This window comes from Pelodiscus sinensis, chromosome 2, assembly GCF_052426305.1.
Source record: "Pelodiscus sinensis isolate ZL-2025 chromosome 2, ASM5242630v1, whole genome shotgun sequence".
NCBI classification, from domain to species: domain Eukaryota; kingdom Metazoa; phylum Chordata; order Testudines; family Trionychidae; genus Pelodiscus; species Pelodiscus sinensis.
The window spans coordinates 263,499,162-263,565,193 of record NC_143053.1 but is presented as its reverse complement, the minus strand read 5'-3'; the positions used below and the strand labels follow the sequence as shown (position 1 = coordinate 263,565,193).

At 65.8% G+C, this 66,032-nt stretch overlaps 5 protein-coding genes across 22 annotated transcripts in view; 2 read left to right on the top strand and 3 right to left on the bottom strand.

The window, feature by feature from the left end:
- Positions 1 to 1,769, bottom strand: part of LOC142823889 (uncharacterized) — a 12,952-nt gene extending 11,183 nt beyond the window's left edge. For 2 of the 4 annotated variants that reach the window (XR_012898957.2, XM_075915619.2), the window contains exon 1: positions 1,591 to 1,769. The gene's annotated coding sequence lies outside the window, so the exon portion shown is untranslated. Of the gene's footprint in view, positions 1 to 1,545 lie in introns of all 4 variants that reach the window. The other 2 variants (XM_075915621.2, XM_075915620.2) reach the window with 2 other exon arrangements.
- An 8,851-nt stretch (positions 1,770 to 10,620) lies between these two features.
- Positions 10,621 to 19,285, top strand: LOC112546587 (retinoic acid receptor responder protein 2-like). Of its 4 annotated transcripts, none has more exons than XM_089775971.1 (5): positions 10,621 to 10,833; positions 16,426 to 16,530; positions 16,954 to 17,058; positions 17,592 to 17,706; positions 19,142 to 19,285. In XM_089775971.1, exons 1-4 carry the CDS (start codon positions 10,669 to 10,671, stop codon positions 17,700 to 17,702), a joined length of 486 nt encoding a protein of 161 aa, XP_089632097.1. In that variant the 5' UTR covers positions 10,621 to 10,668; the 3' UTR covers positions 17,703 to 17,706; positions 19,142 to 19,285. The 4 variants fall into 4 exon arrangements, with proteins under 4 accessions (XP_089632097.1, XP_089632098.1, XP_089632096.1 ...); XM_089775972.1 differs by having other exon boundaries at positions 19,138 to 19,285; XM_089775970.1 differs by having other exon boundaries at positions 17,592 to 17,727.
- Positions 19,286 to 28,729: 9,444 nt separating this feature from the next.
- On the top strand, positions 28,730 to 37,602 carry LOC142823894 (retinoic acid receptor responder protein 2-like). 3 transcript variants are annotated; one of them, XM_089775968.1, is made up of 5 exons: positions 28,730 to 28,947; positions 35,541 to 35,645; positions 36,072 to 36,176; positions 36,682 to 36,829; positions 37,460 to 37,602. In XM_089775968.1, exons 1-4 carry the CDS (start codon positions 28,783 to 28,785, stop codon positions 36,802 to 36,804), a joined length of 498 nt encoding a protein of 165 aa, XP_089632094.1. In that variant the 5' UTR covers positions 28,730 to 28,782; the 3' UTR covers positions 36,805 to 36,829; positions 37,460 to 37,602. The 3 variants fall into 3 exon arrangements, with proteins under 3 accessions (XP_089632094.1, XP_089632093.1, XP_089632092.1); XM_089775967.1 differs by having other exon boundaries at positions 36,682 to 36,830; positions 37,451 to 37,602; XM_089775966.1 differs by having other exon boundaries at positions 28,732 to 28,947; positions 37,454 to 37,602.
- Positions 37,603 to 38,020: 418 nt separating this feature from the next.
- Positions 38,021 to 49,058, bottom strand: LRRC61 (leucine rich repeat containing 61). Of its 6 annotated transcripts, none has more exons than XM_075915616.2 (3): positions 48,919 to 49,022; positions 47,071 to 47,156; positions 38,021 to 39,502 (listed from the first exon to the last, which is right to left on the bottom strand). In XM_075915616.2, the coding sequence occupies exon 3, from the start codon at positions 39,430 to 39,432 to the stop codon at positions 38,653 to 38,655; it is 780 nt and encodes a 259-aa protein (XP_075771731.2). In that variant the 5' UTR covers positions 39,433 to 39,502; positions 47,071 to 47,156; positions 48,919 to 49,022; the 3' UTR covers positions 38,021 to 38,652. The 6 variants fall into 6 exon arrangements, with proteins under 6 accessions (XP_075771731.2, XP_089632076.1, XP_075771730.2 ...); XM_089775950.1 differs by lacking the exon at positions 48,919 to 49,022 and adding an exon at positions 48,110 to 48,199; XM_075915615.2 differs by lacking the exons at positions 47,071 to 47,156; positions 48,919 to 49,022 and adding an exon at positions 40,676 to 43,600.
- A 4,829-nt stretch (positions 49,059 to 53,887) lies between these two features.
- On the bottom strand, positions 53,888 to 62,397 carry ZNF467 (zinc finger protein 467). 5 transcript variants are annotated; one of them, XM_075915629.2, is made up of 5 exons: positions 62,152 to 62,305; positions 60,690 to 60,802; positions 58,942 to 59,055; positions 58,597 to 58,707; positions 53,888 to 56,319 (listed from the first exon to the last, which is right to left on the bottom strand). In XM_075915629.2, the coding sequence occupies exons 2-5, from the start codon at positions 60,721 to 60,723 to the stop codon at positions 54,773 to 54,775; spliced, it is 1,806 nt and encodes a 601-aa protein (XP_075771744.2). In that variant the 5' UTR covers positions 60,724 to 60,802; positions 62,152 to 62,305; the 3' UTR covers positions 53,888 to 54,772. The 5 variants fall into 5 exon arrangements, with proteins under 5 accessions (XP_075771744.2, XP_075771740.2, XP_075771739.2 ...); XM_075915625.2 differs by lacking the exon at positions 62,152 to 62,305 and adding an exon at positions 61,467 to 61,810; XM_075915624.2 differs by lacking the exon at positions 62,152 to 62,305 and adding an exon at positions 61,299 to 61,448.
- Positions 62,398 to 66,032: the final 3,635 nt, after the last annotated feature.

The following is a 66,032-nucleotide window of genomic DNA, read 5'->3' as shown; positions in this document are numbered from 1 at the left end:
TTCCCCTAAGACAGTGGTTTTCAATAATGGAGATGGATACCGTCACCGGGTGCGGGGGAGTCACTGGCCCTGCACTCCCCCATCCGCAGCCAGACGTGACTCTCAGCGGCAAGTAGAACAGAGGGACACAGTGTAGCACAGACTTGTGACAGGACCCAGGAGCAGTCAGTACAATCCACCTTGGGGCTAAAAGAGCACCAGGGCTCTGAGCCCCTGCCCGGCCCCCCAGGCCAGCTACAGGTGCCACAGGACTCCTCGCCGCTTTTGCAGATTCAGACTCACTAGGCTACCCCTCTGAAGGCTGAAAACTCAACTCACACCCGCAGCAACTGGCCCCAGCCTGGAGGCAGCTCCACCCCTCCTTTGTCCCGCTTCCGGGCAGTGTCACCTGACTGAATTCTCCACCTAGCTCAGGTGACAGGAGGCCTGGGCCACTCCCTAGGTGTCTCTCTCAGCAGTTCTCCCCCAGAGATCCCATCCCTCACTGGGCACTGCGCGCGCGCACACACACACACACACACACACACACACACACACACACAGTCACTACAGAGCAGCACAGGGCAGTAGAATCGCATGCAACACAACACAGCAACAAGAGCGAATACAGTCCTCCCTACGGCATGCAGAGAAGTTCCAGGGCAGTAACTCAACTCATCTAGCGATCTGCCTAGTTTTACAACAGGTCATATTCAAAGTCAGCAGCAACCACACTCCCTAGGACTTACTTATACTGTTCTATACACGACACACGGGGATGCAAGGGAAAGATTTATTCCCATCAACGTATTTCATAATTCTATTGTAAAAACGAGAAATTCGGCAACGTTTCAGTAAGTGCATGTTCTGAATTTCTGAATGTTTGGGACTGAGTTTGCACATGAGGAGTTTTGAAGTGAGGTGAAACTTGGAGCACACAGGACAGACAAACCCCGAGGGAAACTGCAGCCCGGAAGGGTTGAGAACCTCCTACACCGGCCACGCTTCTCTAGAAAGTCACCCATAACCCCCCATTCCAGTCCCCATTGCACCTGGCGGCAACCCGTGTAAGGGCTCTGCCGGCGCCGCTAACGCACGCCACGGCGCAGCCACAGGGAGAAAAACAGCTTCAACCGGACGCTCCCGACAACCACCCCAGCCACCCCTCCCCCTCCCGCTCCCACCCCAGCCACCCCTCCCCAGCCCCCCCTCCCCCTCCCACCCCCACCCCAGCCACCCCTCCCCAGCCACCCTTCCCCCTCCCGCCCCCACCCCAGCCACCCCTCCCCCTCCCGCTCCCACCCCAGCCACCCCTCCCCAGCCCCCCCTCCCCTCCCACCCCCACCCCAGCCACCCCTCCCCAGCCACCCCTCCCCCTCCCCTCCCACCCCAGCCACCCCTCCCCAGCCCCCTCCCACCCCAGCCACCCCTCCCCAGCCCCCCAGCCACCCCTCCCCCTCCCGCCCCCAGCCACCCCTCCCCAGCCGCCCCCAGCCACCCCCTCCCCCTCCCGCCCCCACCCCCGCCCCCCCACGCTCCCTCTCCCTCTCCCACTCCCACTCCCACCTCTTCACCACCCCAACTGAGCACGTGACCGCCAGTCCTCCTTACGTCACAGCAGCAGCGCTTACGTCACGTGGTGACTCCACGCTGTGGCGGGGTCACGTCATCGCGCATTGCTATGGCAACACCGCCGGGCTCCCGCGGTACGCGCCGCGCCCGCACCCCCGCGGCGCCTGCCTGCCTCGCGGGATGACGTCCGTCAGAACGCGGTGACGACACCACGGGCACGCGCAGACGCGCTCGGCTCCCCCCGCCACCTTCTGTCCCCAAGATCTCGCGAGAAAGACAGTCCCGGAAGGGCCGCACTCTCGCGACAACGGGGAAAAAAAAAATCTCACGCGACGCGCGGGCTGATGGGAGTTGTAGTCCCGGGAGGGGCGGACGCCATTTTCTGCGGGGCAAAGGAGTCTTCGCAGGACAGACCAGAGCGCCGCTCCCGGAACCATAGAGACTAGAGAGACGTGCCAGAGAGCCCGTCCATGGGCCATAGAGACTAGAGAGACGTGCCAGAGAGCCCGTCCATGGGCCATAGAGACTAGAGAGACGTGCCAGAGAGCCCGTCCATGGGCCATAGAGACTAGAGAGACGTGCCAGAGAGCCCGTCCATGGGCCATAGAGACTAGAGAGACGGGCCAGAGAGCCCGTCCATGGGCCATAGAGACTAGAGAGACGTGCCAGAGAGCCCGTCCATGGACCATAGAGACTAGAGAGACGGGCCAGAGAGCCCGTCCATGGGCCATAGAGACTAGAGAGACGTGCCAGAGAGCCCGTCCATGGGCCATAGAGACTAGAGAGACGTGCCAGAGAGCCCGTCCATGGGCCATAGAGACTAGAGAGACGTGCCAGAGAGCCCGTCCATGGGCCATAGAGACTAGAGAGACGTGCCAGAGAGCCCGTCCATGGGCCATAGAGACTAGAGAGACGTGCCAGAGAGCCCGTCCATGGGCCATAGAGACTAGAGAGACGTGCCAGAGAGCCCGTCCATGGGCCATAGAGACTAGAGAGACGGGCCAGAGAGCCCGTCCATGGGCCATAGAGACTAGAGAGACGGGCCAGAGAGCCCGTCCATGGGCCATAGAGACTAGAGAGACGGGCCAGAGAGCCCGTCCATGGGCCATAGAGACTAGAGAGACGGGCCAGAGAGCCCGTCCATGGGCCATAGAGACCAGAGAGACGTGCCAGAGAGCCCGTCCATGGGCCATAGAGACCAGAGAGACGTGCCAGAGAGCCCGTCCATGGGCCATAGAGACCAGAGAGACGTACCAGAGAGCCCGTCCATGGGCCATAGAGACCAGAGAGACGTGCCAGAGAGCCCGTCCATGGACCATAGAGACCAGAGAGACGTGCCAGAGAGCCCGTCCATGGGCCATAGAGACCAGAGAGACGTACCAGAGAGCCCGTCCATGGGCCATAGAGACCAGAGAGACGTGCCAGAGAGCCCGTCCATGGGCCATAGAGACTAGAGAGACGTGCCAGAGAGCCCGTCCATGGACCATAGAGACCAGAGAGACGTGCCAGAGAGCCCGTCCATGGGCCATAGAGACTAGAGAGACGTGCCAGAGAGCCCGTCCATGGACCATAGAGACTAGAGAGACGGGCCAGAGAGCCCGTCCATGGGCCATAGAGACTAGAGAGACGTGCCAGAGAGCCCGTCCATGGGCCATAGAGACTAGAGAGACGGGCCAGAGAGCCCGTCCATGGGCCATAGAGACTAGAGAGACGTGCCAGAGAGCCCGTCCATGGGCCATAGAGACTAGAGAGACGGGCCAGAGAGCCCGTCCATGGGCCATAGAGACCAGAGAGACGGGCCAGAGAGCCCGTCCATGGGCCATAGAGACCAGAGAGACGGGCCAGAGAGCCCGTCCATGGGCCATAGAGACTAGAGAGACGGGCCAGAGAGCCCGTCCATGGGCCATAGAGACTAGAGAGACGGGCCAGAGAGCCCGTCCATGGGCCATAGAGACTAGAGAGACGTGCCAGAGAGCCCGTCCATGGGCCATAGAGACTAGAGAGACGTGCCAGAGAGCCCGTCCATGGGCCATAGAGACTAGAGAGACGTGCCAGAGAGCCCGTCCATGGGCCATAGAGACTAGAGAGACGTGCCAGAGAGCCCGTCCATGGGCCATAGAGACCAGAGAGACGTACCAGAGAGCCCGTCCATGGGCCATAGAGACCAGAGAGACGGGCCAGAGAGCCCGTCCATGGGCCATAGAGACCAGAGAGACGGGCCAGAGAGCCCGTCCATGGGCCATAGAGACTAGAGAGACGGGCCAGAGAGCCCGTCCATGGGCCATAGAGACTAGAGAGACGGGCCAGAGAGCCCGTCCATGGGCCATAGAGACTAGAGAGACGTGCCAGAGAGCCCGTCCATGGGCCATAGAGACTAGAGAGACGTGCCAGAGAGCCCGTCCATGGGCCATAGAGACCAGAGAGACGTGCCAGAGAGCCCGTCCATGGGCCATAGAGACCAGAGAGACGTGCCAGAGAGCCCGTCCATGGGCCATAGAGACCAGAGAGACGTGCCAGAGAGCCCGTCCATGGGCCATAGAGACCAGAGAGACGTGCCAGAGAGCCCGTCCATGGGCCATAGAGACCAGAGAGACGTGCCAGAGAGCCCGTCCATGGGCCATAGAGACTAGAGAGACGTGCCAGAGAGCCCGTCCATGGGCCATAGAGACTAGAGAGACGTGCCAGGGAGCCCGTCCATGGGCCACAGAGACTAGAGAGACGTGCCAGAGAGCCCGTCCATGGGCCATAGAGACTAGAGAGACGTGCCAGAGAGCCCGTCCATGGGCCATAGAGACTAGAGAGACGTGCCAAAGAGCCTGTCCATGGGCCATAGAGACTAGAGAGACGTGCCAGAGAGCCCGTCCATGGGCCATAGAGACTAGAGAGACGGGCCAGAGAGCCCGTCCATGGACCATAGAGACTAGAGAGACGTGCCAGAGAGCCCGTCCATGGGCCATAGAGACCAGAGAGACGTGCCAGAGAGCCCGTCCATGGGCCATAGAGACCAGAGAGACGTGCCAGAGAGCCCGTCCATGGGCCATAGAGACCAGAGAGACGTGCCAGAGAGCCCGTCCATGGGCCATAGACACCAGAGAGACGTGCCAGAGAGCCCGTCCATGGGCCATAGACACCAGAGAGACGTGCCAGAGAGCCCGTCCATGGGCCATAGAGACCAGAGAGACGTGCCAGAGAGCCCGTCCATGGGCCATAGAGACCAGAGAGACGTGCCAGAGAGCCCGTCCATGGGCCATAGAGACCAGAGAGACGTGCCAGAGAGCCCGTCCATGGGCCATAGAGACCAGAGAGACGTGCCAGAGAGCCCGTCCATGGGCCATAGACACCAGAGAGACGTGCCAGAGAGCCCGTCCATGGACCATAGAGACTAGAGAGACGTACCAGAGAGCCCGTCCATGGGCCATAGAGACTAGAGAGACGTGCCAGAGAGCCCGTCCATGGGCCATAGAGACTAGAGAGACGTGCCAGAGAGCCCGTCCATGGACCATAGAGACTAGAGAGACGTGCCAGAGAGCCCGTCCATGGGCCATAGAGACCAGAGAGACGTACCAGAGAGCCCGTCCATGGGCCATAGAGACTAGAGAGACGTGCCAGAGAGCCCGTCCATGGACCATAGAGACTAGAGAGATGTGCCAGAGAGCCCGTCCATGGACCACGAGGCATAACGGGGCGGTCGACAAAAGGGTTTTCTGTCGACATGGGAATTTCTAGAGTTACCTGCTCTGCCTACAAACAGCTGATCGCCAGAGCGGGGCAGCCATTTAAATTTAAATGAAGCCACGATTATTTAAATCGCAGCTTCATTTCCCTCTGCTGATCTGTCTAATCTACATGCCTCCGTCGACGGAGGCATGTAGTTTAGACGTACCCACAGAGAGGCAAATAAGATGGATGTGAGTGGGGGAGGAGGTCTGTCTGGCTACACCTGTTTAACATCAGGATAGCCAGACGGGGTCAGACCAAAGGCCCATCCAGCCCACTGTCCTAACTGCCCACAGTGGCCAATGCCAGGTGCCCCAGAGAGAGTGAACACAACAGGGAACCATCCATTCTGTCACCCATTCCGAGCTTCCGACAAACAGAGGCTAGGGACACCCTCCCTGCCCTGCCTGACTAGTGGCCATTGATGGATCCAATCTCCATGAATTTATTGAACTCTCTTCTGAACCCTGTTGAAATCCTCTGGCAAGGAGTTCCACAGGTTGGACCGCTCTCTTATGCCGCGTGAAACATTTCTCTTGACTATGTCGGGTAAGCTAGTGTACATGGCTCTGTCAACAGGAGCAATTCAATAACTTTTCCTTATTCACTTTCTGCACTCCGTTCATGATTGTATAGCCCTCTATCCTGTCCCCCCTTTGCCTCCTCTTTGCCAAGCTGAGAAGTCCCATTCTCCTTAATCTCTCTTCATATGGGGCCCGTTCCAAACCCCTACTCATTTTGTGGCCCTTTTCTCAACCTTGTCCGATGCCAGTATCTCTTTTTTGAGATGAGCTGACCACATCTGTAGGCAGTATTCTAGATGTGGCTGTATCATGGCTTTAGAGAGAGGACATAAGGTATTTTCTGCCTTATTCTCTATCCCCTTTTTTAATGACTCCTAACAGTCTGTTTGCTTTTCTGACGGCTGCTGCGCACGGCGCGGATGTTTTCAGAGAACGCTCCACAGTGACTCCAAGATCTCTCTCTGGAGCGAGAATGCCCCATAACCCTGAGCCCCCCCCCCCCCAACGCCCGCCCACCCTCCTTCCCTGCACAGGACACCATAAGCCTTAAGGACGGCCCTAACTGGATCCTAGGGACAGATCAGCTTCCAACACGTTGCAGGTGGGGGCGAGTCACTTGCAGCCCTGTGATGGGGCTGAGCCTTGTGGCAGGGAGGAAACGGGGTCAGCAGTGGGGGGGGGAGCAGGCTCCTGTGGGGGGGTGGGTGCTGCGCAGAGGAGGGAGCTGGTGTCCATGGGCTCAGAGATAAGGCGCCCTGCTGCCGGCGTGATCAGCCTCTGCCGGGAACTGGATTGTTGGAATCATTCGGGGAAACGCTGAACTCGCAAACAAGCTCGACCTTCGGCCTTCCCACCCTGCTCCAGGAGGGCCACACGCTGGGTCATCGCCCACGGGCCTCCCAGATGGCGAGCGGCAGGAGCCCCACGTCTCTGCTGGCCTGGGGAAAACGCAGCTCTGCCCCTCGCTCGCTTCTCCCTGGACGGAACCGCTGCCGGGACCTGGAAACCCGGCCGGAAGGGAGAATCATAGAACCATAGAACTGGAAGAGACCTCAGAAGGTCATCAAGTCCAGCCCCCTGCTCTAGGCAGGACCAATCCCAACTAAATCAACCCGGCCAGGGCTTTGTCAAGCCAAGACTTAAACACCTCTAGGGATGGAGACTCCACTATTTCCCTAGGGAACCCATCCCAGTGCTTCACCACCCACCTAGGGAAATAGTTTTTCCTAATGTCCAACCTGGACCTCTCCCACCACAACTTGAGCCCATTGCTCCTTGTTCTGCATCTGTCACTACTGAGAACAGCCTCTCTCCATCCTCTTTGGAACCTCCCTTCAGGAAGCTGCAGGCTGCTCTCAAATCCCCCCTCACTCTTCTCTTCTGCAGACTAAACAGACCCAAGTCCCTCAGCCTCTCCTCATAGGTCATATGCTCCAGACCCCTAATCATTTTGGTTGCCTCCGCTGGACCCTCTCCAATGCGTCCACGTCCTTTTTGTAGTGGGGGGTCCAGAACTGGACACAATACTCCAGATGTGGCCTCACCAGAGCTGAATAAAGGGGAATAATGACATCTCTGGATCAGCTGTCAATGCTCCTCTTAATGCACCTAATATGCCATTAGCCTTCTTGGCTACAAGGGCGCCCTGCTGACTCATCTCCAGCTTCTCATCCACTGTAACCCCCAGGGCCTTTTCTGCAGAACTGCTGCTTAGTCAGTCGGTCCCCAGCCTGTACCAATGCTTGGGATTCTTCCATCCCAAGGGCAGGACTCTGCACTTGTCCTTGTTGAACCTCATCAGATTTCTTTTGGCCCAATCCTCCAATTTGTCTAAGTCACTCTGGACCCTTCCCTGCCCTCCAGCGTATCTACCTCTCCCCCCAGCTTAGTGTCATCTGCAAACTTATAGACTCATAGACTTTAAGGTCAGAAGGGACCATTATGATCATCTAGTCTGACCCCCTGCACAGTGCAGGCCACAGAATCCCACCCACCCCTCCTAGAATAACCCTCTCACCTAGATCTCAGATATTGAAGTCCTCAAATGATGGTTTAAAGACCCCAAGATGCAGAGAATCCTCCTGCAAGTGACCCGGGTCCCATGCTACAGAGGAAGGCGAAAAACCTCCAGGGCCTCTGCCAATCTACCCTGGAGGAAAATTCCTTCCCAACCTCAAATATGGCGATCAGCTAAACCCTGAGCATGTGGGCAAGACTCACCAGCCAGACACCCAGAAAGTTCTCTATAGTAACTCCTATCATCCCTCCATTGGCCTATTTACCACTGATAGTGAAAGGTCATGTTATCTCATCAAACCATCCCCTTCATAAACCCATCTTGCTTAATCTTGAAGCCAGCTAGGTCTTTTGCCCCCACTATTTCCCTTGGAAGGCCGTTCCAGAACTTCACTCCTCTAATGGTTAGAAACCTTCATCTAATTTCGAGTCTAAACTTCCTACTATCTAGCTTATATCCATTTGTTCTTGTGTCCACATTGGTATTAAGCTTAAATAATTCCTCTCCCTCCCTGGTATTTATCTCTCTCATATATTTAAAGAGAGCAATCATGTCCCCCCTCAGCCTTCTTTTGGTTAAGGTAAACAAGCCAAGCTCCTTGAGTCTCCTTTCATAAGACAGGTTTTCCATTCCTCGGATCATCCTAGTGGCCCTTTTTCATACCTGTTCCAGTTTGAATTCATCCTTCTTAAACATGGGAGACCAGAACTGCACACAGTATTCCAAATGGGGTCTCACCAATGCCTTGTATAATGGCACTAACACCTCCTTATCCCTACTGGAAATACCTCGCCTAATACATCCCAAGACCGTATTAGCCTTTTTCACGGCCATGTCACAATGGCGGCTCATAGTCATCCTGTGATCAACCAGGACTCCGAGGTCCTTCTCCTCCGTCACTTCCAACTGATGTGTCCCCAGCTTATAACTAAAATGCTTGTTATTAATCCCTAAATGCATAACCTTACACTTCTCACTATTACATTTCATCCTATTGCTATCACTCCAATTTACAAGATCATCCAGATCTTCCTGTATGATATCCCGATCCTTTTCTGAATTGGCAATAGCTCCCAACTTTGAGTCATCCGCAAACTTTATTAGCACACTCCCACTTTTGGTGCCGAGGCCAGTAATAAAAAGATTAAATAAGATTGGTCCCAAAATTGATCCCCGAGAGTGGTTAGGGTCCACTGGGGCTGAGCTGGGGGTGGAGCCCCAGAGCCAGGGATGGGCCCCGCGCGGATCCCCAGTGTGTGGGGGACACCCCGGTATCATCCCCGGAGATGGCCAGGCCTTTCCCGCGCTACTGGGCCCAGCTCCTCATGCCTCGGTGGCGGCAGCCTGCCAATCCCCGGGGCCAGGCCGTGCTGCTGTCCCGCCTTGGAGAGGGCGAGGGGGCTGCCTGGCTGGGCGCTCTGCCTCGTCCCCTTCTAGGCTCTCCTGGGCCAGGCCCGTCCTCCCTCCGGGGCTGGGGGGCTGCGTGGCCCAAGGGCCTGGCGGGTCCAGCACGAGGCAGAAGCTGCTCCTCTGCGGGCCCCTCTGCCTACGGGGGCATCCCAGACCCTGGCGGGTTGCAAGCACCCTGGGCACAGCCAGCCCCGGAAGGGAAGCAGGGTGGAGGGGGGAAGGAGTCAAGGGAAAGCTGGGGGGAGGCATCAAGGAGAAGTGGGGGGAGCATCATGGTGAATCTGGGGGAGGAAACGTCAAGGGGATGCTGGTGGGAGGCGCTAAGAGGAAGCTGGGGGGGAGGCACTAAGGGGATGCTGGGGGGAGGTGCTAAGGGGAAGCGGGGAGGGGAGGAGGCTCTAAAGAGAAGCCGGGGGGGGGGGCGGTGCCCAGGAACTACGCACTCACGCGCCAGGGACCTGAGCCGCAGCACCGAGGGGCCTTGCTCCGAGCGCCGCGGGCTGGCGGGTTTGGTGAGCAGCCGCAGGAAAGAGGTTCCGAGCCACCGGGAACTGGGCTTCCCCGACCCCTCGCCGGCCTCCCTCCTGCCCACCCCACGGCCGTGTGGGGCAGCGTTGTCTGCCCATCCCCCCAGCTCACAGCCAAGCAATGGCAGAGCCAGCTGGGGGGAGGGACCCCACAGAGGGGAAGGCAGAGAGCAGGGCAAGGAGCTAATGGGAGACTAAGATCAATGGGGGGGGGCAGCGGGCGGCCGAGGGGGTGGGTGGCCGAGGGAGCAGGTATTGAACTGCCGAGGGGGGGCAGCGGCTGGCTGGGGGGCAGGCGGCCGAGGGGGCGGGTAGTCAGGGGTCGGGTGACCGAGGGGGCGCATGGCTGAGAGGTCTGGCAGCTGAGGGGGTGGGTGGCCAAGGGAGCGGGTGGCTGAGGGGCGGGTATCCGTGGGGGCGGGTGGCTGAGGGGGCGGATAGTCAAGGGTCAGGTGGCAAAGAGGGCGGGCGGCCGAGGGGCGGGTAGCTGAGGGTGTGGGCGGCCAAGGGGGCGGATGGCCAAGGGGCGGGCGGCCAAGGGGGTGGGTATTGAACCACCGAGGGGGGGCGGTGGCTGGCTGGGGGGCATGCAGCTGAGGGGGTGGGTGGCCGAGGGGTGGGTGGCCGAAGGGGCGGGTAGTCAAGGGTCGAGTGGCCAAGAGTGCGGGTGACCGAGGGGCGGGTAGCTGAGGGGGATGGCAGCCAAGGGGGAGGATGGCGGAGGGGCGGGCGGCCGAGGGGGTGCGTGTTGGACAGCCAAGGAGGGGTGGCGGCTGGCCGAGGGGGGGGGATAGCCGAGGGGAGGGCGCCTGAGTGGGCGGGCAGGCGAGGGGGCGGGCGGCTGGCCGAGGGGGCGGATAGCCGAGGGGAGGGCGCCTGAGTGGGCAGGCGTGCGTCTCCTGGCTCCATTCGCGCCGCGCCGATGAAGGGGCTACTCGCGCTGTGCCTGGGCTGGCTGGCCCTGGCCGTGGCGAGCCGATCGCCGCGGCAGCAGAAGGCGGTGGAGGTGGCGCTGGAGGATTTCCACAGCCGGAGCCAGGTGCGATGGGTGTACAAGGAGCAGGCGGTGGAGGAGGTCACTGAGGAGGTGAGTGTGCGCGCAGTGCGGTGCTGTGCGCTCAGCCGCTGCTGGGGGGGAGCCCCTCTCCAGAGCTGGGGAGCAGGGCACGGCTCCCCTCCCGCCGGAGCCCAGGCCTGGCCCCGCAGGGCTGCTCCCAGAGGGCTGGCGCCAGCCCCGGGGCTCACCGTGAGGCCAGGGCGGCAGGGCTGGGGTGCGGGCGCTGGGCCAGCCCTGTCCGAGGCCAGCGGGCACTGACCTGCCGGGCCGAGCTACACATTAACTGCGCCCGCGCAGGGCCAGGCGCTCTGACACCAACCCCCCCGGATTTCTCCCGGCCCCTCGGCCTCCTTTCCCCGATGCGGCCCAAGCCACGGGCGCCACGTTGTCTGGGAGCTGGCGGCCGGCCGCAGAGCGGGCTGAGGTGCCGGGGGTCGCTGGCTTGCAGGGGGTGCCCCTGTGACGGACCATGCTGAGTCTGGCCACAGCTGAGGGCGTCCGCTGAGGGTGAATTGCTCAAATCCGGGGCTCCTTACAGCCCCCAGACTGGTGACCTCTCCAAACAGGCCACAAACCAGTCCCACAGAGCACTTCAGCTGCCTGCCTGAAGCCTCACGAGCAAAACCCCTCCGACACCCCAGCAATATCCGTGCCCCAGATTGCCCCAGGCCTCATACATAGATGGGGGGTCCTAGCACCCAATCCCACCTACCCCGAACAAGTTCTGTCCGGTTCCAAGAAACCAGCCACAGATCCCTGGTCAATTTACCCTCTGGACCTTACCCACAAATCACACTGGGCCAATCCTTTAGAATCTATATCTAAAGATTTATTATTACAAGAAAGAAAAGCGTGAGAGTAAGGTTATTAAAGTACAGTACGTTACATGCACCGAATCTCCCAGTCCTCGATGCAGGCTCTAGCAGAGATGTTGCAGCTGCTGGTTTAAAAGTCCTTGTTGCACATCCTAACATCAGGATGGGTTCACAGGTCTTCCGGGCTCTTCGATCCCTGCAGTGCTGCCTCTGGGATGAAGTGCTGAGCTGAGAACAAGATGGAGTCCACCACATGGCCTCTTTATCCCTCCTTCCTGGTCTTTTCTTGGCTGCAGCAGGTCACCTGGCCAGCGGCCTATCCCTGTGTTCCCTGCTGGCAGCTCTCAGGTGTCCGCCCTCATTCTTTAGGTGTGTCCTTGGCCCATCGAGTGCCATTGTCCCACAGGGCCTCACTGATTAGCATGTCCATAGGCCCGGCCCTGCCCAATGCTCAACCACATGCAGGGAATATTCAGTCTCCACACAGATTACAGATTCCTAACTCCACACACAGACATTCTACAATCACATGACCAGCGCACACAGGATCAGCAGACAGTGAGCTTCTATTCAACACCCCACATGGCCCCTTCTATACCATTTCTGGGGCCAGCACCCCCACCTATGGGTGCAGCAGTGATCTGGCTGCTTCCCTCAAATTCAGTAACATGACAGCCCCTTGTAGGAGAGTCACGGCTGGTGTGCCCTGTGGTTGGTCCCTTGCTGGTTGGTGGGCTTGGGCCGTGGTGACCCCCACTGGTTACTGTCTCTACCACGGCCCAGCAGAGTAGCTGACCAGTTACCCCCCCAGGGAGAGAAACAAAGGAAGGGGGATGCAGCCCCTGGCTGGGGAGCAGAGCTGGAAGAGAGTTGGTGAGTTTATGTCTGGGGAGCAGGGGAGAAGGAGCTAGGGAGGGGGCTGGGATTGTAGGGCCCAGCCACCCCCCATCTCAAGGGGGGGCACCGAGGCCTCCTAGCCCCAGTTCCTGGAACCAGATGACATCTGTGCTGGGCTATATCCTGGAGAAGCAATAAACAACCTCTGTTCTACTGGCTGGGGGAGTCTCTTCGTGTCATTACGGGGGTGCAGGAGTCGGGGAAACCCCAATGCGCTGTCACAGCCCCCACCCTTCACCCCAGTTACAGCAACAGAAGACTCCACCAGCCAGTCGAACGGGGGGTTTATTGCTCCTGCGCCATGCAGCCCAGCCCGGGTTCGATGTGGGCATCGAAGTGAGGGGCCAGGCAGCCTCCGACCCTTGGGGTGGGGCCCACAGGCCCCCGAACCTCCAGAACTCGGCTTAGTCTCTTCTCTTCATGTTTCGCAGCCAAAAAAAGTGCCCAGCTCCCAGCCCTTCCCCCAGCCAGGGGCCGTCCCCCGTCCCTCCCTTTGTCTCCCCCTGGAAGATTCTTGTTCCCTGCCCAGGCTGGGACGGGGTGTCTGGGCCAATCCCCGTGTGGGGGAGTCCGTGGGAATCGCACAGCCCAGCGCAGGGGACCCGGGTACAGAGCAGACCCCCCCCCCCCATGGCCCAGTGAGTCCGTGGGAATCACACAGCCCAGCGCAGGGGACCCGGGCACAGAGCAGACCCCCCCCCCCCCCGGCCCAGTGAGTCCGTGGGAATCGCACAGCCCAGCGCAGGGGACCCGGGTACAGAGCAGACCCCCCCCCCCATGGCCCAGTGAGTCCGTGGGAATCGCACAGCCCAGCACAGGGGACCCGGGTACAGAGCAGACCCCCCCCCCCCCCATGGCCCAGTGAGTCCGTGGGAATCGCACAGCCCAGCGCAGGGGGACCCGGGTACAGAGCAGACCCCCCCCATGGCCCAGTGAGTCCGTGGGAATCGCACAGCCCAGCACAGGGGGACCCGGGTACAGAGCAGACCCCCCCCCCCCGGCCCAGTGAGTCCGTGGGAATCGCACAGCCCAGCGCAGGGGGACCCGGGTACAGAGCAGACCCCCCCCATGGCCCAGTGAGTCCGTGGGAATCGCACAGCCCAGCGCAGGGGACCCGGGTACAGAGCAGACCCCCCCATGGCCCAGTGAGTCCGTGGGAATCGCACAGCCCAGCGCAGGGGACCCGGGTACAGAGCAGACCCCCCCCCCACGGCCCAGTGAGTCCGTGGGAATCACACAGCCCAGCGCAGGGGACCCGGGTACAGAGCAGACCCCCCCCATGGCCCAGTGAGTCCGTGGGAATCGCACAGCCCAGCGCAGGGGACCCGGGTACAGAGCAGACCCCCCCCCCCATGGCCCAGTGAGTCCGTGGGAATCGCACAGCCCAGCGCAGGGGACCCAGGTACAGAGCAGACCCCCCCCCCCCCAGCCCAGTGAGTCCGTGGGAATCGCACAGCCCAGTGCAGGGGACCCGGGTACAGAGCAGACACCCCCCCCCCCCACATGGCCCAGTGAGTCCGTGGGAATCGCACAGCCCAGCGCAGGGGACCCGGGCACAGAGCAGACCCCCCCCACCCGGCCCAGTGAGTCCGTGGGAATCGCACAGCCCAGTGCAGGGGACCCGGGTACAGAGCAGACCCCCCCCCCCCCCGGCCCAGTGAGTCCGTGGGAATCGCACAGCCCAGCGCAGGGGACCCGGGTACAGAGCAGACCCCCCCCCCATGGCCCAGTGAGTCCGTGGGAATCGCACAGCCCAGCCCAGGGGGACCCGGGTACAGAGCAGACCCCCCCCCCCCGGCCCAGTGAGTCCGTGGGAATCGCACAGTCCAGCGCAGGGGACCCGGGTACAGAGCAGACCCCCCCCCCCATGGCCCAGTGAGTCCGTGGGAATCGCACAGCCCAGCGCAGGGGACCCGGGTACAGAGCAGACCCCCCCCATGGCCCAGTGAGTCCGTGGGAATCGCACAGCCCAGCGCAGGGGACCCGGGTACAGAGCAGACCCCCCCCCCCATGGCCCAGTGAGTCCGTGGGAATCGCACAGCCCAGCGCAGGGGACCCGGGCACAGAGCAGACCCCCCCCCCCCCCAGCCCAGTGAGTCCGTGGGAATCGCACAGCCCAGCGCAGGGGACCCGGGTACAGAGCAGACCCCCCCCCCCCCCGGCCCAGTGAGTCCGTGGGAATCGCACAGCCCAGCGCAGGGGGACCCGGGTACAGAGCAGACCCCGCCCCCCATGGCCCAGTGAGTCCGTGGGAATCGCACAGCCCAGCGCAGGGGGACCCGGGTACAGAGCAGACCCCCCCCCCCGGCCCAGTGAGTCCGTGGGAATCGCACAGCCCAGCGCAGGGGACCCGGGTACAGAGCAGACCCCCCCCCCCATGGCCCAGTGAGTCCGTGGGAATCGCACAGCCCAGCGCAGGGGACCCGGGTACAGAGCAGACCCCCCCCCCCCCAGCCCAGTGAGTCCGTGGGAATCGCACAGCCCAGCGCAGGGGACCCGGGTACAGAGCAGACCCCCCCCCCCCCCGGGCCAGTGAGTCCGTGGGAATCGCACAGCCCAGCGCAGGGGGACCCGGGTACAGAGCAGACCCCCCCCCCCCGGCCCAGTGAGTCCGTGGGAATCGCACAGCCCAGCGCAGGGGACCCGGGTACAGAGCAGACCCCCCCCCCGGCCCAGTGAGTCCGTGGGAATCGCACAGCCCAGCGCAGGGGGACCCGGGTACAGAGCAGACCCCCCCCCCCCCCATGGCCCAGTGAGTCCGTGGGAATCGCACAGCCCAGCGCAGGGGACCCGGGTACAGAGCAGACCCCCCCCCCCATGGCCCAGTGAGTCCGTGGGAATCGCACAGCCCAGCGCAGGGGACCCGGGTACAGAGCAGACCCCCCCCCCCATGGCCCAGTGAGTCCGTGGGAATCGCACAGCCCAGCGCAGGGGACCCGGGTACAGAGCAGACCCCCCCCCCCGGCCCAGTGAGTCCGTGGGAATCGCACAGCCCAGCGCAGGGGACCCGGGTACAGAGCAGACCCCCCCCATGGCCCAGTGAGTCCGTGGGAATCGCACAGCCCAGCGCAGGGGACCCGGGTACAGAGCAGACCCCCCCCCCCCCGGCCCAGTGAGTCCGTGGGAATCGCACAGCCCAGCGCAGGGGACCCGGGTACAGAGCAGACCCCCCCCCCCCCCCGGCCCAGTGAGTCCGTGGGAATCGCACAGCCCAGCGCAGGGGACCCGGGTACAGAGCAGACCCCCCCCCCATGGCCCAGTGAGTCCGTGGGAATCGCACAGCCCAGCGCAGGGGACCCGGGTACAGAGCAGACCCCCCCCCCCCCTCCGGCCCAGTGAGTCCGTGGGAATCGCACAGCCCAGCGCAGGGGACCCGGGTACAGAGCAGACCCCCCCCCCCCCCATGGCCCAGTGAGTCCGTGGGAATCGCACAGCCCAGCGCAGGGGACCCGGGTACAGAGCAGACCCCCCCCCCCATGGCCCAGTGAGTCCGTGGGAATCGCACAGCCCAGCGCAGGGGACCCGGGTACAGAGCAGACCCCCCCCCCCCAGCACAGGGCTCCCCCCTCAGGAATAGTGCCCCTGCCATGGTGTGGCCGAGCTCAGGGGCCAGCTGCCGACAGGGCCCCTCTCCGGTGGCAGCTGTTCCCTGTCCGGGCCCTCGGCCACACAGCTTCCCTGGAGTCATTACTAGCCCAGCCGTTAGCCCTTCCCGGCTGGGCAGCGTGGGGCTAGCCCGCCTCCCTGGCCTCAGGCCTCTCCCCGGCTCACCTGAGGACCCCTTTCCTGGCGGGGCGGGCGCAGCGCCAGCCCGAGGGGCCGGAGTCTCTTTCCCTGGATGGGTCGCGCTCGGCTCCTCACACAGGGGCTGGCAGGGCACGGTGCTGAGCCTGGTTCCTGTTGGTTGCAGGAGGACCCGGCGGGATACTTTGTGCGGCTGCGGCTCAGCCTCTCGCAGACTCAGTGTCCGAACCAGCCGGGGAGACGACAGGACTGCGCCATCAAACCCAAGGGGGTGAGTGAGGGCACAGCCGCCTCCCCCTCCCCAGTCGCACTCCCCTCCCCGGAACGGTGTGGGGGGCAGCCCCCCGCTCCTATGGGCACCAGGACGGGGGCAGGAGCGTGGCAGTGGCTGAGCGCGAGAGGGCTGGGCGTTGGCACAAGCATACGAGTGGATCCTGCCTCATGGGGGCTGGAGGCAGCGGCCCCGGGCCAGGCGTGGGGGACCCAGGGAGAGTCGCTGCGTTGCTCCGACCAGCGCTGGGGTCGGCGCCCTGCCCCACGGGCTGTGGGATCCACACCGGGGCTGGCAGGGCGGGGGCAGGCGTGCGCGAGGGGGATGCCCCGGGGCGGGGAGGGGCACAGGCAGCCTGACCCCCTGCCGGAGGGCGCCGCCTCAGCCCAGCCTGCCCGACGCGCCCCGTGTCCCTCTCCCCAGCGGAAGCAGAGCTGCCTGGTTTGCGTCAAGTTCGACTTCAGCAGCCTGGACCAGGTGCTGGATAAGCGCGTGCACTGCCGGCCGGAGCAGTTGAAGGCCGGCAAGGTGAGCAGGGCCCAGCCGGGTCGGCCCGGGGGGGAGTGGGGGTGGGGCAGGGCTGTTCAGTGCAGGGGGCTCGTGCACGCAGGGCGACAGACTCCCATGAGCCCGGTCGGTGCCCAGACACGCACGCAGAGACGCACACGCTTGTAGCCATGCAAAGGCTTCCAGCACACGAGTGCACAGACGCACACGCATGCCGCTGGGCAGAGCGTGCCAGCACGGACACACACACGCGTGTAGAGGCTCCCCCGGCACGGCAGCACAGACAGGCACACGGGTGCAGTTGCACAGAGGCCTCCCGGCAAGTGAGCGCAAACACAAGTGAGCGCACAAACACACACCGGCACGTGGGCTCCATGGCACATAGCCGTGCAGAGCACGAGCACACACACGCACACGCACACACGCACACGCACACACACACACACACACACACACACACACACACACAGCGCCATCCCCTCCCCCAGCACAGCTGCACACAGTCCTCCCCCCAGAGCCGTGGCCCCCCCGTGACAGGCACTTTGCCCCTGCAGGACGTGGAGCTGAAGGTGGAGGCGGCCTGCAGGGAGATGCAGGAGGCGGGAAAGGAGCCCTACTTACCCGGCCACAGATCCTTCACCTTCTCCAAAGAGCTGCCATCCTAGCCCGGTGTGCGCCCGCCGCAGCGTGGTACGGTCCTGGCGCCGGGCGGGGGCTGGGCTGCTCAGGAGTCCTGTCGTGGCCCCTTCCCCACTCTGGCACGATAAATACAGAAGTGGGGGCCAGCAAGTGAACCCCAAAACCTTCGCTACCAGGCTTTGGTATAAAACTTCCCCCAAACTCTTTAAACCCTAGATTGTTGGGATAGAACTTCCACTGCCACCACCCAAATATGCATGAAGGAATCGGGGAAATCTCCCCCCTAAAGTAAAAATCAGGGCCCACCATTAACCAATCCCACGTTAATAAAAAGAAGAGAAAGAAGTTTTCTTATCGCCACGACATTCCTGTGGCCGGCAGAATGACGAGAGGGGCCTGGAGACGTCCGTGGGCCTAGAACGCAGGTACAAGGACAAGCCAGAACATCTTTAAAACGTGCCCAGACAGCAGGTCCCAAACCCGACCCCTAACCGCTGAAACCTGATGGATTTCTCCGAGAGGGTTTAGCATTCCCCGAGGAGTAGCAGTGAATTCGAACGAAAGACGTGATTCGAATTAACGTTTCGGTGCCGTGTGTAGCCGCGCGCCAGGGAGGTCGGGCTAGTGACATTTCAAAATGGCGACCGGACGGGAACATGCAAATGAAGCCGGGATACTGAAATCTCGGGCTTCATTGCAGCTCCGGTTCCTGCTTTGCCTGCCTAGCGCGAGTTAACGGGCGGGTGTAGACAGACCCTCACAGAGAGACACGAGGGAAAAACCCAAATTCCTTTGCCCCATTTGCAGGTCCCACCTACATTCCTATTGGCCCCTCCACCTGGCGAGGTGCAGTTAACCCCTTAGTCCCCAGGCTGCTGGCCGACCCTCATCATCCTGACAAGTCCCTTAGGGGGCTCTGGGCTGGCCCCACCCTGCTCCCCCGGCTTCCTGCCCAGCCAATGCCTGTGGGGCCGACCCCACCGGGCGCTGCCCAGCTGAGGGGCCAAGCTGCACCCTGGCAGGAGGGGTCACCATTGGGGAGGACAGCCCCTGGGTGAAGGGGCGGAGGCCTGGGGGTCCGGGCAGGGCTGCAGAGACTCGGGCTCGGCCCAGGCAGCGGTGACCAAGGGTTACAGTCCGGCTGCTGCTCGCTGCCCACGTGCAGTGCGCTTGCTGGGCGGGGGGTCTGGGTCCCCCCCACACTGTGGCCCCCGGCAGCAGCCCCAGCAGGGGTCCAGAGCAGCCAGGCTGGGGCAGACCCACTGAAGCGCCAGCCCAGCCCTGCCAGTCCCGGGGGGCCCTTGCTCCCCCCCAGGCCACCTGGTGCTGTGAATGTGACCCACTGGGCTGCCTGGGCAGGGCGGGCACCTCCCCCCCCCTCCTCCTCCCCTCCCCGAGACAAGCCCCCCGGAGAGCGGCCCCCAGCGGTAACCCTAACCCCGCGCTGTCTCCTCTTCCCAGGCAGCGCCAGGGCCCCTCGCCCAGCGGAGACCCAGCGGCCCCGCCAGCCGGTCCAACAACCCCAGCACCGGGCCGGCCTGCCCCCCTGAATTACCCCCCTGGCACCGCTGCACCGGCTGTTCCTCCCAATAAAGGCAGAGCTACGCTGCGGAAGGGCTGGGCTGTCGTTCGCACAGGGGCTGCCCGGACAGCGGACGGTCGCTCGCTCGCTCCAGCCGGCGCCGGGGTATTTCTCGGGCCCCCACGCCAGCATCTGGCCCAGCTCCCGCCGCACCGGCTCGCCCCCAGGGCAGGGCAGGGCAGCCCATGAGCCTGACGCCCACTTTCCCCCTGCTGGGGCGCTGGGATTGGCCCCGCCTCACTCCGTGGGGTGGAGGGTTTAGAGCGAGAGGGGCTGATCACGGGGTGTGACACCCCCACCCACTTTTATGAGCCAGGCTCCAGCGAGCAGGCAGTTGCGGGTGACGGACCAGACCAGGCAGGCAGAGATCTGGGGACAGCAACAGGGCCCAGGGGGTGGCTCCCAGAACAGCTCAGGGTCCAGGGCGGAAGCCCCCCAAAATTCCCAGGCCCCCTTGTGGCAGCCTGGCCCAGCGGCGGGAGAAAAGGCTCCAGGCCCTGAAGCACAGGTGGGGGGCGCATAGTGGGGAGGAAGAGCAGCACACCAAGTAAGCAGGCCCCACGGCGCCATGGGGCTCATGCGCAGTCCGGGATGCTCCAGACTGGCGGGTGCTGCAAACCGCCGGAGCCCGACGAGCGCCACGCTGAGCCGCGCACCCGGAGGCTGGGGCTGGCGTTGTGGAGACCCCCCTGCCCAGCTGTGCCCAGGCCCTCGAGCAGGGCACAGACACACACAGCAGCAGCGGGTGCCAGAGCCAGCGTTTATTTCCATCCTTCCCTGCTGGAGAAACAGCGCGACCGGTTCCACCCGAGGGACAGCGCCCTCCAGCAGCTGGGCCCGGCCGCCGCTCTAGCCCGTTTGCCAGCAGCTGGGCCCGGCCGCCGCTCTAGCCTGTTTGCCAGCAGCTGGGCCCGGCCGCCGCTCTAGCCCGTTTGCCAGCGGCTGGGCCCGGCCGCCGCTCTAGCCCATTTGCCAGCAGCAGGGCCCGGACGCCGCTCTAGCCCATTTGCCAGCGGCTGGGCCCGGACGCCGCTCTAGCCCGTTTGCCAGCAGCTGGGCCCGGCCGCCGCTCTAGTCCGTTTGCCAGCAGCTGAACCCGGCCGCCGCTCTAGCCTGTTTGCCAGCAGCTGGGCCCGGCCGCCGCTCTAGCCCGTTTGCCAGCAGCTGGACCCGGCCGCCGCTCTAGCCCGTTTGCCAGCAGCTGGGCCCGGCCGCCGCTCTAGCCCGTTTGCCAGCAGCTGGGCCCGGCCGCCGCTCTAGCCCGTTTGCCAGCAGCTGGGCCCGGCTGCCGCTCTAGCCCATTTGCCAGCAGCTGGGCCCGGCCGCCGCTCTAGCCTGTTCGCCAGCAGCTGGGCCCGGCCACCGCTCTAGCCCGTTTGCCAGCAGCTGGGCCCGGCCGCCGCTCTAGCCTGTTTGTCAGCAGCTGGGCCCGGCCGCCGCTCTAGCTCGTTTGCCAGCAGCTGGGCCCGGCCGCCGCTCTAGCTCGTTTGTCAGCAGCTGGGCCCGGCCGCCGCTCTAGCCTGTTTGCCAGCAGGTGGGCCCGGCCGCCGGGAGGGATGGCCTGTGCTGACCACTCCCCCGGGGCACCTGGCACTGGCCGGGCAGACAGGACGCTGGCTGGATGTCGGGCGGACCCAGCCTGGCCGTGCTCGGGTTCTTGTGCACACTCGATGAGGAAATGCACCCGCAGCCCCGCGCCTGCCAATCCCCGCAGCCCTCACCTGACCTGGGCGGCTCGCCACACTCGGGCGCTGCCCCCGCGGCGCTGGCGGAGCAGGCTGCACCCGGCCTGGCTCGTGGCCCTCCTGCGGCCGGCACGGGCACGACCCTTCAGCGCTCTGCTGGGGAAAGGGAGCTCAAGGCCCCTCAGCCAGGCCAGGCCCCAGCCCAGGCTCCGGGACCCACCAAACAGCAGCAGGAGTGGGCACCGTGGCTTACACTGGGTGTGGCTCCGGGACCCTGTGCCTAGAGCTTCCCTGGGCACCTGGCGCCGCATTGCCTGCCCCGGGGAGCCGGCCCTGTGATTGCTCTGGCCAGCCCGGCTGCCCCAAACCAGGAGAGCTGCCCTGCGACCCCCCAGGCCCTGGCACAGAACAGGGCCTCACCCACCCCCACGCCAGCCTCTCCCCACCCGCCCCTGCCCCTCCCCCACCTCTTCGCACCCCCACCCCAGCCTGCCCCTACCCCAAACTCCACACCCCAACTCGGCACATGACCACCAGTCCGGCTTACGTCACGGCAGCGGTGCTTACGTCACCTGGTGACTCCACGCTGTGGCGGGGGCACGTCATTGCACATTGCTATGGCAACACCACCCGGTTGCCGAACTATGCGCTGCACCCACACCCCCGCGGCACCTGCCTGCCTCGCGGGATGACGTCCGTCAGAACACGGTGATGACACCACAGGCATGCACAGACGTGCTCGGCTCCCCTGCCTCCCGCTGTCCCCAAGACCTCATGGGAAAGACAGTTCCTGAAGGGCCATACTCTCGTGAGAACAGGGGGAGGGGAAACCCTCACGCACAGCACAGGGTGATGGGAGATGTAGTTCCAGGAAGGGCAGGCGCGATTTTCTGCGGAGCAGAGGAGCCTCGGCAGGAGCGGCCAGAGCACCACACCTGGAACCATAGAGACGTGCCAGAGAGCCCGTCCAGGGGCCATAGAGACTAGAGAGACATGCCAGAGAGCCCGTCCAGGGGCCATAGAGACCAGAGAGACGTACCAGAGAGCCCGTCCATGGACCATAGAGACTAGAGAGACGTACCAGAGAGCCCGTCCATGGACCATAGAGACTAGAGAGACGTACCAGAGAGCCCGTCCAGGGGCCATAGAGACTAGAGAGACGTACCAGAGAGCCTGTCCATGGGCCATAGAGACTAGAGAGACGTGCCAGAGAGCCCGTCCATGGGCCATAGAGACTAGAGAGACGTGTCAGAGAGCCCGTCCATGGACCATAGAGACTAGAGAGACGTACCAGAGAGCCCGTCCAGGGGCCATAGAGACTAGAGAGACGTACCAGAGAGCCTGTCCATGGGCCATAGAGACTAGAGAGATGTGCCAGAGAGCCTGTCCATGGGCCATAGAGACTAGAGAGACGTGTCAGAGAGCCCGTCCAGGGGCCACAGAGACTAGAGAGACGTGCCAGAGAGCCCGTCCATGGGCCATAGAGACTAGAGAGACGTGCCAGAGAGCCCGTCCAGGGGCCACAGAGACTAGAGAGACGTGCCAGAGAGCCCGTCCATGGGCCATAGAGACTAGAGAGACGTGCCAGAGAGCCCGTCCATGGGCCATAGAGACTAGAGAGACGTGTCAGAGAGCCCGTCCATGGGCCATAGAGACTAGAGAGACGTGCCAGAGAACCCGTCCATGGGCCATAGAGACTAGAGAGACGTGCCAGAGAGCCCGTCCAGGGGCCACAGAGACTAGAGAGACGTGCCAGAGAGCCTGTCCATGGACCATAGAGACTAGAGAGACGTACCAGAGAGCCCGTCCATGGACCATAGAGACTCTTTTATTAGTTTTAAACCTGCTACCCATTAATTTCATTTGGTGTCCTCTAGTTCTTCTATTTAGGGAACTAATAAATAACTTTTCTTTTATCTGCTCTCTCCACACCACTCATGATTTTATAGACCACTATCATAGCCCCCCTCAGTCTCCTCTTCTCGAAACTGAAAAGTCCCAGTCGCTTTAACCTCTCCTCATATGGGACCTGTTCCAAACCCCTAATCATTTTAGTTGCCCTTTTCTGAACCCTTTCCAAAGCCAAAATATCTTTTTTGAGGTGAGGAGACCACATCTGTACACAGTATTCAAGATGTGGGCGTACCATAGTTTTATACAGGGGCAGTAAGATATTCTGGGTCTTATTTGCTATCCCTTTCCTAATAATTCCTAACATTGTATTTGCCTTTTTGACCGCCGCTGCACTCTGTGTGGAAGTTTTCAGAGAACTGTCCACGATAAGTCCAAGATCTCTTTCCTGATTTGTTGTAGCCAAATTAGCCCCCATCATACCGTACGTATAGTTGGGGTTATTTTTCCCGATGTGCATTACTTTACACTTAGCCACATTAAACTTCATTTGGCATTTTGCTACCCAATCACTTATGGTCTGTCTACACTACAAAGTTAATTCGAACTAACAGTCGTTAGTTCGAATTAACTTTCATAAGCACTACACAGGCAAACCGCTAGTTCGAACTTAATTTGAACTAGGGCTTTGTGAAGAAGAACTGTCTGTTATTAGTTTGAAGCCTACTACCCATTCATTTCATTTGGTCTCCTCTAGTCCTTCTATTATGGGAAGTAATGAAGAACTTTTCTGTATGCACCCTCTCCACACCACTCATGCTTTTATAGACCTCTATCATATCCCCCCTCAGTCTCCTCTTTTCTAAACTGAAAAGTCCCAGTCGCTTTAGCCTCTCCTCATATGGGACCTGTTCCAAACCCCTCATCATTTATTTGCCCTTTTCTGAACCCTTTCCAAGGCCAAAACATCTCTTTTGAGGTGAGGAGACCACATCCATACACAGTACTGAAGATATGGTGTACCATAGTTTTATACTTCCCCTTCTCCTTCTTCTCCTGGCTTCCCCCTTCCAGCTCCCTCCTCCCAAGTTTCCCCCTCCCTTCTCCCACCCTCTCTCTTCCCCTCTCCCACCTCCTTTTCCCAGTCTCCCCAGAGGTTAATCCCCCTGTGACGTAGTGGGGGTACTTGCTGGGATGTGGTGACCCCTGCTGTCTGGAGCAAGACCCAGCAGGGAAAGCCTCACTAGGCAGAGGTAATGCCAAACTTGTTGAACCAGTGGCCAGACACCCCCCATGGAGAGGAACAAAGGAAGGTGGATGCTGCCCTGGCTGGGGGGCAGGGCTGGAAGAGGGTTAGTTAGTTCCTGGCTGGAAGGCAGGGAATAAGGAGCTGGGGAGGGGGCTGGGACTCCCCTATCTCAAGGGGGGGCACTGAGGCCTCTTAGCCCCAGTTCCTGTAACCAGATTACATCTGTGCTGCGCTGTGCTGGAGGAGCAATAAACCACCCTCAATTCCACTGGTTGGTGCAGTCTGTTTGTGCCATTTCGGGGTGCAGGAGACGGGGAACCCCCAACGCGCTGTCACACTGGTGTCAGGGGTGGGATCCACTGCACCCTGTGGATGAAGCTCCCAGCGGCAAGCGACAAGGCGCTGTAGAAGCAAGAGCCCTGGAGCCAAGCATGCTTGAGGCAGAGCGAAGCGGTTCCGGGGAATCGTGGGGCGCTGCAGCACTAGACTGGTGAGTCTGCACCAAGGGGACCAGCGGGCAGATGGCCTACGCCCGACTCTTGAAGGCAGAGCTGGTGGGGCTGTGCAGAGAGAGGGGCTTGCCTGTGCGGAAAGCAACCAAGGCCCAGCTGATTACCCAGCTGGAAGAGAATGACCAGCCACAGGGCCAGGATCTTGTCCCCAGGGGAAGCAGCCAGACCCCCCCTGAGAGTGTGTCAGGCTCAGAGAGGGGGAGGAGCGCTGGAACCCAACGGAGAGATGAGTTCAGCAGCACACTGACTTTGTGTGTCAATCTACCACCTATCTGCTGGTCGGGTTAGGTGTTTGATCTCCCGAGGTTCCAAGGGGACGCCCACCTCGTATTCGTCTTTCCTAGGAATTGAGAGACCGGCCCTGGCCTGACACGCTGGAGTCGAGAGGCACAGAAAGGGGTAAAAATTGTACCTGGATGTGGTCCTTTGTTTAAGTATATATATACATAGTGTTAGAGCTCTTTAAAGATTAAGCTGTCACTTGGTACCATTATTTCTATTTTCTATCTTTATTTTCTTTGTAACCATTTTTAAAATCTGTATTTGTTAGCATTTAAGAAAGAGAGCAATAGCCATTGTAACCATATGCTTTTATAAGTCTTTTAATAAACCTGTAACTGTTTAAGCTTTAACCTGACTCCTTCAGTTGCTGTAACAGAACCAAGCACAATTTAAAAAAACTTCAGCCGGTCATAAAGAGACAGACATAAGGAGAGCTTGGGCGTTTGGATCTGTGTCACTCCCAGGTGACAAGATCCGTTGGGGCATCTTTCCAGCCTTTCCCAGGCTGCCCGCTGCGAAGGAACTTTGTGTTCTAGCAGTTAAAATCTAAGGTGTACTAATCTCTTCCTATATAACAAGGTGTCTGTTGGCCTGCTGGCCACCCTCTGCGACGGGACCCCGGTCCTAGCAGTAAAGACACGGACGTTAAACCTTTTCTTGGAAGCATACACACACACACTGCCCTGACCATCAGCTGACACCCCCCCCCGGATGGCAGCCTGAGGCAAGTGCAGCCGGGCTGATGGCCAAGTGCTGTGATGTGCCGAGTGTGAGCACTCCAAGCCAGGACTGCTTTGCAAGCGGGGAACCCCTGAGAACTGTCTGTCCGGGGTGGGGGTCGGGTCCCTTTAAGCACAGCCCTCGGCTAGCCTGAGACAGCAGCTCCACGCTCTAAGTCCTAACCTGATGCCCTGCTGGCACTGCTTCCGGCCAGCCTTAACTTCGGTTCAGGGTCCACTCAATGTGGACATGCTAGTTCGAATTAGCAAAATGCTAATTTAAACTAGTTTTTAGGTCTAGATGCACTAGTTCGAATTAGCTTAGTTCGAATTAACTAATTCAAATTAAGTTAGTTCGAATTAGTGCTGTAGTGTAGACATACCCTTAGTTTTGTGAGATCTTTTTGAAGTTCTTCACAGTCTGCCTCAGTCTTGACTATCTTGAACAATTTAGTATTGTAGCAAACTTTGCCACCTCGCTGCTTACCCCTTTCTCTAGATCATTTATGAATAAGTTGAACAGGATTGGTCCCAGGACTGACCCTTGGGGGAAACCACTAGTTACCCCTCTTCATTCTGAAAATTTACCATTTATTCCTACCCTTTGTTTCCTGTCTTTTAACCAGTTCTTAATCTATGAAAGGACCTTCCCTCTTATCCCATGACAACTTAATTGACATAAGAGCCTTTGGTGAGGGACCTTGTCTAAGTCTTTCTGAAAATCGAAGTATCCTATATCTACTGGATCCCCCATGTCTGCATGCTTGTTAACCCCTTCAAAGAACTCAAAGGGTATGTCTACACTAGCCCCCTAGTTCGAACTAGGGAGGCTAATGTAGGCATTTGAAGTTGCAAATGAAGCCCGGGATTTAAATATCCCAGGCTTCATTTGCATCTTCCCAGGCGCTGCCATTTTTAAGTCCCCCTTAGTCCGAACTCCGTGCCTGGGCTTCATTTGCAATTTCGAATGCCTACATTAGCCTCCCTAGTTCGAACTAGGGGGCTAGTGTAGACAGACCCTAATAGATTAGTAAGACAGGATTTCCCTTTACAGAAACCATGTTGACTTGTGACCAACAAATTATGTTCTTTTACGTGCCTGACAATTTTATTCTTAACTATTTTTTTGACTAATTTGCCCGGTACTGACGTTAGACGTACCGATCTGTAATTGCCAGGATCACCTCTAGAGTCCTTTTTAAATATTGGTGTCATGTTAGCTATCTTCCAGGCAGTAGGTACGGAAGCCGATTTAAAGGATAGGTTACAAACCACAGATAATAGCTCAGCAATTTCCCATTTGAGTTCTTTTAGAACTTTTGGATGAATGCCATCCGGTCCCGGTGATTTCTTAACGTTAAGTTTTTCTATTTGTTCCAAAACCTCCTCTAATAACACTTCAATCCAAGACAGTCCCTCAGATTCATCTCTCACAAAGGACAGTGCAGGTTTGGGAATCTCCCCAACATCCTCAGCCTTGAAGACTGAAGCAAAGAAATCAGTTAGCTTCTCCACAATTGCTTTATCGTCTGTGATTGCTCCTTTTGTATCTCGATCGTCCAGGGGACCCACTGGTTTTTTAGCAGGCTTCCTGCTTCTAATGTACTTAAAAAACGCCCGCCCACCCTCCTTCCCTGCAAAGTACACCATAAGCCTTAAGGACGGCCCTGGATGGAACCTAGGGAGAGATCAGCTTCCAACACATTGCAGGTGGGGGCGAGTCACAAGGGTTTGCAGCATTATGAAGGGGCCGAGCCTTGTGGCAGGGAGGAAATGGGGTCAGCAGTGGGGGGGGGGGAGCAGGCTCCTGTGGGGGGCCTGGGTGCTGCACAGAGGAGGGAGCTGGCGTCCGTGGGCTCAGAGATAAGGCGCCCTGCTGCCGGCGTGATCAGCCTCTGCCGGGAACTGGGGCTGAGCTGGAGGTGGAGCCCCAGAGCCAGGGACGGGCCCCACACGGATCCCCAGTGTGTGGGGGACACCCCGGTATCATCCCTGGAGAGGGCCAGGCCTTTCCCGCGCTACTGGGCCCAGCTCGGCAGCCTGCCAATCCCCGGGGCCAGGCCATGCTGCTGTCCCGCCTTGGAGAGGGTGGGGGGACTGCCTGGCTGGGCGCTCTGCCTTGTCCCCTTCTAGGCTCTCCTGGGCCAGGCCCGTCCTCCCTCCGGGCTGGGGGGCTGCATGGCCCAAGGGCCTGGCGGGTCCAGCACAAGGCCGCAAGCACCTTCCCTGGCCAAGGAGGCAGAAGCTGCTCCCCTGCAGGCCCCTCTGCCTCCGGGGGCGTCCCAGACCCCCACCCGTGCTGGGCAGAGGGGGGCTCGTGTGCTACCGTGGGGGGGCGGCAGGTCCTCATGGCTGCCCCTTGCACTGCCCAGACTCACACGGGTTACAAGCGCCATGGGCACAGCCAGCTCCGGAAGGGAAGCAGGGTGCGGGGGGGAAGGAGTCAAGGGAAAGTTGGGGGGGGAGGCACTAAGGGGAAGCCAGGGGGAGGTGCTAAGGGGAAGCCAGGGTGGGGGGAGGTGCTAAAGGGAAGCCAGGGTGGAGGAAGGTGCTAAGGGAAAGCCGGGGGGGGAGGCAATAAGAGGAAGCTGGGGGGAGGCGTGAAAGGGAAGCTGGGAGGGAGGGAGGCACTCAGGGGAAGCTGGGGGGGAGGTGTCAAGGGAAAGCCAGGGGGCACTAAAAGGAAGCCGGGGGGGGGGGGGCGGTGCCAAGGAACTACGCACTCACGCGCCAGGGACCTGAGCCGCAGCACCGAGGGGCCTTGCTCCGAGCGCCGCGGGCTGGCGGGTTTGGTGAGCAGCCGCAGGAAAGAGGTTCCGAGCCACCGGGAACTGGGCTTCCCCGCCCCCTCGCCGGCCTCCCTCCTGCCCACCCCACGGCCGTGTGGGGCAGCGTTGTCTGCCCATCCCCCCAGCTCAGAGCCAAGCAATGGCGGAGCCAGCCGGGGGCAGGGACCCCACGGAGGGGAGGGCAGAGAGCAGAGCAAGGAGCTAATGGGCAACTAAGATGAACAGAGGGGAGGGCAGCGGGTGGCTGAGATGGAGGGCAGCCAAGGAGCAGGTGGCCGAGGGGGCGGGTACCCGAGGGGGCGGGCGGCTGGCGGGCAGCCAAGGAGCAGGTGGCCGAGGGGGCGGGTACCTGAGGGGGCGGGCGGCTGGCGGGCGGGCGGCTGGCGGGCGGGCAGGCGAAGGGGCGGGCGTCTCCTGGCTCCATTCGCGCCGCGCCGATGAAGGGGCTACTCGCGCTGTGCCTGGGCTGGCTGGCCCTGGCCGTGGCGAGCCGATCGCCGCGGCAGCAGAAGGCGGTGGAGCTGGCGCTGGAGGATTTCCACAGCCGGAGCCAGGTGCGATGGGTGTACAAGGAGAAGGCGGTGGAGGAGGTCACTGAGGAGGTGAGTGTGCGCGCAGTGCGGTGCTGTGCGCTCAGCCGCTGCCGGGGGGGAGCCCCTCTCCAGAGCTGGGGAGCAGGGCAGGGCTCCCCTCCCGCCGGAGCCCAGGCCTGGCCCCGCAGGGCTGTTCCCAGAGGGCTGGCGGCAGCCCCGGGGCTCACCGTGAGGCCAGGGCGGCAGGGCTGGGGTGCGGGCGCTGGGCCAGCCCTGTCCGAGGCCAGCGGGCACTGACCTGCCGGGCCGAGCTACACATTAACTGCGCCCGCGCAGGGCCAGGCGCTCTGACACCAACCCCCCCGGATTTCTCCCGGCCCCTCGGCCTCCTTTCCCCGACGCGGCCCGAGCCACGGGCGCCACGTTGTCTGGGAGCTGGCGGCCGGCCGCAGAGCGGGCTGAGGTGCCGGGGGTCGCTGGCTTGCAGGGGTGCCCCTTGTAGGAGAGTGACGGGCGGTGTGCCCACCTCATGGCTGCACTCCCTGTGGCTGGGTGGGCAGGCCGTAGTCGCCTCCCGCTGTGGCTGGGCGTGGCAGAGCCACACCCCATCCCCCATGGTTGGGTGGGCATGGTATAAGTGCCCCCTGGTGGCTGGGCGTGGTGGGATGTGACGTGGGGGGGCTGTCCACTCTTGTGACCTGGGGCCCACTGTCGGGCAGTCACTGGTCGCTTTGTGGGCTGGGGGTGACCCCTGCTGGCCGGTGTCTGTAAGCACTGCCCAGCGGGAGGGGGGCACCCTGGGGACAAGCACCTAGGCCATGGCCCAGCCACGTCCCCCCTGGCCAGGGGAAGGGGTGTGAAGCAGGGAAAGGGGGGGGCCTATCTGGGTTGGGAGACGGGCAGGCTGGGCCTGGCGGAGCATGGAGGAAGCCGACTAAGGCCAGTGTAGGTCGGGTTACCAGGTAGGCTTAAAAAAATACAGCGGCTGGGAGGGGAGCAGGGCTGGCCGGGAGGAAGGGGTGGGGGACCGGGAGGAAGCGGGGGAGCTGGGAAGCAGAGCTGGTGGGGAGGGGCTGACCGGGGGAGATCGGGGGGACGAGGGGCAGGGGAGATCAACCAGCCGGTGGGAGGTAGATCTGGAGGGGGGGCGGGGAGGGGGCAGCTGGGCTGGCCAGGGGAGATCAACCAGCCCCCACTAGACTTCCGGGCGCTGAGCCGGAAAACCAGGAAATACCGGACATGGCACATTGCACATTGCACACTGCACACTGTACATTGCACATTGCACACAGCACATTGCACATTGCACACTGCACATTGCACACTGTACATTGCACATTGCACACTGCACATTGCACACAGCACATTGCACACTGTACATTGCACACTGCACATTGCACATTGCACACTGTACATTGCACATTGCACACTGCACATTGCACACTGCACACTGCACACTGCACACTGCACATTGCACACAGCACACTGCACACTGCACACTGCACATTGCACATTGCACATTGCACACTGTACATTGCACATTGCACACTGCACATTGCACACTGCACACTGCACACTGCACACATCACATTGCACATTGCACACTGCACATTGCACACTGCACACTGCACACATCACATTGCACATTGCACACTGCACATTGCACATTGCACATTGCACACTGCACACTGCACACGTCCGGTATTTTCTGGATTTTTTACCGCCCCAAAAAACTGGACTGTCTGGTAGAAAACCAGACCCGTGGCAACCCTAAGTGTAGGGGGTTCAGGGGCCTGGAACCCCTCCCCCCACGGGCACTAGGGCTGGCGGCCCGTCCTGTGCCTGCATCGAACCCGCGCTGCGCCGTGTTTGAGCAGCAATAAACCTTCTGTTCCACTGGCTGGTGGAGACACATCTTGCAGGGTCGGGGTCCCCCGACGCGCCGTCACAGGGGCATAGGCACCCCCTGGGGACTGGGTGTGGTGGGGCACAGGCACCCCCTGGTGGCTGGGCGTGGTGAGGCATAGGCACCCCCTGGTGGCTGGGCGTGGTGGGGCACAGGCACCCCCTGGGGGCTGGGCGTGGTGGGGCATAGGCACCCCCTGGTGGCTGGGCGTGGTGGGGCACAGGCACCCCCTGGGGGCTGGGCGTGGTGGGGCATAGGCACCCCCTGGGGGCTGGGTGTGGTGGGGCACAGGCACCCCCTGGGGGCTGGGCGTGGTGCGGCATAGGCACCCCCTGGTGGCTGGGTGTGGTGAGGCATAGGCACCCCCTGGCGGCTGGGCGTGGTGGGGCAGGCACCCCCTGGTGGCTGGGAGTGGTGAGGCATAGGCACTCCCTGGTGGCTGGGTGTGGTGAGGCATAGGCACCCCCTGGTGGCTGGGAGTGGTGAGGCATAGGCACCCCCTGGGGGCTGGGTGTGGTGGGGCATAGGCACCCCCTGGTGGCTGGGAGTGGTGAGGCATAGGCACTCCCTGGTGGCTGGGCGTGGTGAGGCATAGGCACTCCCTGGTGGCTGGGAGTGGTGAGGCATAGGCACCCCCTGGTGGCTGGTCGTGGTGGGGCATAGGCACCCCCTGGTGGCTGGGAGTGGTGAGGCATAGGCACTCCCTGGTGGCTGGGAGTGGTGAGGCATAGGCACTCCCTGGTGGCTGGGAGTGGTGAGGCATAGGCACCCCCTGGGGGCTGGGTGTGGTGGGGCATAGGCACTCCCTGGTGGCTGGGAGTGGTGAGGCATAGGCACCCCCTGGGGGCTGGGTGTGGTGAGGCATAGGCACCCCCTGGTGGCTGGGCGTGGTGAGGCATAGGCACCCCCTGGTGGCTGGGCATGGTGAGGCATAGGCACCCCCTGGTGGCTGGGTGTGGCATAAGCCATTGTCCCACTGCCTGTTGCCACCTGCTGGCAGCTGCTAGACTCTGCTCTGCCCATTCTGTGACTCAACCCCCCCCCCAGCCACAAGGAGGCCAAACCCCCCCCCCCCCCCCCCCGCCAGCCATAGAATCATAGAACCATAGAGCTGGAAGAGACCTCAGAAGGTCGTCAAGTCCAGCCCCCTGCTTTAGGCAGGACCAATCCCAACTAAATCAACCCGGCCAGGGCTTTGTCAAGCCGAGACTTAAACACCTCTAGGGATGGAGACTCCACTACTTCCCTAGGGAACCCGTTCCAGTGCTTCACCACCCTCCTAGGGAAATAGTTTTTCTTAATATCCAACCTGGACCTCTCCCACCACAACTTGAGACCATTGCTCCTTGTTCTGCCATCTGTCACTACTGAGAACAGCCTCTCTCCATCCTCTTTGGAACCTCCCTTCAGGAAGTTGCAGGCTGCTCTCAAATCCCCCCTCACTCTTCTCTTCTGCAGACTAAACAGACCCAAATCCCTCAGCCTCTCCTCATAAGTCATATGCTCCAGCCCCGTAATCATTTTGGTTGCCTCCGCTGGACCCTCTCCAATGCGTCCACATCCTTTTTGTAGTGGGGGGCCCAGAACTGGACACAATACTCCAGATGTGGCCTCACCAAAGCCGAATAAAGGGGAATAATGACATCTCTGGATCTGCTGGCAATGCTCCTCCTAACGCACCCTAATAAGCCATTAGCCTTCTTGGCTACCAGGCTCCCTGTTGACTCATATCCAGCTTCTCATCCACTGGAACCCCCAGGGCCTTTTCTGCAGAACTGCTACTTAGCTGGTTGGTCCCCAGAATGACCTGGTACCGGGCCTATGGGCCAGGCTGGGCGCAGTACCCCCCTCAGCCTTTGCTCCCCAGGTTTGCAACAGGCCCCCCTCCCTTGGGCTACAGTGCAGAGACTGCGCCTAGGCAGCTGCGGCTGCTCCTTCTTCTCTCTGCCTGCTGCTCCCTTGGTCTGTTGCTCTGGGGCCTGCCCTCCTCCCATGCTGGGGGGGGGGGAGGAGCATTTCTGAGCGGGGTGAGGAGGGCTTAGCCCCCCCCGCCCACCAGTGTAAACCTCTGAGCTTCAGACCTGTGGCCTGCTCCTTAAAGCTCCTGCCCCAGCCCTGCCCCAGAGCTTAGGCCTCTGGCCCAGGGCGTGTGCGTATAGCCGAGGGAAGGGCTGGTCAGTCAAGTCATTAACAGATCGTTAAATGACCCTGGAACGCTGGCGAAGGGGGATGGGTAGGAATGAATCGTGCTGAGCGCCAGGGGTCTGTACCGGCCCCCTGCTCTTCTGCTTATTCATCACTGGGCTGCAAAGGGAGGTGGCAAATGTTGCAGATGATACCAAACGACTCCAGCCCGCTAAGGCCAGGGCGTTGCACAGGGCTCGCTCCAAACCGGCCATGTGGCAGTCCCCAGGCAGCCGGGATTCAGGGCTGAGAAATGCAAAGTACCACACCTGGGAAAAGCCCCTCCCGGCTATCCATACAAACATGGGGGGCCCCGTTAGCCGTGCCCGCTCCAGGGAGCTCTGGGAATTCCCTGGACACAGCTGCTCAGTGCGCAGTGACAGCCCGAAGCCGAGCCGAGCATGGGGACTCGTTAGGAAGGACCAGAGACACGCAGGAGAGCGGACCGTGGCGCTGGCTGGAGTCCCGGTGGGCTCCTCCTGACTGGTGCCGGCCGATCGGTCGCCCATCGAAAACGAGCGAGTGGATTTGGGAAACGGCCGGCACGGGCCACACAAGGAGGAGGGGTGAGGAGCAGCCTCCCCGGGAGCCCAGATGAACCAGCCGGGGCCTTCTCAGCTTGCCAAAGGAATGACCAGGGGGAGGGGGGCGGTGTGGGAAAGAGCCGCAGGAAACGGGATTTACGCCTTTGCCCACGGAACACGAGACGCTCCCCGAGGACGTGCCGGGGCAGCACGTTTCAAAGCAATGACCTCGCCAGCCAGCCGGGAACTCTGCCAGGGGCAGGTGGAAAGGCCCAAACGGCCCCAGGGTCCAATAGGAACAAACTCGATTCATGGAGGGCGGGTCCGTCAGTGGCAATTGGCCAGAGAGTCCCCGGCCTGACTGTCAGAGGTTGGGAATGGGACACGGGGATCCCTGCTGCTTCCCGGTTCGGTTCCCTCCCTCTGGGCACCGGGCACCGGGCACTGCCCGCCGTGGGCAGCCAGGACTCTGGGCCGGACAGACCTTGGGGCCTGACCCAGTCTGGCCGTGCTGATGTTCTTCTACAGAACCCAAATGTACCTACCGCTGCTGTGACCACTAGACCCCACTCCCCTGGGGTGAGCGAGAGCCAGGAAGCCCACGTCAGTAGGACAGAACACACCCGCACAGCGCAGGGCGGCCCCGGGTCCCCCAGTGACTTGCCACAGGCTGGCAGGACAGGGCGGTTGGAGCCGAGAAGTCTGTGGGGTGACGCCAACTCCTGCCACCACCAGCTGAGCTGTCTGGCCGGCCCAGAGATCTCCAGCACCCCGGGGGCGGGGTCGGTCTCCCCCCCCCTGCTGCTTGGCTTGTCCTTGTAACACTGCTGACTCTGTCGCCCGCACCCTGTCCCCCCCACCCAGCACCTAACAAGCTCACCCCCCATGGGAAATGGTGCCACTGCCACAGTGCAGCCGAGCTCAGGGGTGGGCTGCCCACAGAGCCCCTCTCCGGTGGCAGCCGTTCCCCAGCCAGGCCCTCGGCCACGCGGGCCCCTCTCCGGTGGCAGCCGTCCCCCAGCCAGCCCCTCGGCCACGCGGGGCCCCTCTCCGGTGGCAGCCGTCCCCCAGCCAGGCCCTCGGCCAGGCGGGGCCCCTCTCCGGTGGCAGCCGTTCCCCAGCCAGGCCCTCGGCCACGCGGGGCCCCTCTCCGGTGGCAGCCGTTCCCCAGCCAGCCCCTCGGCCACGCGGGGCCCCTCTCCGGTGGCAGCCGTCCCCCCGCCAGGCCCTCGGCCACATGGGGCCCCTCTCCGGTGGCAGCCGTCCCCCAGCCAGGCCCTCGGCCACATGGGGACCCTCTCCGGTGGCAGCCGTTCCCCAGCCAGGCCCTCGGCCACGTGGCCTCCCCAGAGTCGTTACTCCCCAGCCGTTAGCCCTTCCCGGCTGGGCAGTGTGGGGCTAGCCCACCACACTGCAGCGTAGGCCGCAGGGCGCTCAGGTCCTCTCCCCGGCTCCCCTGTGGACCCCTCTCCTGGTGGGGCGGGCGCAGCGCCAGCCCGAGGGGCCGGAGTCTCTTTCCCGGGCGTGGGGCGCGCTCGGCCCCTCAGACCCGGCGTGGCTCGTGGCTGCTCCTGTTCGGTGCCGGAGCTGGGACCCGCTGCGCGCCCGTGGCCTGTCGGGTGGAGCAGCTGGGGGGGGGGGGCCCGAGGCGCACGCAGAGGCCTGGCCAGGAAGGCGTGTTTGGGAAAGCGCCGTGTCTGCAGTGCGGTGCCGGCTTGGCGGGACTTCAGGCCAGGGAGCATGCGGGGGCCATTCCCCCCCCACAGGGCGATCGGCTCTGGGCAGGGAGGGTCCCCTTGGTCGCTGGGCCCTGCCCCCACAGCACTGGGCCGTGCACATGACGGGGCCCCACCCGGAGGTGGGCGGCTGGCCCTGGGGTGCACAGCCCCTGGCTCTGGCCGTCCAGAGCTTCCCTGGGCCCTGGCTAATGGCAGTGAGCAACGGTCAGCTGCCCCCTCGCACGCGGGGGTGTCCTCCGGCCAGCCCCATCCCGGGAGCCTCACCTGGCCCCAGGGCACGGTGCTGAGCCTGGTTCCTGTTGGTTGCAGGAGGACCCGGCGGGATACTTTGTGCGGCTGCGGCTCAGCCTCTGGCAGACTCAGTGTCCGAACCAGCCAGGGAGACGACAGGACTGCGCCATCAAACCCAAGGGGGTGAGTGAGGGCACAGCCGCCTCCCCCTCCCCAGTCGCACTCCCCTCCCCGGAACGGTGTGGGGGGCAGCCCCCCGCTCCTATGGGCACCAGGACGGGGGCAGGAGCGTGGCAGTGGCTGAGCGCGAGAGGTCTGCACATTGGCACAAGCATACGAGTGGATCCTGCCTCATGGGGGCTGGAGGCAGCGGCCCCGGGCCAGGCGCGGGGGACCCAGGGAGAGTCGCTGTGTTGCTGGGACCAGCACTGGGGTCGGCGCCCTGCCCCACGGGCTGTGGGATCCACGCCGGGGCTGGTGCTGGAGGGGGCAGGCGTGCGTGAGGGGGATGCCCCGGGGCGGGGAGGGGCACAGGTACCCAGGGACCCCCTGCCGGAGGGCACCGCCTCAGCCCAGCCTGCCCGACGCGCCCCGTGTCCCTCTCCCCAGCGGAAGCAGAGCTGCCTGGTTTGCGTCAAGTTCGACTTCACCAACCTGGACCAGGTGCTGGATAAGCGCGTGCACTGCAGGCCGGAGCAGTCGAAGGCCGGCAAGGTGAGCAGGGCCCAGCCGGGTCGGCCCTGGGGGGCTGGGGGGGGTGGGGCAGGGCCGTTCAGTGCAGGGGGCTCGTGCACGCAGGGCGACAGACTCCCATGAGCCCGGTCGGTGCCCAGACACGCACGCAGAGACGCACACGCTTGTAGCCATGCAAAAGCTTCCAGCACACGAGCGCACAGACACACACGCATGCAGCTGGGCAGAGCGTGCCAGCACGGACACACACGCGTGTAGAGGCTCCCCCGGCACGGCAGCACAGACAGGCACACGGGTGCAGTCGTGCAGAGGCCTCCCGGCAAGTGAGTGCAAACACAAGTGAGCGCACAAACACACACCGGCACGTGAGCTCCATGGCACGTAGCCGTGCAGAGCACATGAGCACACACACACACACACACACACACACACACACATGCAGCGCCATCCCCTCCCCCAGCACAGCTGCACACAGTCCTCCCCCCAGAGCCGTGGCCCCCCCGTGACAGGCGCTTTGCCCCTGCAGGACGTGGAGCTGAAGGTGGAGGCGGCCTGCAGGGAGATGCAGGAGGCCTACTTATCCGGCCACTACTTCGTCGGCCAGTACTTACCCGGCCAGCTGGCCTTCTCCAAAGGGCTGCCACCCTAGAGCGGTGTGCGCCTGCCGCAGCGTGGTATGGACCTGGCGCCGGGGGGGGGCTGGGTGCGCAGGAGTCCCTTAGGGGGCTCTGGGCTGGCCCTACCCTGCCCCCCCAGCTTCCTGCCCAGCCGATGCCCGTGGGGCCGACCCCACCGGGCACTGCCCAGCTGAGGGGCCAAGATGCACCCTGGAGGGAGGGGTCACCGTTGGGGAGGGCAGCCCCCCCGGGGGAGGGGACCAAGAGCAGGCAGCGCGGGGGCGGAGGCCTGGGGGTCCGGGCAGGGCTGCAGAGACTCGGGCTCGGCCCAGGCAGCGCTGACCAAGGGTTACAGTCCGGCTGCTGCTCGCTGCCCACGTGCAGTGCGCTTGCTGGGCGGGGGGTCTGGGTCCCCCCCCACACTGTGGCCCCCGGCAGCAGCCCCAGCAGAGGCCCAGAGCAGCCCGGCTGGGGCAGACCCACCGAAGCCCCAGCCCAGCCCTGCAGGCCCCGGGGGCCCTTGCTCCCCCCCAGGCCACCTGGTGCTGTGAATGTGACCCACTGGGCTGCCTGGGCTGGGGCGGGCTCCTCCCCCCTCTCTCCTCCTCCCCTCCCCAAGCCCCCCGGAGAGCGGCCCCCAGCGGTAACCCTAACCCCACGCTGTCTCCTCTTCCCGGGCAGCGCCAGGGCCCCTCGCCCAGCGGAGACCCAGCGGCCCCGCCAGCCGGTCCGACAACCCCAGCACCGGGCCGGCCTGCCCCCCTGAATTACCCCCCTGGCACCGCTGCACCGGCTGTTCCTCCCAATAAAGGCAGAGCTACGCTGCGGAAGGGCTGGGCTGTCGTTCACACAGGGGCTGCCCGGACAGCGGACGGTCGCTCGCTCGCTCCAGCCGGCGCCGGGGTATTTCTCCGGCTCCCACCTTGGCACCTGGCCTGGCTCCCACCGCACCGGCTCGCTCCCAGGCCTGCTCCCGCGCACTGTGTCCTGCCGGGCTGGGGAAGCCCATGAGCCTGGCGCCCCTTTCCCGGGGGGCGGCGAGTTTAGAGCGAGGGGGGCTGGCCATGGGGTGTGACACCCCCACCCACTTTTACGAGCCAGACTCCAGCGAGCAGGCGGGTGCAGGGCGACGGACCAGGCCAGGCAGGTGGAAAGGGGGGGATGGAGTGGGGGGGCAGAGCAGCACACCGAGCAAGCAGGCCCCACGGCGCCGTAGGGCCCCACAAGCCGGGCACAGAGAGGCAGGGCCAGGGAGGAGACAAGACCTTTAATTCACAGGCAAATAACATCACAGGGGCCCAGCATTTCCACTGAGCAGACGGGCAGCGCCCGGGCCTGCCTCCCCCATGGGCTGTGCCCCCCCCTCCTCGCCCAGGCAGGACTCCCCAGCGGGCGCTGCCCCAAGTGCTGAGAGCGGGGTGGGGCTGAGTGAGCCCAGCGGCAGCCAGGCGGGGGACGGGCGCGGGATGGTCACTGCCCCAGTGTGCAGCGTGGCCACGGGGCTGGGCGGGAAGGGCTGAGTCCAGGGGGCGGCCTGGCAGGGCAGAGGGCTCTCGGCGCAGAGGGGGCTGGGCACGGAGTGGGCACTGCCCCAGAGCTCAGAGGGGCCGGGGGGCCACAGAGGGGGATGGGCGTGGGGTGGTCACTGCCCCAGAGCTCAGGGGGAACAGGGGGCCGCAGAGGGGGATGGGCGCGGGGTGGTCACTGCCCCAGAGCTCAGGGGGAACAGGGGGCCGCAGAGGGGGATGGGTGTGGGGTGGTCACTGCCCCAGAGCTCAGGGGGAACAGGGGGCCGAAGAGGGGGATGGGCGCGGGGTGGGCACTGCCCCAGAGCTCAGAGGGGCCGGGGGGCCGCAGAGGGGGCCGGTGCCGGCGCCGGCTCAGAAGACGTAGGAGCCGGGGGCGCCCAGGGCCCGCTCGGCCTGCGCGATGGCGTCGTCCGCCCTCTGGCCCAGCTCCCGGCACTCCCGCAGGGCCTCGCCGAACTGCCGGTAGGCCTCCTCGGCCACGGAGCCGCGCCGGGCCGGGCGGCGCTCCCAGTAGCCCTCCTCCAGCCAGGGCAGGGCGGCGCCCGGCGGCTCCGCCCCGCCCGCCCCGCCGGCGCCCCGCTCCAGGGAGCGGTCCAGGTCCCGGCAGAGCTGGCGGAGCTCGCTGCCGCGCCCGCACACCCGCTGGCCGTCCAGGGCCCGCAGGCCGGGCAGCAGGCCCAGCAGGGCGGCGGGGTAGGCGGGCGAGGCGCACAGCGGGTTGCTGAGCCGGGCCCGGGCGTCGTGCAGCCGCAGGCTCTCCAGCCGGCGCAGCCCCGCCAGGCCCTGCAGCTGCGGCAGGCTGCCCAGCAGGTTGCCGGCGGCGTTGAGGCGCTGGAGGCTCTCGCAGGCGCCCAGCGGCTCCAGGCTGCTCAGGCGGTTGGCCGAGACGTCCAGCACGGCCAGGCAGCGCAGGCCGGCCAGCGGGCCCAGCTGGGACAGGCCGTTGCCCGACAGGTCCAGCCACTCCAGGCTGGCGCACTCGCCCAGGCAGCCCAGGTCCCAGAGGCCCAGGCCCGGCAGCTTGAGCAGCAGGATGGAGTCCAGGGCGAACTCGCCCGTCTTGGCCTTCAGCAGCTGGGCCGTGACCCGCCCGGCCTCGCCCTCCGGCCCCTGCTCCGCCCGCGGCTCCATGGCGCTGGGCCCGGCACGGGGGCCCCCAGGAGCCTGCTCACGCCGAGTCCCGCCAGGAACGCGCTGGCCCCTGGAAGGGAGAGGAGACAGGATCAGGCCCCGCCCAAGTCCCGCCGCCCCCGGAACTCCCCACCCCCCATCCACAAAGCCATCTCGGGGGCCAGGGCAGCTCAGCACCTGGGCTGGGGCAATGAGTAAGGGGGGGCCACGGCTCTTCCTGCCGGGTGCTGCCAGGCCCTGGGCAGCAGGACCGCGGGGGGGGGGGGGGGAGAATTCACCCCCTCCCCCCCGGCTCAGATCACTAGCCCCCCACCCCAGCCGCTCTGGCTGGCTCTTCAGTGCCCCCTCCCACTCCAGCTGCTGGGCCTGCCAGGGCTGCAGTGGTGGGGCTGGGAACACGGGCGGGGGGGGGGCAGGGCCTGGCCACCCAAACAGGTGTGTGGGGGGGGGGTTCCCGGTATGCCCAGGGTGCCCGCTTGGCTCCACAGCGCTCAGCCCCTCTGAGCACCAGGGCCCAGGCCCGGGCCGTCCTGGGGGCCCAGCTGGCCTCCTCCAGCGGGCCAGGGAGCGCTTGGGGGCTTCTGCCACAGACCCCCCCTTCGCGGGCTGGTGGGCCCCGGGAAACGCCCGCACACGTGTGCACACCCAGGTGTGCAGGCAGCGCCGCAAAGGCGCACAGCTGCGCGAACACGCGCCCCTGCGCCCACACGGACGAGCACGGGGCGGGCACAAGCAGATGCGCACACACACGGAGGACTGCACTTGGACGCACACACAATCACGCACGGATGCACACGCGGCACAAAGACACACAAACGCGCACGGATGCACACACGCGCGCACTGACTATCACGCACGGATGCACACGCGCGCGCGACACACGAGCGCGCACGGATGCACACGCGCACACGACACACAATCACGCACGGATGCACGCGCGCGCACTGACAAACACGCACACGGATGCACATGCGCGCACGACACACGAGCGCGCACAGATGCACACGCACGCACAACGACACACAATCACGCACGGATGCACACGCGCGCGCACTGACACAAACACGCACACGGATGCACACGCGCGCACAACGACACACAATCACGCACGGATGCACACGCGCACACTGACACACGAGCGCGCACAGGGATGCACACGCGCGCACACTGACACACGAGCGCGCACACGGATGCACACGCGCGCACACGGACACGCGCGGACAGACCCGCCCCGGACACGGACCCGCACCCGCCGCAGCCGCCTCCGCGCGCCCGGGCGATCCTCTGCGAGGCGAGGGGGGCGGGCGCCCGAGCCGCGTTGTCATGGCAACAGGGGGCGTGGCAACAGCTCTCGGGCCGGGAGCATTTAAAGGGCCAGAGTCGCGTTCCGCAGACGGTGGGGGAGGCTCCCTCAGCGCCGGGTGACAGGCGGGTCGGTGCGTGCACACGCACCCCGCCGTGCAGCCATGCAGCGCGCGCGCACACGCAGCCGGACCCGCGCAGACACCCCGTGCACGCACACACGCCGAGATAAACAGCGTGCACAGATACACTATGCACGCGCACACACTGTGCACTCGCACGCCAGTAGACACAGATACACCCTGTGCACATGCACAGATACACTCCGCTCACAGCTACACACGCTGCAGACACCCTGTGCACACTCACACATCCAGATCTGCAGAGATACACAGCATGCACACAGACATGCCGATACAGTGTGCACAGATACACCATGCATGCACACACATGCAGATCTGTACAGAAATACACACAGTGCACTCACATGCCAATATACACACAGATACACCTTGTGCACATGCACAGATATACTCTGCTCACACCTACACACACTGCAGCTACACTGTGCGTGCACACACACACACACACACACACCGATCTGCAGATACACCCTGTGCATACACACATGCCGGGATATACAGCGTGCATACAGATACACCCTGCACAGATACACCGTGTGCACACACACATGCTGATCTGCACAGATACTGTGCACACACATGCCAATATAGATACACCCTGTGCACACGCACAGATCTAGATACACTCTGCTCACACCTACCCACCCTGCACACACACAGAGCTCTGCTCCATTCACACGCAGATACACTGCACATGCTCCCGCCTGACCCATGCATGTGCACACACCGCCCACATTCACATATCTGCACATGCCCGCTGCAGTCACACGGACAGGTACCAGGTGCGCTCGCACAAGGCACGCCCCACGTGCTGCACACTTGCAAACACACGTGCACTAGACTGTTCACACATACACTGTGATGCCCATGGAAACCTAAGCAGGCAGACCTGGAGAGGAACCAACTTCTTGGCCCACCGCCTGCGCAGGGCTGGACCCAGGCCTACCCAGGCCCTGGCAGCCTTTGGCCAAACTCCAGCCCGGCCTTGCCTGGGCACGGCGAGCCCCCGGCCGCGCCACCAGCCCCTCCACGTGGGAGCCTGTTCTGGGGTCACTCCCTGCCCCGGGGTTCTGTCCTCCAGCCTACCGCCCCCTGGGGGTCCACTGGCCCCTCCCCCCCGGGCAGGCTGCCGGGCTCAGCTGTTTGCTCCTCTTCTCCGGGCTCTCTCCTAACCCCGCTCCCCGCGGGATGGCAGGATCTGGCTGAGGTGCAGGGTGCACGTCCGTACCCTTGAGCAGCCTTCTCTTCAGCGCCACGCCCGGCCAGGTACTCCCCATGGGGGGCATGCACTGGAGCCCCCCTCCGCCCAGCACCGCGCACTTGCTGCTGCTGGATTTCATCGGTCTTCAGACCGAATTCCAGCCTGCCCCTGTCCTCCAAAGGGCCTGACGCCCCGTCCTGCCTGGTGCCTGTGGCAGGCGTCAGAGGCCTCCTTACCCATGGGAGTCACTTTCTCCTGCAGTGCCCCTCCTGCCCACCTCCCAATGGCACCCTGCAGGGCAGACGTCCGGGCCCGGCCAGGCAGGCGGGAGCTTCGTTAGAGGGGACTGAATCTCCCGCCGGGCCGTGAGCCTTGTGCACAGCCAGGGCTGCTCCAGGACCGCCGGAGCCCGACGAGCGCCACGCTGAGCCGCGCACCCGGAGGCTGGGGCTGGCGTTGTGGAGACCCCCCTGCCCAGCTGTGCCCAGGCCCTCGAGCAGGGAACAGACACACACAGCAGCAGCGGGTGCCAGAGCCAGCGTTTATTTCCATCCTTCCCTGCTGGAGAAACAGCGCGACCGGTTCCACCCGAGGGACAGCGCCCTCCAGCAGCTGGGCCCGGCCGCCGCTCTAGCCCGTTTGCCAGCAGCAGGGCCCGGCCGCCGCTCTAGCCCGTTTGCCAGCAGCTGGGCCCGGCCGCCGCTCTAGCCCGTTTGCCAGCAGCAGGGCCTGGCCGCCGCTCTAGCCCGTTTGCCAGCAGCTGGGCCCGGCCGCCGCTCTAGCCCGTTTGCCAGCAGCTGGGCCCGGCCGCCGCTCTGGCCCGTTTGCCAGCAGCTGGGCCCGGCTGCCGCTCTAGCCCGTTTGCCAGCAGCTGGGCCCGGCCGCCGCTCTAGCCCGTTTGCCAGCAGCTGGGCCCGGCCGCCGCTCTAGCCCGTTCGCCAGCAGCTGGGCCCAGCCGCCGCTCTAGCCCGTTCGCCAGCAGCTGGGCCCGGCCGCCGATCTAGCCCGTTCGCCAGCAGCTGGGCCCGGCCGCCGCTCTCGCCCGTTTGCCAGCAGCTGGGCCCGGCCGCCGCTCTAGCCCGTTTGCCAGCAGCTGGGCCCGGCCGCCGGGAGGGATGGCCTGTGCTGACCACTCCCCCAGGGCACCCGGCACTGGCCAGGCAGACTGGACGCTGGCTGGATGTCAGGCGGACCCAGCCTGGCCGTGCTCGGGTTCTTGTGCACACTCGATGGGGAAATGCACCCGCAGCCCCGCGCCTGCCAATCCCCGCAGCGCTCACCTGCCCTGGGCGGCTCGCCACACTCGGGCACTGCCCCCGCGGCGCTGGCGGAGCAGGCTGCGCCCGGCCTGGCTCGTGGCCCTCCTGCGGCCAGCACTTCGTCACTCTTCTGGGAAAGGAGCTCAAGGCCCCACAGCCAGGCCAGGCCCCAGCCGGCTCCCGCCACCTCTGTCCCCATGGCCTCCCCTGGCCTGGCGTACCCAGGGCCAGGCGGGCGGCCCGTCTCAGGGAGGGTCCCTAAGCCGGCCAGGTGCCCTCCCCCCCGCTGCTGCTGCCCGCGCTGTCGTTCTCCGAGCAGATGAGGGGTGGCGGGGGGTAGTCGGGGAAGCTGGCCAGGCTGGCTCTCAGGAAGGCGAGGTGCTCTGCGTTCTCGCCCTCCGGCGGGCGCCTCTCCGGGGAGAAGGGGCTGTCCGGGGCGGCGAAGACGCGCTCCGCGAAGGCCCCCGAGGGCGGGCAGGACAGGTAGAAGGTGGCCAGCTTGGCCAAGGCCGGCCAGAGCCAGGTCCGCTTCTCCCAGTACCCCAGCGGGTCCTCCCGGGCCCCGATGGTCTGGCTGTCCCGCAGGTACCTCTCCACCATCACGCAGGCCGAGTGGCTCTCGGTGGGGAGGGAGGCCCCGCAGCCCTTGGAGGCCAGCAGCCCCACGCTCTCCAGGTGCTCCGTCAGGGTCTTCTCCTTCTGGATTAGCGGGGGGGCCACGGAGCCCTCCCCACCTGGCCCCCTACCCCCCTGGGGCTCCCCTGGCCCTGTGGCTGCCTCCTGGGGCCGCAGGGCTGTGCCCACACCACAGGCCTTGCCGGGCTGGGCGTTCCTGGGGGAGGGAGGGCAGCCGGCGGGCGAGGCCAGGAGCTCCTTGACCTCGCGGACCAGCAGCTGCTTCCAGTGGTCGAGGTCGGCGCCCGGCGGCAGGATGGCGTCCATCTTGCCCTTGAAGCGGGGGTCGAGCAGCGTGGCCAGCACGTACTCCTGGCGGTGGAAGAGCTCGGCCAGCCAGGGCTCGGTGGAGAGCTGCAGGGCCAGGCCCTCGGCCAGGCGCACGGCGGGGCCGGCCCCCTCCCCGCCCTGGCTCTCGAAGCGCCCGCGCACCTGCCGCAGGAAGATGTGCAGGTAGCGCACCAGGGGCAGCACCTGGCTCAGCGCGGCCTCGCCCGCGCTCGCCTCCCGCACGGCCATCTCGAAGGGCTGCAGCAGCTCCACCAGGCTGCCCAGCAGGGCCCACTGGGGGGCGGGGAGCGCCAGGCCGGCCTGGTGCGTGCCCACGTACTCCCGCACCGCCGGCTGCAGCGCCACCAGCCGCTCCAGCATGCCGTAGGTGGCGGCCCAGCCCGCCGCGGCCTCCGGCTTCAGGCGGCGCGGGGCCGAGCCGTGCTGACGCTGCAGCTCCGCCAGCACCCGCCTGGCCTCCGGGGAGCCGGCGAAGTGGGCGCAGATGGCCCGGGCTGCCCCCAGCGTGGCCTCGAGGCCGGGCTGGCGGCGCAGGAAGTCCAGCACCAGCCGGCTCAGGCAGTGAGCGAAGCAGGGCAGGTGGGGGTGCCCGCTGTCCTTGGCGGCCTGCGCCACGCCCGGGCTGCCGCCCGAGACCAGGAAGCCGGGGCTCAGGCAGTTCTGGGCCAGCCACAGGTGCAGCTGCTCGGCCAGCACGCCGGCCAGGGCCCGCTCCTCCGGCAGCGCCCGCACGCACAGCACCGCCCGCCGCCGCCGGCTGCCCGGCCCGGCCTCCGAGCGGGGCACCAGCCAGTGTGCCGCCAGCGCCAGGCACTGCCCCGCCGGCCCCGGGGCACACAGGTGGGCGCTGAGATGCACCCGGCTGAGGCTGGCCTGCTGCAGCGCCAGGGCCAGGCCCTGGCCGAGGGCCTGGCACAGCTGGGGCACGGCCTTGCGGGCGAAGAAGGCCGGCGAGGGGACGTGGTAGCGCGGGTCGGCTTGCGCCATGAAGCGGCGGAAGGGCTCGGCCGCCACGAAGGAGCAGGGCAGGGCCATGCCGCACAGCAGCTCGGCGATGCTGCGGTTCCAGGCCTGCGCCCGCGGGTGGTTGGGGGTGTACTTGCCGGGCACGTCCCCAGCCCGCTCAGCCTGGCTCTTGCCGGGGGGCAGCAGGCCCCTCTCCGCCTTGCTCTCCCGGCTGTCGCAGGTGGGGGCCGAGGCCCGGCTGGGGCTGACGCAGGGAGAGCCCTGGGGGTCCGACGCCGCGGGCGAGGTGAGGGCGGCGTCTTCCGCAGGCTCCTCCTCCTCCGCCTGCTCCAGGCTCGGCCTCTTGGCCGGGGCGCTGCCCGGGAGGGCGGCGGGGGCGCCGGCGGCCCTGCCCCGCCCCCACTCCCGCGGGTGCTTGCCCTCCAGGTGGCGCATGAGGGCGGAGGTGCCGAAGTGGCTGCCCAGCTTGCCCCGGCTGACGCTGGCCTGGCACAGGGTGCACACGGCCCGGCACACGTTGCTGCAGTCGATGTAGAAGAACTGCCAGACGGCCGAGGTCGACTTGCGGCGCTTGGTGCCCGGCGGCACCAGGGGGGCGCTGGGGAGGCTGAAGGGCCGGGCCTTGGGGTGGCCCAGGTAGGGCGCGGCTAGGCCTGGCGCGGGGCGCCCTGCGGGGGCACTGCCCTTCCTGCCCCGCCTCTTGCCCGGGGGGGGCAGCTTGCTGCTCTCGCTACTCGCCTCCTCGCTGGACTCGGGGGAGGAGTCGGTGACGGTGCTGCCCGTCCTCCCTCGCCCCTCCGCCTCCTCCTCCTCACTGGAGTCGCTGAGCATGGCCAGCAAGTGGGGGGCACCACGGGGCAACCTGCCCAGGGCTCGGGCCGGGGAGCCCTGCGCCCGGCTGGGGCCAAAGCCAGGGCCCTGCGAGGGATACCCCTTTGTGGCCTGCTCTTCCTCCTCCTCCTCCTCGTCCTCCTCCGGGGCCCTGCCCTCCGCGCGCTGCCGCTGCCCCCACTCCCGGGCGTGCTTGCTCTCCACGTGGCGCTTGAGGGCGGTGGTGTTGCAGTGACCCCGCAGCTTGCCGCGCCCCACGCTGGCCTGGCACAGGGTGCACACGGCCCGGCAGGGGTCGCGGGCGTCGGCGACGAAGAACTGCCACACCTCGGAGGTGGTCCTGCGGTGCCGGGCGCCGGCGGGGAGGCCGAATGCCGGTGGCGTGGTGCACTTCACTGCCCAGTCCTGCGCCAGAGCCGTCCCCGCGGCCAGCAGCGAAGGGGGGAGCCAGCCGGCCGGGACACCTCGGGGAGCCAGCTCTGCCTTCCCCCTCTCGGGGCTCCCTTCGCCGCAGGCCGCCCGGAGTCCCACGGTGCCACCCTCCGGGCCCGCCTCCTCCTCGTCGCTAAACTCCAGCTTGATCTCGATCTCAGGCACGTGCTCCTGCTCGGGGCCCAGGGGCAGGTGGCGGGGCGGGCCGGCTCCGGCGAAGGGGAACGTGGCGGCGGCACATTCTTCCCTGGCCCATGGCAGCGAGCCACACGCCCCGGGCCCTGCCATGGCCGAGTCACCGCAGCCTGCCTCCCCTCACCGGAGCAGGCGCCGGGGCGAGGGACACACCCGGGGCCAAAGGCGGCTGGCAAGGCGCGCCGTGCGGGCCTGGCCCATCCCTGCCACGCCGGCCAGGCCGATCCTCCCCAGTGGCCGAGGGGCAGCGCAGAGCGGAAAGGCGCCCGGGGACGGAGAAGGGACGGAGGTTCTGGGGCGGGGTCGCAGCTGCTCGCTGACTTCCGGGGGAGCCTCCACTCACGAGGGGTCAGTCCCGCGGCGCCGCCTGGCCCGTGGCGTCTGGCCACAGCGCGCTGGGAGTCCGGGCCCCTCGCCGCCGGCGCTGGCCTGCAACAGCAGAAAGGAAGCTCAGCGCCTGCAAGAGCAGCAGCCCACTGCCGGGTCTGGCGGAGCAGGGCGGCTGCAGGCCCCGTGCGGCCCGGGGGGCAAAGGCTCCCGGCACTGGGGGGCTCGGGGCACCCGGCCCGCTGGGCCAGGCGCTGGGAGAGTCGGGGGGCAGCCCTCCCCTCCCGGGGTCTCCCGCTCGCTGGGCTCGCCCGGCTCCGCGCTTCGGGGGCTTCTCCCAGGCTCCCCGGGCCGCTGGTCCCCACCCACCGGGTACTGACACCCTGGCACCCGCCACGTGCTGCCCCCCGGCGCCTTGCGCCCCCAGCCCCCTCCCGCACCCCCGCCCCACGTGCTGCCCCCCGCGCCTTGCGCCCCCCAGCCCCCTCCCCCACCCCCAACATCCACCCCCGCCCCACGTGCTGCCCCCCGCGCCTTGCGCCCCCCAGCCCCCTCTCCCACCCCCAACATCCACCCCCGCCCCACGTGCTGCCCCCCGCGCCTTGCGCCCCCCAGCCCCCTCCCCCACCCCCAACATCCACCCCCGCCCCACGTGCTGCCCCCCGCGCCTTGCGCCCCCAGCCCCCTCCCCCACCCCCAACATCCACCCCCGCCCCACGTGCTGCCCCCCCGCGCCTTGTGCCCCCCAGCCCCCTCTCCCACCCCCAACATCCACCCCGCCCCACGTGCTGCCCCCCGCGCCTTGCGCCCCCAGCCCCCTCCCCCAGCCCCGCCCCACGTGCTGCCCCCCCGCGCCTTGCGCCCCCTCCCCCACCCCCAACATCCACCCCCGCCCCACGTGCTGCCCTCCCGCGCCTTGCGCCCCCCAGCCCCCTCCCCCACTCCCAACATCCACCCCCGCCCTCTGTGCACGCGCATTGGGGGGTCCGTGGCCCGGCGGGGGGGGGGCCTGTGCGCTCCGCGCGGCGGCATCGCCCCCCCCAGCCCCCCCTTACCCGGCCGGGCCGCCGCAGCCCCACAGCGCCCCGCCCGCGGGCTGCAGGCACCGACCCAGCCCCCCCCAATATGGCCGCCGCCTCCCGCGGGGGGGGGCGTGGAGAGACCCCCCCTTGCTTCCGCCGGGGGGAGCGCTGCCCCCCCGCCTGAGGGGCGCGGGCCGCTGTGGGGCGGGGCCAGGCTCCCCCCAAGGGCGGGGGGGCTCCCCCCAAGGGCGGGGGGGCTCAGAGACAGCCGCCCCTCCCCCCACCAGGGCCCCTTTGACAGCTGCCCCCCCGCGCCCCGCAGTGCCCCCCCTGCCCCCCCTCCATGCTCCTCCATTCTGCCCCCCACCCTGCCCCCCGCAGTGTCCCCAGCCTGTCCCCCCCAGGCTCCTCCATTCTGCCCCCCACCCCACCCCCCACAGTGCCCCCCATTCTGCCCCCCACCCAGTACCCCCCATTCTCCTTCCCAGCCCGCCCACCATTCTGCCCCCAGCCCACCCCAGCTATGTCCCCCAGCCTGGCCCCCCTAGTCCGCCCCCCCAGCTGTGCCCTCCACAGCCCACCCCCAGCAATGCTCCCCAGTGGGGCCGGCTGCCAGGCAAGGTGCAGCCCCGTTCGGCTGGGCGTGGTGTGGCCTTGGGCTGCCCCAGGGGTCTCAGTGGGGGGCCAGCCCCACCAGCCTGGCAGCAGGATCCAGGGCCTCGTGTCTGACTGAGCGCCAGCCCACGCAGCCCCAGGCCCCCAGCTTGCCTGGATCCGCCCGAGGCTCAGGGCCCCCCAGCATTGGCGCTCCAGCCCCCCACTGCCTGTGATGTGGGGGGTACCTTGCTGGTTGCTGTGGGCTGTGGGTGACCCGCACTGGCGGCTGTTTGTAGCACGGCCCAGCAGGACAGCGTCGCCCAACCCGTCTGACCAGTTGCCTCCCAGGGAGTCAGAGGAGGGCGGAGACCAGCACCTGGCTGGGGGCAGGGCGGGAGGAGAGTGGGAAGTTTCTGGCTGGGATCATGGAGGAAGCAGCCTAAGCAAGCGGCTGGGATTTAGGGGCCCAGGCTCCCCCATCTCCAGGGGGCTGAGGCATCCTAGGCCTGCCCTGGAACCGGGTTACATCTGTGCTGGGCTGTACCCGGGAGAACACACTCCCTCTGTTCTACTGGCTGGGGGAGTCTGTTCATGCCACTATAGGGGTGCAGGAGTCGGGGGACCCCGACGCGACGTCACACCGTGCACCTCAGGCCTGGAGCACTCAACATCTGCCAGCTGGGGCCCCCAGGCTCTGGTGTGCGAGGGGAGGGTCTAGCTGCCTCTCAGTCGTGGGTTTGGGGCTTTTTGCGTGTGTGTTGTTTTGGGGGGGGGTTGCTTGTGTGCGGCCCCCACATGATTTTTCTGTGGGTCAGCGGCCTCCCCGCCCAAGAGAAGGTTCCTCACCCCCCCCATACAGCCTCCGCTCTGACAGCACCTCCTTCCCCCCAAGGATGTGTCTGGGGTCAGAGTTCAGCTTCCTCCTCGAGGAACAACCCGGGTTAAAGAACGTCACGTTTAACTGGGTAACTGATTCCACGGGATTTTACATCCCTGGACTGTGCCCCACAGCAGCCCTGCTGGGATTTTGCCCCGGCTCATTCTTGGGCTAACGGGTCTGGGTATCTCGGCTCAGCCTGTCTGCCGTCTTTTTTCAAATATTTGCACCACGAGAGCATTCCCCCTGCTCTCTGAGGGTCTGTCTACACTACCCCCCTAGTTCGAACTAGGATGGTTAATGTAGGCATTGGAAGTTGCAAATGAAGCCCGGGACTTGAATTTTCCGGGCTTCATTTGCATCTTGCCGGGCGCCGCCATTTTTAAATCCCCGTTAGTGCGGACTCCGTGCCTGCGGCTACACACAGCACAGACTAGGTAGTTCGGATTAGGCTTTCTAATTCAAACTACCGTTACTCCTTGTCCGCACTAATGGGGATTTAAAAATGCCGGCGCCCGGCAAGATGCAAATGAAGCTGGGGATATTTAAATCCCGGGCTTCATTTGCAACTTCGAATGCCTAGTTCGAACTAGAGTGGTAGTGTAGACATACCCTAACACTTCCTACTGCAGTGTTTCTCAACCCGTGGTACGAGTAGCCTTAGGGGTACTCGAGGGAAGTCTGGGGGGTACATCAACAACTGAATTTTGGAGGAAACTGAATTTTTGTTTTAAGTTGTACAGCACTTTATTATTTTGGTACTTTTTACACCCAAAAATTTCATCACCTGCCAGGCTACGATTAAGTTGTTTAAACAAATGTGTTGCAATGGTAGAAAAAAAAATGGTGTGTCTGAAAACTGTAGGTACTGGTGGTATATATATATATATATATATTTAAAGGGGTTACACACACGCACGCACACACACACACACACACTTTAATTAAAAGGGTACTTTATAAAAAAAAGGTCGAGAAAACCTGTCCTAGCATGCCACCGTTTGTTAAAAATCAACATTGCAGGTCACGAAAGCCCGGAAGCCAGGCTTTCCCACGTGTTTGGAAGCTTCAGAGGGGGAGCCGAGTTAGTCTGTAACTGGAAAAACTTAGAAAACAACCAATAGTCCTGCAGCACCTTCGAGACTAACAAAACATGTTGATGGGCTCATGAGCCGGGCTGTGCCCACAAGAGCTATACAAGCGACATGTTTTGTTAGTCTGTGAGGTGCTGCTAGACTATTGGGTGTTTCATAGGCTTGGGTATGAGTTATCCACTCCCTCCAATGTAAAAATTAACTTCTGCAGTGTTTGTTTAATGACCTGCAGGATTCCTATTGGAATAAAAGGTATTTATTTGTCAGCGTTAGCTATGAGTACTTCATCCCGTTCACTCCAAACACAGAACAGAAATATTGATTCAATACTCTGCCTTTTCTGCATCACAATGGTCAGCTTTAGCATCCTTACCTAGTATTAGACTTACACCAGCAGTAGGATTTAATTTGTTCCGGGTACACTTAATGATTTCCTTCTTTTGGTTCTTAACTGCCCTGTCCATAGATTTTTTTTTCATTGCAATGTTTAGCTTCCCTTATCAATTATCTGCATTTTCCTGTTGGGTTGCACTCACTGCTATCAAATTCCCCATTTTTTATTTGTTAGATATGGCACCCTAACCTTGAATAGCTAATTTCACTTGCGTCTTGACGAGGACGGTATTCTTTTTAACTGAAGGTTTCAAACTTGATTGCAGACTTGCGGGGAGCCTTTGGCATCAAATGAAGCAAAACGTTCCCTATTGTCACTCAGCCTCCTTCCCCTCCTTGCCTTGACACCTGTAATGTTGTTGGCCTGTGTGTTTTCCCTCTCTCTCTGCAGCCAAATGCCCTGGAATTCCTTGGACGCTGACGGCACGTGGGGTACCCCCGATCCTGCATCACCGTCCGCAGCCAGATGAGACTCCACCGGCCCAACGGCCTCTCAGGGGTCTTCCCATTTATTTCCTTTCCCACCTCCTGCAGTAAGTGATGGAGGCCCACCCCCATCACACACCCCACCCAGCGCCCACCTCACTCCTGCAGACTGACCTCTTCCCGGCTCAGGGCAGAGACGGGGCCGTAACGCCCTGGGCAGCTCAGGGCGGGGCCGAGAGGTTCCCATTTTCCTCCCAGCACAAGTGAGCACACGTGGCATGTGGCCGGCCTGCCACCGGCTGGAAAAGCGCTGCTGTGGAATGGGAGCCGGGAGAGGAGCTGCCCGCCTGGGGTGAACCGGGGGGGTCAGGCAGTGTTCACGTGCCCAGCCCGGGCGTGCCAGCGGGACTGGATGCGTGGCGGGCCACGTGCGCCGAGCTGCACCCATGTGCCACGGGGACTGGCACCAGCCACGGAGAGACCTCTCTGGGTTTGAGCTGGTGCCCAGCCTGCACGCGCCTGGCCGGTCTGGGCCAGACCAGAGCCGCAGCACAACGGCCCTGGAGGCAGCAGGAAGCCCAGATGCGGGGGTGGCCTGGGGCAGCGCTCACCCCAGAGGTGGGAATGGAGGCGTGTCCCTACAACAGCCGCCCTCCGAGGACGGAGCCTGCTCACAGCTCGCAGGGAGAACAGCTTTGCCCAATCGCATCCAAGCTCCCCAAGCCCTCATCAAAGCTGGCTCCCGTCGGACCAAACCCAAACCCGCACGCTTCCCCGGCGGCGCCACCACAGGCCATGGCTGCAGACACAGCCTCAGCGACGAGGGCGGGCAGAGACCTCGGGAGCCACCAGATCCACCCCTGCCCAAAGCCGGACCCGCCCGACTCCATCAGCCCAGCCAGGGCCCTGCAAGCCAGGACTAAACACTCCAGGGACGGAGATTCCACCCCCTCCCTAGGGAACCCAGCCCAGCGCTTCCCACCCGCCTAGGGGAAGAGCTTTTCCTAATCTCCAACCTGGACCTCTCCCACCACAACTTGAGCCCATTGCTCCTTGTTCTGCCATCTGTCACTACTGAGACCAGCCTCTCGCCAGCCTCTCTGGAACCTCCCTTCACAGACGCTGCTCTCAAATCCCCCCTCACTCTTCTCTTCTGCAGACTGAACAGACCCAAGTCCCTCAGTCTCTCCTCATAGGTCATGTGCTCCAGCCCCCGAATCATTTTGGTTGCCTCCGCTGGACCCTCTCCAATGCGTTCACATCCTTTTTGTAGTGGGGGGCCCAGAACTGGACACAATACTCCAGATGTGGCCTCTCCAGAGCCGAATAAAGGGGAATAATGACACCTCTGGATCTGCTGGCAATGCTCCTCCTAATGCAACCTAATATGCCATTAGCCTTCTTGGCTACAAGGGCACACTGAGGATTCATCTCCAGCTTCTCATCCCCTGGAACCCCCAGGGCCTTTTCTGCAGAACTACTACTTAACTGGTTGGTCCCCAGCCTGTAACTATACTTGGGATTCTTCCGTCCCAAGGGCAGGATTCTACACTTGTCCGTGTTGAACCTCATCAGATTTCTTGTGGCCCAACCCTCTAACCTGTCCAGGTCGCTCTGGACCCTTCCCTGCCCCCCAGCGTATCGACCCCTCCCCCTAACTCAGCGTCATCCACAAACGTGCTGAGGGTGCGACCCATCCCCTCAGCCAGGGCCTTCACAAAGATGTTGCATTAACCCGGCCCCTGGGCTGACCCCGGGGTCTCTCTGCTTCCTACCTGCTGCTGAGCCCAAATATCCAGCCAGCTGCCTGCTCCCCACGCCCCAGGCCCTGTCTCCCTTCCCCTCCTGTGCCCCCCGAAGTAAACAGCGACGGAGGCGGCCCTTCCAGGGTTGCTGTCCGGTAGCACAAGGAGGAAGCAAGGCGCCCGCCCCAGGAGGAGCCGGCCCTGCTCTTCACACATTTAAAAATCACGGCGCAGCATTTGAGACCAGCGCGCGCCCGGTCCCTGCTACCCCTGCGGAGATGGTGCTGGGGGTACTGGCTTTCCAGCCAACCCGCCAGCACTGGTTCCTGCTCCCCCCGGCCGCCCGGAGTCCAGGGGCCCGGAGCGGGGGCCCAGGAAGGTGCAGAAGCAGCGGATGTGGGGCTGCACTGTGGGGCAGAACCAAGACCCGGGGCACAAGGGCAGGTGGGACAAAATTAACTCCTTGGCCATTGGCTCTGCATGGAGAAGCTGCCAGGCTGCAAGCGGCCGGACATCGCGCCAGCGGGAAATGAGCTCTGCTCCAGGGAGGGCACGTCTGACCTGCCCCACTCGGCCCCAGCTCCCGTCTCACCAGGTCTCCTCGGGGCCCAGCCTCTGCCTCCCACCCCCGAGGACGAGGGGCCCCCAGCGGCGCGAAGGAAACGCCCGGGCGCAGCACTAGCACGGCAAAGCGCCTGAGTTTTGTCTTTAATTACAGGGACGAGAACATTCCAGCGCCCCTCGGCTCGGTCCTGCTCAGCCTGGCTCACCCGTTCCGCTGAGCGGTGCCAGGTGCCCGGCCGACCCCAGGGAACGGAGGCGGCGGAGAGGCCCAGTCCCGCCCCGCTCCAGACGCTGTTCCCGGCCCTGGGGAACGGAGGCGGCGGAGAGGCCCAGTCCCGCCCTGCTCCAGATGCTGTTCCCGGCCCCGGGGAACGGAGGCGGCGGAGAGGCCGAGTCCCGCCCCGCTCCAGACGCTGTTCCCGGCCCCGGGGAACGGAGACGGCGGAGAGGCCGAGTCCCGCCCCGCTCCAGACGCTGTTCCCGGCCCTGGGGAACGGAGGAGGCGGAGAGGCCGAGTCCCGCCCCGCTCCAGACGCTGTTCCCGGCCCTGGGGAACGGAGGCGGCGGAGAGGCCGAGTCCCGCCCCGCTCCAGACGCTGTTCCCGGCCCTGGGGAACGGAGGCGGCGGAGAGGCCGAGTCCCGCCCCGCTCCAGACGCTGTTCCCGGCCCCGGGGAACGGAGGCGGCAGAGAGGCCCAGTCCCGCCCCGCTCCAGACGCTGTTCCCGGCCCCGGGGAACGGAGGCGGCAGAGAGGCCCAGTCCCGCCCCGCTCCAGACGCTGTTCCCGGCCCCGGGGAACGGAGGCGGCGGAGAGGCCGAGTCCCGCCCCGCTCCAGACGCTGTTCCCGGCCCCGGGGAACGGAGGCGGCAGAGAGGCCAAGTCCCGGGGAAACGGGGAGGGGTGCGGCAGGGCAGAGCGGGGGCGCGGCGCGGCGGGGGGAGCTCAAGGGGGCTGCAGGCCGGCACGGAGGGCCCGGGCCCTGCCTGGCTTGGTCCAGCTCACGCCAGGGCAGCGGGTGTGTCGGTGCCCGCGAGTCCTTGGGGCCCGTGGGTGGCGGGGGGCTGGTCGCCGGGCGGCAGGGGGGCCGCGTGGGTGCGCTCGTGCCGCAGAAGGTGGGTCTTCCTGCTGAAGCGCTTGCCGCACTGGGTGCAGATGTAGGGCCGGTGCCCGGTGTGCACGGCCTGGTGCCGGCCCAGGTTGGTCTTGGAGCTGAAGCGCTGGCCGCACTGGGGGCAGGCGTGGGGGCGGGTGCCGGTGTGCACGGCCTGGTGCCGGCCCAGGTGGGACTTGCGGCTGAAGGCGCGGCCGCACTGGGCGCAGACGTGGGGCCGCTGCCCGGCGTGGGCCTTGGCGTGGGCCAGCAGGTTGGGGCGGGAGCTGAAGGCGCGGGCGCACTGGGGACAGGCGAAGGGGCGCTCGCCGGTGTGCACGCGGCGGTGGCGCGCCAGGTGCTGGCTGTGGGCGAAGCGGCGGCCGCAGTCGGGGCAGGCGAAGGGGCGCTCGCCCGTGTGGGTGCGCTGGTGCGTGGCCAGGCTGGGCTTGTGGCTGAAGCTCTTCTCGCAGTAGGCGCAGGCGTAGGGCTTCAGGCCCATGTGGCTGCGCAGGTGGGCCGTCAGGTGCCGCTTGTCGCTGAAGCCCCGGCCGCACTCGGCGCAGGAGAAGGGCCGCCCCTCCCGGTGCACGCGCTGGTGCGACGTCAGGTTCTTCTTCCAGCTGAAGCTCTTGCCGCACTCGGCGCAGGAGAAGGGCTTGGCTCCCGGCGCGGCCCCCGGGGACGGGCCCGCCGCCTCGGCCAGCCGGCAGGGGGCGCTGGGCGCTGGCTCGGGCGCCGCGTGCACCCTCTGGTGCCGCACCAGGTGCTGCTTGTGGGTGAAGCTGCGGGCGCACTGGGCGCAGGCGAAGGGCCGCTCCCCGGTGTGGGTGCGCTGGTGCCGGATGAGGTGGGTCTTCTTGCGGAAGCTGCGGCCGCACTCGGCGCAGGGGAAGGGGCGCTCCCCCGTGTGCGTCTTCTGGTGGGCGCCCAGGTGGATCTTCTGGCTGAAGGCGCGGCCGCACTGGGCGCAGGGGAAGGGGCGCTCGCCGGTGTGGGTGCGCTGGTGCCGCGTCAGGTGGGCCTTCTTGCGGAAGCCCTTGCCGCACTGGGCGCAGGGGAAGGGGCGCTCGCCGGCGTGGGCGCGCTGGTGGGCGGCCAGAAGCTGCTGCTGGCTGAAGCTGCGGCCACACTCCCCGCAGGCCGAGGGGCTCTCCCCGCTGTGCACCCGCTGGTGCAGCCGCAGCGTCAGCTGGTCCCGGAAGCGCCGCTCGCACTCGGGGCAGCCGTGCGGCTTCTCGCTCAGCAGCTGCCACTGCTGCAGCGCCAGGCCCGGGAGGGCGCCCAGGGGGCCGAACTCCGCCAGGCCCGGCCCCTCCAGCTTGCACGGGCCCAGGAAGTCGCCGCCGCCGCCGCCGCCCGGCAGCTGCCCTGACAGCAGCGCCTCCGCACCGAGCCCGGCCGGCCACTCCTCGTACTCCTCCTCCACCTTCACCTTCCGGACGAGCCAGTCACCTGCCGGGAGGGAGAGGGGTCAGCCCCCCGCGGAGAGACCCCCGGAGCCCAGCCCCCGTCATCGGCCACCCGCGCAGAGAGACCCCCGGAGCCCAGCCCCCGTCCTCAGCCACCCACACGGAGAGACCCACGGACCCCAGACCCCGTCCTCAGTCAGCCCCCCGCGGAGAGACCCCCGGAGCCCAGCCCCCGTCCTCAGCCAGCCCCCCACGGAGAGACCCCCGGAGCCCAGCCCCCGTCATCGGCCACCCGCGCGGAGAGACCCCCGGAGCCCAGCCCCCGTCCTCAGCCACCCACACGGAGAGACCCACGGACCCCAGACCCCGTCCTCAGTCAGCCCCCCGCGGAGAGACCCCCGGAGCCCATCCCCTGTCAGCCACCCGTGCGGAGAGACCCCGGAGCCCAGCCCCCGTCATCGGCCACCCGCGCGGAGAGACCCCCGGAGCCCAGCCCCCGTCCTCAGCCACCCACACGGAGAGACCCACGGACCCCAGACCCCGTCCTCAGTCAGCCCCCCGCGGAGAGACCCCCGGAGCCCAGCCCCCGTCATCGGCCACCCGCGCGGAGAGACCCCCGGAGCCCATCCCCCATCAGCCACCCGTGCGGAGAGACCCCCGGACCCCAGACCCCGTCCTCAGCCAGCCCCCCGCGGAGAGACCCCCGGAGCCCAGCCCCCGTCCCCAGCCAGCCCCCCGCGGAGAGACCCCGGAGCCCAGCCCCCGTCCTCCGCCAGCCCCCCGCGGAGAGACCCCCGGAGCCCATCCCCCCTCCTCAGCCAGCCCACAGGGGAGAGACCCCCGGAGCCCAGCCCCCGTCCTCAGCCACCCACGCGGAGAGACCCCCGGAGCCCATCCCCCATCAGCCACCCGTGCGGAGAGACCCCGGAGCCAAGCCCTCCTCCTTAGCCACCCACGCAGAGAGACCCCCAGAGCCCAGCCCCCGTCATCGGCCACCCGCACGGAGAGACCCCCGGAGCCCATCCCCCGTCCTCAGCCAGCCCCCCGCGGAGAGACCCCCGGAGCCCAGCCCCCATCAGCCACCCGTGCGGAGAGACCCCGGAGCCCAGCCCCCCTCATCGGCCACCCGCGCGGAGAGACCCCCGGAGCCCAGCCCCCCTCCTTAGCCACCCACGCAGAGAGACCCCCAGAGCCCAGCCCCCGTCATCGGCCACCCGCGTGGAGAGACCCCCGGAGCCCATTCCCCGTCATCAGCCACCCGCGCGGAGAGACCCCCAGAGCCCATCCCCCATCGGCCACCCGTGCGGAGAGACCCACGGACCCCAGACCCCGTCCTCAGCCAGCCCCCCACGGAGAGACCCCCGGAGCCCATCCCCCGTCATTGGCCACCCGCAAGGAGAGACCCCCGGAGCCCAGCCCCCGTCATCGGCCACCCGCGTGGAGAGACCCCCGGAGCCCAGCCCCCCTCAGCCAGGCCCCCGTGGAGAGACCCCCGGAGCCCATCCCCCATCATCGGCCACCCGCGCGGAGAGATCCCCGGAGCCCAGCCCCCATCAGCCACCCGCGCGGAGAGACCCCCAGAGCCCATCCCCCGTCATCGGCCACCCGCGCGGAGAGACCCCCAGAGCCCAGCCCCCCTCAGCCACCCACGCAGAGAGACCCCCAGAGCCCAGCCCCCGTCATCGGCCACCCGCGCGGAGAGACCCCCGGAGCCCATCCCCCATCAGCCACCCGTGCGGAGAGACCCCGGAGCCCAGCCCCCCTCATCGGCCACCCGCGCGGAGAGACCCCCGGAGCCCAGCCCCCGTCCTCAGCCAGCCCCCCGTGGAGAGACCCCCGGAGCCCAGCCCCCCTCCTCAGCCAGCCCCCCGCGGAGAGACCCCCGGAGCCCAGCCCCCGTCCTCAGCCAGCCCCCCGCGGAGAGACCCCCGGAGCCCAGCCCCCGTCCTCAGCCAGCCCCCCGCGGAGAGACCCCCGGAGCCCAGCCCCCGTCCTCAGCCAGCCCCCCGCGGAGAGACTCCTGGAGCCCAGCCCCTGTCCTCAGCCAGCCCCCCGCGGAAAGACTCCGGAGCCCATCCCCCGTCATCGGCCACCAGTGGAGAGACCCCAGAGCCCAGCCCCCGTCCTCAGCCAGCCCCCCGCGGAGAGACCCCCGGAGCCCAGCCCCCATCAGCCAGCACCACTCCTGGCTCTTTCAGGGCTGGGACCGCGCCCAACAATTCCAGTCCCCCCCAGGCTAGAACGGGGCCCCCCACCGGGCCCTCAGCAGCCTGAGGGGTCCCAGGGCTCAGGGGGTGGCAGCGACGGGGGAGGGTCTCACCTGAGCAGCTGCTCTCGGGGCCGTTCCCCCCGTCCAGGCCCAGCTGCTCCCCGGCACCGCGCTGCTCCCGCTCCCCCTGCGGGGCCACCTCGGGCTTGGGCACCACGGAGCCTGCGGGGAGCAGCGAGCGTCACGCCCCGTCCCCCACGCGGCCCAGACAGCTGCTCCCCCCTCACAGTCACCCCTCACCGGGGCCTCCGGGCGCCCGCCGGGCAGCGAGTCCCAGCTCCGCCGCACTGAGGGGAGGGCGCCATGCGGGGGCCGCAGGATCTCCAGCGCCGGGCCCCTCCCACCCTGGCCTGGAGCATCTGCCGGAGACCAGAGCCTGCCCCAGCCCGCACTGACCTGGGCTGGCCCGGCCGGGAGCCTCCCTCTCCCCGGCCTCCCCCGCAGCCCGGGCACGAGGCTCCTCCGCCTGCTCCGTGTGCGGGACGCTCTCGGGCTTGGCGACGGGGGACCCTGCAGGAGACACAGAGGCGGAGCCTGCGGCGCTTGTCCCCAGCCCTGCCGGCTGCTGGCCGGGCCCCCGCCGGTCTGGGGCAGAGCACGCCCCGTCCAAGGAAAGCCGACACAACGCCTTCGGGCCAGGCTGTGGGTGCTGTTTGCCAGCCCCTCCCGGAAGTTAGGGGAGGTGCCTCTGGCTGGCGCTCCCTCTGGCAGGCCACACCAGGGAGCGGGGCGGCGGCGTCCCCCCCAGCTGCACCAGGGAGCGGGGCGGCGGCATCCCCCCGGCCTGCGCCAGGGAGTGGGGCGGCGGCGTCCCCCCCCGGCCTGCGCCACGGAGCGGGGCGGCGGCTTCCCCGGATGCGCCAGGGAGCGGGACGGCAGCGTCCCCCCGGCCTGCGCCAGGGAGTGGGGCGGCGGCGTCCCCCCCCGGCCTGCGCCAGGGAGCGGGGCGGCGGCGTCCCCCCCCGGCCTGCACCAGGGAGCAGGGCGGCGGCGGATTCCCCGGATGCGCCAGGGAGCGGGGCGGCGGCATCCCCCCCGGCCTGCGCCAGGGAGCAGGGCGGCGGCGGATTCCCCGGATGCGCCAGGGAGCGGGGCGGCGGCATCCCCCCCGGCCTGCGCCAGGGAGCGGGGCGGCGGCGTCCCCCCCCGGCCTGCACCAGGGAGCAGGGCGGCGGCGGATTCCCCGGATGCGCCAGGGAGCGGGGCGGCGGCATCCCCCCCGGCCTGCGCCAGGGAGCGGGGCGGCGGCGTCCCCCCGGCCTGCACCAGGGAGCAGGGCGGCGGCGGATTCCCCGGATGCGCCAGGGAGCGGGGCGGCGGCGTCCCCCCCCGGCCTGCACCAGGGAGCGGGGCGGCGGCGTCCCCCCCGGCCTGCGCCAGGGAGCGGGGCGGCGGCGTCCCCCCGGCCTGCACCAGGGAGCGGGGCGGCGGCGTCCCCCCCGGCCTGCGCCAGGGAGCGGGGCGGCGGCGTCCCCCCGGCCTGCGCCAGGGAGCGGGGCGGCGGCGTCCCCCCCGGCCTGCGCCAGGGAGCGGGGCGGCGGCGTCCCCCCGGCCTGCACCAGGGAGCGGGGCGGCGGCGTCCCCCCCCGGCCTGCACCAGGGAGCGGGGCGGCGGCGTCCCCCCGGCCTGCACCAGGGAGCGGGGCGGCGGCGTCCCCCCGGCCTGCACCAGGGAGCGGGGCGGCGGCGTCCCCCCCGGCCTGCGCCAGGGAGCGGGGCGGCGGCGTCCCCCCCGGCCTGCGCCAGGGAGCGGGGCGGCGGCGTCCCCCCCGGCCTGCGCCAGGGAGCGGGGCGGCGGCGTCCCCCCCGGCCTGCGCCAGGGAGCGGGGCGGCGGCGTCCCCCCCCGGCCTGCACCAGGGAGCGGGGCGGCGGCGTCCCCCCGGCCTGCACCAGGGAGCGGGGCGGCGGCGTCCCCCCCGGCCTGTGCCAGGGAGCGGGGCGGCGGCGTCCCCCCCGGCCTGCGCCAGGGAGCGGGGCGGCAGTGTCCCTTGTGATCTGGGCACTAGGGTGGGGGAGGCAAATGCCACCCAGCTGCTTAGAAGCTCCCCCAGTGGGCAGCAGGTTGGGGTGGTGCACATGCCTCGTGGCACATAACGATGTTTATTCCGCACACAGAGGGCCCGCCCGAGAGGGGCTGTTTTACCCAGCGCAATCATGGCGTCGTAATTCTCCCTCATTCTGCTCCCGGGCGGCTCTCCAGGCGCTGCCGCTGCTCCCGGAGGGATGGGCCGGTCACATCCTCCGGCCTCACGGGACCTGGCCAAGAGAGAGCCCTGCGGTCAGGCCGGGCCGAGCAAGCAGCCGGCTCCGTGGGGACATCCCCGACGCCCAGGGGCTTTGGGAACTGCCCCGGGTCAGTCCACAGCCGCGCGGGGCAGCAGCAGAGCCTTTGGGAGGGGCTGGGCCCACGTTCGGCAGCAGCTCCCAGGACATCGGGACCAGGCTGCTGTGGACGCAGGGCGCTGGGCGAGGCAGCGCAGCCCCACGCTCTGTACTGGATGCTGAAGCCGCTGGGCTCCGTGTGGCCCCACCTACTCGGGTCAACGTGCTGTCGAATCCCAGGCAGACGTTCCAGGTCTCTGCCGCTGGGGAATGGACAGTGGCAGCCGAGAAGGGGGGCAGCCCATGGGACGGTGTGGGGTCAACACATTGTCTGGCCACTTCTACCCAAACAGTGAACACTGTTGGTTATTCCTCACCATCAGTAGGGTTCAGAGTTAACGCCCATTGAGCTGCATGGGGTAAAACACACCTCTCCAAGCTTGGCTCAGGCCAATGACCCTGAGCAGCCTGTACTGGGCTCAAGCTTCCAGCAGTTCAGCTGTGGCCAGGAGGGCAGGCACTGGTTTGAAACAGGGCCAGGCCGCCGGAGGCCAGATCGGCTCGCGGGGCAGACGGCGCGGCTGGGGGACTCTTGTACCTGAGGTGCTGCTTTACTGGCTGTCGTGGCACCCACGAAGCCTGGAAGAGCCACGGAAAAGTGGGGGGCAAAGCAGAGGGAGCTTCCCCACGCACCCCAGTGACCTTCACCTCCCTGAACCCTCCCAGGCCCTGTGAGCCCGTGTGGGGTCCCCTTAGGCCCCAGCCAGACAAGGCAGGAGTCGCACCCAGGTCCCTGCCCCACGGCCTGTGCTCTGGCTGCCTTCCCCCTGCAGCACACGGTCCTGGGACTCAGCCCTCCTGGGGGTCTCCTGGGGGCGCTGCCCCTCCTCCCCCTGCCCAGGCAACCTCTGCCCCCATTCCCCAGCCTTTCCCTCTCTCCGGACCGACTTTACCCCCCCCTTCCTGCACCAATGCCACCCCCTCCTCCCTGGCTCCCTCCCCCGCTCCCCTTCCCCTTCCTGTACCACTTCCCTTCCCCGTCCCTGGACTCTTCCCTCCTCCCCTCGATTCTTGCTTCATGCCGCCCTCCTCTTCCTGCAGCCTCCCCCCGCCCCGGGTCCCCCCCGATCCCGCCGTCTCCCCAGGGCCTCCCCCTCCCTGCACGGCCCTTCCCCTCCCCCCCAGGCAGAGCCCAGGGCGCAGCGGGGGACCCAGGAGTCCGACCTGCCCCCACCCCGCGCTGCAGCATCCAACCAGCCCCAGGGCCCCCCGCCCGGCCCCACCTTCGCGGCAGCCCCGCCCGGAGCCGGGCCGGGTCCCCCCGGGGCGCGGAGCTGCCGGTCCCTGCGCAGCCACGAGCCGGCGGGGCGCGGGCAGCCTGGGAGCCGGAGTCCGGCGGCGGGGAGGGGACTACATCTCCCAGCAGGCAGCGCGCCCCCCCCCCCGCCAGCTGGGAGGGGGCAGGACAGAGGGGCCCGAGCCTGGGATCGCCCCTCCCCGCAGCAGCAGCGCAGCCCAGAGCCTGCTCCAGGCGGCTGGGCCCCTCAGCCCGTCTGTTAGGCCGGGAGCCCCCCAAGGGAGCCCCCCCGAGCAGCAGTCAGGGTCAGGCCCATGGCAAGGGGGAAAGTGCCTGGAGACGTTGGGCTACCCAGCCAGAGCAGCCCTGTCCAGGGGCGCCCGCGCCGGGACTGAGGGACGGCTGGTTCCCGCGCCCAGACTGAAGGACGGCTGGTTCCCGCGCCCGGACTGAGGGACAGCTGGCTCCCACGCCAGGGCGGAGCGACGGCTGGTTCCCACGCCAGGGCGGAGCGACGGCTGGTTCCCATGCCCGGACTGAGGGACGGCTGGTTCCCACGCCAGGGCGGAGCGACGGCTGGTTCCCACGCCAGGGCGGAGCGACGGCTGGTTCCCGCGCCCGGACTGAGGGACAGCTGGCTCCCACGCCAGGGCGGAGCGACGGCTGGTTCCCACGCCAGGGTGGAGTGACGGTTGGTTCCCACGCCGGGGCGGAACGACAGCTGGCTCCCGCGCCGGGACTGAGGGACGGCTGGTTCCCGCGCCCAGACTGAAGGACGGCTGGCTCCCACGCCAGGGCAGAGCGACGGCTGGTTCCCGCGCCCAGACTGAGGGACGGCTGGTTCCCACGCCAGGGTGGAGTGACGGTTGGTTCCCACGCCGGGGCGGAGCGACAGCTGGCTCCCGCACCGGGACTGAGGGACGGCTGGTTCCCGCACCAGGGCGGAGTGACGGCTGGTTCCCGCGCCGGGGCGGAGTGACGGCTGGCTCCCGCGCCTGGACTGAGTGACGGCTGGTTCCCGCGCCGGGGCGGAGTGACGGCTGGCTCCCGCGCCCGCACCAGGGCGGAGTGACGGTTGGTTCCCGTGCCGGGGCGGAGTGACGGCTGGCTCCCGCGCCAGGACTGAGGGACGGCTGGTTCCCGCACCAGGGCGGAGTGACGGTTGGTTCCCGCGCCGGGGCGGAGTGACGGCTGGCTCCCGCGCCTGGACTGAGGGACGGCTGGTTCCCGCGCCGGGGCGGAGTGACGGCTGGCTCCCGCGCCCGCACCAGGGCGGAGTGACGGTTGGTTCCCGTGCCGGGGCGGAGTGACGGCTGGCTCCCGCGCCAGGACTGAGGGACGGCTGGTTCCCGCACCAGGGCGGAGTGACGGTTGGTTCCCGCGCCGGGGCGGAGTGACGGCTGGCTCCCGCGCCAGGACTGAGGGACGGCTGGTTCCCGCGCCAGGGCGGAGCAACTTCTGGTTCCCGAGCCAGGACTGAGGGATGGCTGCTTCCTGCACTGGGGCAGAGCGATGGCTGGTTCCCACGCCGGGACTGAGGGACGGCTGGTTCCCGCGACGGCTGGTTCCCATGCCAAGGCGGAGCGATCCTGGTTCCCGCGCCGGGGTGGAGTGACGGCTGGCTCCCGCCCTGGGGCAGAACGACGGCTGGCTCCCGCACCGGGACGGAGTCACACCTGGTTCTGGGTCTCAAAGGGGCAGCCCTGTTGGTCTGTACGTTAAACGAAAAACCAAGCGGTCCTGCAGCACCTTAAGAGACAGACGGAAAATATCCACAGTGTCACGAGCACAGCCTGCTTCTGGGCCCCGCGTTTCAGGATGGCTGTGGAGAAATTGGAGAAGGTCCAGAGAAGGGCAACAAGAATGATGAACAGTCTAAAGAACACGAGCTAGGAGGGAAAACCGAAGGAACTGGGCTTGTTTAGTTTGGAAAGGTGAAGACTGAGGGGGGACATGAGAGCCGTTTTCAAGTACAGGCAGTCCCCGGGTTACGTACAAGATAGGGACTGTAGGTTTGTTCTTAAGCTGAATCTGTATGTAAGTCGGAACTGGCGTCAGCCACTGCTGAAACTGATCAGTTTCAACAGCGGCTGAATCTGGAGGCCAGTTCTGACTTAGGTACAGATTCAACTTAAGAACCCCAGGCGTCCCCAAGTCAGCTGCTGCTGAAACTGATCAGGGGCTGATTCCAGGAAGCCTGGGGCAGGGGCTTCCTGTAGTCAGCCACTGGTCAGTTTCAGCAGCTGCTGACTTGGGGACACCTGGGGCAGAGCAGCTGGGGTGCTGCTGGGTTGGTCCAGTGGTGCCCAGAGCGGCGCTACGGGACCAACCGGCAGTGCCCCAGCTGCTGTACCACAGGCGTCCGGAGCAAAGCGGCGGAGCACGGGAGCAGCGGGACAGCCCAGACGCGCCGTGGCTATCCTGCTGCCCTCGGGCTCCGTGGCTTTGCTCTGCTTTGCTCCCTGTCCCCCTGGTCTGCAGACCAGGGGGACAGGGAGCAAAGCAGAGCAGAGCAAAGCCGCGGAGCACGCGGCCAGCTGACAGCAGAGATGTGTCTGGGCTGTCCTCTGCCCGCGTGTTCCGCCGCTTTGCTTCCTCTCCCTGGTCTGCTGGAGACCAGAGAGAGGGAGGGCCCCGTTCGTAACTGCGGATCCGACATAAGTCGGATCCGCGTAACTCGGGGACTGCCTGTACCTAAAAGGGTGTCACAGGGAGGAGAGAGAAAACTTGTTCCCCTTGGCCTCTGAGCACAGGACAAGCAGCAATGGGCTTAAACTGCAGCCAGGGAGGTTGAGGTTGGACATTAGGGAAAAGTTCCTGCCTGTCGGGGGGTCAAACACTGGGATAAGTTGCCTGGGGGTGGGGGGAGGGTTGTGAAATCTTCAGTATCTCCAGCGCTGGAGAGCAGGTTGGCAGGCATCTGCCAGGGCTGGTCTCCATCCAGACGGGGCTGGTCCTGCTGGGAGGCCTCCACCTCTTGAGGTTGCTGCCTGCTCTAGGGTTGTTCAGCCTGGCTCCAGGGTTTGTCCCGTCTGCTCTGAGCCAGGGCGCAACTGCTCTCCAGTGACAGCCAGGGAGGAAGTGGGGAGTTCTGGGGTTTGGGGGGGCTACATGTAGGGGGGCGCTCAGTGCCCAGATGTTCCTGGTTCAATGTGACAGGAGGGAGGGAGTTTTGGGGGTTCCCACTTCCCCCACCCCCCAGTCACCCCCAGCCCCCCGTGTCCCACTTCCCCCACAACCAGTCACCCCCAGCCCCCCACGTCCCACTTCCCCCACCCCCCAGTCACCCCCAGCCCCCCACGTCCCACTTCCCCCACAACCAGTCACCCCCAGCCCCCCACGTCCCACTTCCCCCACCCCCCAGTCACCCCCAGCCCCCCGCGTCCCACTTCCCCCCCACCCCCCAGTCACCTCTGCATCCGCCACCCCAGGCCCCCCGCATCCCACTTCCCCGACCCCCCAGTCACCTCTGCCCTCCCCCACCCCCTGCAGTCCCCCACTCCCCCAATCGCCCCTGTCCTCTCCTGCCCCCAGTCACCCTGCCCTGCGCCTCGCCTGCGCTGCCACATGGGCACAGTGTGGGGGAGTCTCCACTTCCCCTTCTAGCCCTGCTGTCTGGGCAGCGACCTCAGCCCCCAGCCCGCCTCCGTGGGCAGGGCAGGCCAGCGCCATGTGGGCTTTGGAGGCCGGGCTCGCCCAGCCCCCTCCCTGCTGCCCCCCAGGCTGGCTCCCATCCCCCGGGAGCCCCACCTGGAGCCAGGGGCGGGCGCCAGCCTCTGGGTGTCTGTCGCCAAGTGGGGGCAGAGCCGGGCGGCCGGGAGGGAAAGAATCAGAGAATCAGGGAACACTAGGACTGGAAGGGACCTC

Excerpts from the sequence above, each read along its gene's own strand:
- LRRC61 (XM_075915613.2), bottom strand. The coding sequence starts at position 46,820 with ATGGCAGGGCCCGGGGCGTGTGGCTCGCTGCCATGGGCCAGGGAAGAA.
- LOC112546587 (XM_089775971.1), top strand. The coding sequence starts at position 10,669 with ATGAAGGGGCTACTCGCGCTGTGCCTGGGCTGGCTGGCCCTGGCCGTG. Across the intron at positions 10,834-16,425 it reads TGGAGGAGGTCACTGAGGAG|GAGGACCCGGCGGGATACTT; the intron begins GTGAGTGTGCGC and ends TGTTGGTTGCAG. Across the intron at positions 16,531-16,953 it reads GCGCCATCAAACCCAAGGGG|CGGAAGCAGAGCTGCCTGGT; the intron begins GTGAGTGAGGGC and ends CCCTCTCCCCAG.
- ZNF467 (XM_075915629.2), bottom strand. The coding sequence starts at position 60,723 with ATGAGGGAGAATTACGACGCCATGATTGCGCTGG. Across the intron at positions 58,708-58,941 it reads TCCCGGCCGGGCCAGCCCAG|GCTCCGTGGTGCCCAAGCCC; the intron begins GTCAGTGCGGGC and ends TGCTCCCCGCAG. Across the intron at positions 56,320-58,596 it reads CCCCGAGAGCAGCTGCTCAG|GTGACTGGCTCGTCCGGAAG; the intron begins GTGAGACCCTCC and ends CCCTCCCGGCAG.
- LOC142823894 (XM_089775968.1), top strand. The coding sequence starts at position 28,783 with ATGAAGGGGCTACTCGCGCTGTGCCTGGGCTGGCTGGCCCTGGCCGTG. Across the intron at positions 28,948-35,540 it reads TGGAGGAGGTCACTGAGGAG|GAGGACCCGGCGGGATACTT; the intron begins GTGAGTGTGCGC and ends TGTTGGTTGCAG. Across the intron at positions 36,177-36,681 it reads AGCAGTCGAAGGCCGGCAAG|GACGTGGAGCTGAAGGTGGA; the intron begins GTGAGCAGGGCC and ends TTGCCCCTGCAG.